This window comes from Ambystoma mexicanum, chromosome 4p, assembly GCF_040938575.1.
Source record: "Ambystoma mexicanum isolate Mex_15411 chromosome 4p, UKY_AmexF1_1, whole genome shotgun sequence".
Taxonomy (NCBI): domain Eukaryota; kingdom Metazoa; phylum Chordata; class Amphibia; order Caudata; family Ambystomatidae; genus Ambystoma; species Ambystoma mexicanum.
Window position 1 is genome coordinate 435,663,966 of NC_090927.1, and position 72,089 is coordinate 435,736,054.

Genomic DNA, 72,089 nt, shown 5'->3' on the forward strand with positions numbered 1-72,089 from the left:
TTACGACCTTCCCCACTGACCCTAAATCCACCATACATTTCCTCATCATATAGAGCACCCAACAATGCTAATCACCCTGAATCAGATATTCTGCTCCTTGTACCTCTTACTTAAAGCCCAATACCAAATTCATACTGGGGGACATTATTAACCTAGGTTACGACAAACTGCATCACAAAGCTACTGCTTTCTGTTTGGCACTCAAATGCACTTCACTCACTTGTTAACTCACCCACTCACTCACTCCAAGGGAAGAATACTGGATTAGATTCTAACCTTAAACACCTCACTAATTATCAAATCCATCTCAAATCAACTGGTAGAACCACTATTTAATAAGCTTCATCATTAAAACTCATAAATCGCAAGTAGCATCTCCACTCCCCCCATCACAACAAGAAACACTTGCAATCTCACTGCTGACTGCCTCATCTCTCTCCTCTCAGAATCTTTGAAAATCTATCCTCGTTCAGTCGCCAACCCCCCTTTGTATTGCCTCCATGTACCACAATTGCCTCAAGACCACCATCGAAGCAGTAGCCCCATTCTATTGTCCTGCCAACAAAAAGCCCCATCCACTACCTCAACAAATGCTTATGTAGCAGCTAAACAAACCCACAAAGCCAACTAATGCCACCTCCAATTCTAAAGAACCATTTACGATTCTTGGGGAACTGGAATCCCTCACCCCATCCACCCCCACCAATTCCAGAAAAGCATGGTGCACAACCATCTAAAATGCGCTTGCCGCCAAAATGATTACCTTCCAAAACAAAATTCTTGGCTAAAGGAACCACTTAGCCAGCAAAAGCTCAACACCCACAGTTCGACACAAACAGAACAGACACACTGTTCAAATTCTCCCCAGTCTCCCAAGACCAGGTCATGAAGACCATTTCCACACTAAAACCCTCCAACTGCAAAGGCAATATCTTCCTGGCACACCTAGTCAAGCTGTGTGCGCCCACATTAACACCCATCCTCACCAACATAGCCAATGCCTCCATCAACTCCAATTCGGTTCCTGTCAGCATTAAAGAAGCCAGAGTCACACCACTCCTCAAAAAACCTCGTTGGACCCCACCATACCAACTACCATCCCATAACCACGGTGCCGATCTTGCTAAAAATGCTTGATAAAATAGCCTACTCCCAAGTACAAAATCACCTGGAAACAAATTGCTAGGAGCTACACAATCCAGTTGTGGGTCTAATAGTACAGAGATATCTCTGATAGACCTAAAAATCCAGATGGATGCTCTAAGAGATTCTGGCAAACTGTGCATCCTCCTCCACCTCAGCTGCTTTCGATTTGGTGGACAATGATAAACTATGTAAAGCCTGATAAGCAAATCAATTTCTCCACCGATGCTACCCTCTGGATTAAATCCTTCTTAGCTGATCACACCTCTAGAGTTTCCATTGGCAGCAAGACCGCTGACCCAATCTCGGTACCCCCAGTGGTACCGCCCACCCCCAAGGATCAAGTCTGTCACCAACTCTTTATAATGCCTTCTCTTCGCAGCCTTGGATGCTATGGTTGTCATCTACATGAATTTCAAAAACGACACCCAGATCATGATACCCATCACAGGCAACTAGGAGCATGACTACCTGCATCAATAAGGTATACACTTATTATCCACAGCTGGATTGCTACTAATAGCCTATGCCTAAATGATGAACACCAAGATTATTATCATAGGCTCACCGGCCAATAAAAGCCTTGCGCATGCACACAGACTACTCTTCCATTACCATCTATGGAACAACAATTCCAGTCCTCAGCCATGTCAAAACTCTAGGTGTCCACCTCGGCTCCAACCTTACTATGACTAAACATTTCAGAGCCCTCTCTTCAACGGCCTACAAAGCTAAACTGATCGCACTAAGCCGCCAATTCCTGACCCCCTCAAAACTGCCTCACATTGGCCAGAGCCCCAATATTATCCAAACTGGATTGCTGCAACATCCCCCTTCTAGGAAGCACTAAAACCAATCTATCTAAACTTCAACTGTTGCAAAATAAAGCCATACGAGCAGCACTAGGTCTCAAAAGAAACAAAAAACATCTCCCACATCCGGAGAGAAGCACATTGTTTGCCCATATACTCCAGAATGCTCTTTAAAACGCTCCATCACCACAAATGCGTCACCAAAGTAGCCCCACCCTTCATCAATACCACTATTTTTCAAAAAAGCTCCACCAGACCCCTTAGATCTGATGCCAACACTGAACTAATAGTCCCAAGTTTCAAATCAACTAGGGCAGGGTGTAACTGTTTTCCATTAGCAGCACCCAAAATCTGGAATTCACTCCCCTCACACCAGCACTTTCAGTCTTATCAAAACCTGGCTCTAACAAAATTCGAATTCAGCTACCTATTCTTTACGCTATCTCAGTTCTGGTGTTCCCTGAAACTTTTATGATACCAGTACCTCATTTCTTTACCCATCTGCGACCTACGTCTAGCCACGTTCAAGGGCACCTGTATCAATGAGTATTTTATGACTACTGTAAACGCTTCCCTTTGTAACCAGACAAGCCAAGCACTGATGAAACCTAAATCGCGATACCTCCAGGTTTGGGCATATAACAAATGCTAAAATAAATAAAATAAATATCAGTATGTGCAAGTGTCTATGCAGATTGGTGTGAGAACCACATTCCAGATTACCTTCCAGTTCCCACTTAGCTGACTATCTATTGTAGAGGTTCGGAGCATTGATATCGCAGAGGGAGGACTAGCGCAGAGTTTGTTTTGATTACCGGGCTGGAGTTTGTCTTTCCCTGATTGGCAGTGTCCTCAGTGTTTAGTTGTCCCATTCCTAATCATCTCATGGAGTCTGACATTGTTTATCGGAAGATACCTTCTCATTGTACAGTTACATCCATTTCTGTCCTATCAGACTTATGAGTTTTGGCTAGATTCAATGACTTTCCAGCAACAGCCACTATGGATGAAGTGTGCATTTACTTCAGTTCTTTAGTATCCAACATACGAGTACATCCTAGGAACGAAGACTGGTACTCTGTGCGTGAAGGTCAAGCAACAGATCACGCTGTGATGTAACTGGTGTCTGAACTGGCAGTGTTATATACAGGGGGGTTAGAGTGTTCCTGATCTGGTTGGAGTATGATGACAGGCAGCAGCACCTCGATGCCGCTTACAGGAGCTTGTCTTACCAGATTCCTTGCCTGATTCAGAGCGTATTACCTTGAGGTGGAACAGAGTCAGTCCATTGCTGAAGCAAGGATAAGTGGGACCATTTTCCAGGTCCCAGGTAATTTTCATAGCGGGTGGGTGGTTATTCCTATTGTAGTTTGTTTGAATTGCTGAATTATATTGCATCATTGTCCCTTCCGAGAAGAGTGCTAGGGAGCTCATCTGATGGAGCATAGTGCATATCTGCAAGAGAAAAAATGAGCAAGTCCTACCCATGCATAGTTGATACTGCGCCCCAGGTGAATGGCATCATTTGCCAGGCAGAATACCTTGATCAGAGACCACCTTGCTAATCTTCACAATTCTATCTAGATGTGCCACATGGCTCTTCGCAAATCTATTCAAATGAAATGCATTGCTAATCTTCCTAACATATGCCTGTTATACACATTTATTGTCCCCAAAATACATTTGGGCTCAACACATTTAATTTCCCCCAAAATACATCTAAATCCTGCACGACATCTGCCAGTCAGTATATATGTAGGTGCAACACAATTCCTGCCACAATTCAGTACAGTGGCCATTTATGAGGCGTATCACATGCCCGACATGGAGAGCAGCACAATTCAACTCAGAGGCCAACTGTGTCAGCACTTTTTACAGAGTAGTAATAGTGTAAGAGTGGCTGGGTTTCTGGAGCACAGTAATGGTTGTGCTTCCCACCCGTATCACCTTATGATGGCTAGGTACAGGGCGTGGCAACATTCAACGCAAATTAGCTACGGTGCAGAACATTATAACCAATTATGGGGCGGAGCGCAGCAGCTATACCGACAGTTACGGCTACCATATGTAATTTAGGCTCCATCTAGATTAGAGCTATTTTAGACACTTAGGCTACCATACACAATTAGGCTTGATAACCTTTAAGAGTAGTGGGGGTTTTCTGGAGTAGAGTAATGGCTGTACTCCTCACCCACACCGTCAATGTAGGTTGTCCGTGTCGGGCGTCACAGGCAAACAGAGTTGAGTTGCTACTTCGTGAGCTGCCCTTTGCCTCTGGCCCTTAGCCAAGGGCTGCCCGTGCAAGGCTGCCCTGGGAGGGATGGTGATGAATGGGTTTCCTGGTCATGTGACCAAGGCCACAGGCCAAGGGAAGGCAAACAGGCTGCGGCCTATGGATTACTAACTGCAAGCCAGGGGAACTACAGACAATGGACAGGCACCCCTTACTCCCTCAGCCAATTGCTATGAACATGGGAGGGGAGCCATGCATGAATCTTGCATGCATGGACAAAATTTAAGGGAACCCCATGGTAAAGGAGGAAGTGATTGAAGATTGGGACAAGATTACGATTTTCATTGACTATTCATGTATTGATCCAAATTCAGGGAAGAGACATACCAGTTTAGTAGTGGAGCACAAAACTGGAATACATGAATGGGAAATTGAGGTTTCTCTTCCCCCCCCCCGCTAATCCCCCCAAAAACGCAGCTGCCAGCACACTTCACGCAAGCAGCAGAATTAGTAGCGTTAATTGAGGCACTCAACACGTCAGGAGGACAATCAGTAAATAGATTTTCTGATTCTGTGCATGCAACACCTACAGTACCCTCAAGATTAGCCAGAAGGGAGAGGGTTTAAGAGAAGAGACCAGTGCAGCACTATTAAGTACATTATTGCAATTGCTACCACTCCCAGTAGAATTGGCACTAATGAAATGCCAAGCCCACACCGAGAGCAAGATTTTATATCACATGGTAAGGGGCAGCAAAATAAGCAGCATATTTGCCAGAGGGATCACTGTGCTGTTCCCTGGCGAGAAAGAAAAAAAAAGTGGCACCAACAGCATTGATGAAAGCAGCCAAAGAACAAACTGAACTGCCAGAGGGCTTCAACGCAACACCAATGGTAAAGATTGGAATTACAGGGAGAAGCACCAGAGGCTGAAAAAGAGCTTTGGATGAAGGTGTGCTCCATCACCAAAAGATATGATCTGGCTACAAGATAGCACCAGCCAGGAGGTAATGCCAAATAAAAAGCGATTGAAAGTGGCTCTGGAACAGCTCCACTACCCTGCCCATGCCTCAAAAGAGCTTGTAGTAGCTGGGGATAATGTTCATGCCAAAGTTATCCGAATATGTGGCTGAATTTTTAAATAATTGTAGGACATGCCAGAAGTTCTCAATTGGGCACACTTCAAAGTGATGCAAGGGAGTTTGCTGCGTCCAGAGGGGCCCTTCCGGCACTTGCATATTGACTATGTCGATATGCAAGAGACAGGTGTACCTCTTACAGGTAATGCGCTTGTTGTGGTGTGTCCATTTTCATGTTGGTAAGAGTTTGGTCCCTGTGCCCATTATGATGCCCGCTCAGCAGCTATAATAAGTAAAGTATAAGGTGGGGAAGCCCAGATGAAATTCGATCTGACAGTGGTCAACATTTTTCAAATGATTTGATTGGGGAACTAACTGCACTTCAGGAATTCAGCACAAACTATGTACCATTTCGTTATGGCCAATGGTGTGGCAGAGATAAATGGCTTACAAAAAAAAAAAAAAAAAAAGCTTGGCGAAGCCAACGTCTATGCTTGGCATGTCCTGGCTTTGTTTGCCTCTTGCTCTGTGCAATTCACCGGAAACCATCTCACTCCACACAAAATGGTTAATTGTCGGAGGATACATGCACCTACATCTCTGGCACGCACAATTTGACGCCAACTCAATCTTGGGGGAAAGAGTTCCATATGTACCTCACCCAACTTAAATATATTTCCTAACAGAGTAACACATATGGTACACCAACAGCAGTCAAGTTCATTGGTCACCAAGGATGTGTACACATAGCGACGCATGCAGGAGGAGAGGGGAGGAGCGCAATGTGATGGGAAGTATAACAACTTTCATTAACTTTCTTTTCAGCTTAAGACTTCACAGGAAGCCAATAAATGGAGAATGAGAGGGAATTTCTCAGGACAATGTTTACAAGCGGCGAAAGATATCTACATTTTGTATTTTTATTACAGTATGCATTTGTATTGCACTAATGTGGTTATGTTTTGTCTTAAATGGGGAGGAACGCGATCCTGACACTGAAAGGGCCAGAACTGACTGGTATGATGAAATGTTACGGTTGGAAAGAAGAAAATAAAAAAAAATTATAAAAAAAAAAAAAACACGACACGTTACATTCGCTCACTAATCCCACACGTAATGGGAGCGCCCAAGCTTTTTCTAGCGCAAGATCTCATGACAAAGCAGGATGCTTAATGCACCCATCACTCTGCAAAACGAGGGGTCTTTTCCAGGGGAGGAGGGGGGAGGAAGTGTGGCTGTCCAGTGGGTGGATGAGGTTTATGCAGATCACTAACTTGATTGCATGGCCCAAAAGAGTGAAACAAAGAAGCTGATAATAGAATACATAACTGAAGGTCCTAAGAAGGGAGAAACAAATGGTTAAGGAGCACAAACACTGCAGTGTGTGGATAAGGAAGGACATTGCATCATTCCCTGGCGTCACCCAAGACTATTGATGAGAATGAAGGGAGCATTGTAGTACGGTGGCCTATGGGAGAGAGGAATAATGCAATGTCGTGATGAAGGTTTGTTGGGGTTTGAACGGGGTGAATGACAGTTACAAGGCAGTTGGGGAAAATACATGCATGCATGCATGCATGCATTAACCTGGTTAAGTGAATTGCATCAACCAGTATACATAAAAGCTTCCCTTTGTGTTTCAGGTCCAGTGGGTCCATCTATGTGGGGACAAACAATGGCTGTGCGAAGGTGAAGAGTCCAGCACTGGCGTGGAGACAGCTACGATAAATGGACGTATGGTGGGCATGTGGATCAAAGGCCTTCACCGATTGGGGCCGTCTTTGGGTACTTGTCACACTGCACAGTCCAGCCCTGGTGGTGCTACGAGGGGGCAACAACAATATGGGGCTGTCACTGCTCTCAGTATCAATTGAGTTAGGAAAGTGTTCCAAGGAACAAGCAATATGCAGTAGGAGGAAACGTAGCAACAACTACTGGTCGGAAGTGCAGAAAGCCGGGCTGCAATTCCAGCAGGTAACCAGATATTCTCGAAAGCAACCACTTTCAGTTTCCCTATTGTTACCAGGAGTGCAGAGAGCAGCCAATTTCAAGTGGTTGCAGGTAATGCAGTACAAGTTACTGCGATTGGCCAACTCAACAGCAATTGGCCTGAATGCAGTAAAGTAAAAGCACACTGCATCTACTGGCAGTAAAATCGCTGTTTTGGATTTACTCTGCCATGGAGGGAGGGGTGTGTTCAAAAACTGGCAGCCGTTGCTGCACAGTAAGACTGGATGGAGCTGCACCAAATGGAACTGTGCAATCTGCTATTAATGAAATACAGACTCTCCATGAGAAGATCTCAAATGAAGCAAACGGAATGCAAACACACGTGGCTGGACACCCTTTTTGCTTGTGTGCCTACTTGGCTCTCAGCATTGTGCAAAGGGACTATGCCCACCTTGGTCTTCATGGTCGTCAACGTCTGCATTGGCAAAAATATTCAGAGAGTTAATAAAATAGGAGAAGGGTACCAAAGGTACTGGGGGGCGGGGGAAAGCAGAAGACTATCTATGGTTGGGTCACAACCCAGCCTAGGGACTTTGAAAACTACAAGGAATATTGGATCTCATGTCTTGGATGGACAGGGGTGTATATGGAAGGGGAACTCCTTGGAGAGTTGGGTAAAAACTGGATATGACCAGATTAAACACGATATGGATCCATAAAATTAGAGTAGCAAAAGAGGAACTGGGAGGGGGGAAAAGTTAGTTTTTGATAAATCAATAAAAAGGAAGGAATGTAATGGAAATGCAAACTATGCATGGAAAAGAAGCGCACACGTCAGTTGTGTGAATAGCTCACTAAAAGGGGCGGGGACTCCGATGGTTAAATAATTTTAGCTGTTATTAGAGTCCTAGACAATTGAATTTGAAGTAGATAGCAATTAAATAAAGATAGGTTATAGGTAATTATATAGGGTTTACCATTAAATCAAGTTACTGTAAACTAGCCTCACAGCATGCATGCCACTTTAGTAGAAATGAACTCCCACATTTTAATTTGCTTAGCAGCCACAGGGGCTGAAAGCATTGCAAAAGTACACGTTCCCAGGATTGTACGAGGCCATGAATTAACTTGCGGGGGGGGGAGGCAGCTAACATTTAATAATTCAGCATATTAGTTATGAAACTGGTCTGTTGGCAGTTTGAGTGTGTCCCATGGTGGTTTCAAATTGCCCCTTAGCACAACTCGGCCTGGGAAACCGCTTCAAGTTTTCTTAAGGTGCAACATTAAAACGGTAACTTAGGTCAAGGCTCTGTCAGTGTCATGCTCAGTGGCCTTCTCATGAGAAGCCGATGGGGATGACTAGCAGCACAGGATTCGGTGGTGATCCCAAATATCTCAATACCATGACTTCATGATGTGGGCATTGTGGGTTGGACTGACATCACAGTGGGGGGTCTAGGGTGGTGTGGTAAGATTTTAGGGACCCAATCATCACAGGCTAGTGTATGTCCCCAATAGAGGAGCATCACGATTGCCCAATGATTTTCATTCAAAGGATGGACAAAATGTAATGTGCTTTGATGTTAGTTTAGAAGATTATAAATGTTTTAGACATAGGGCCGTTTGACAGCGCCTTTTCATGCAGTTCTGTTCCATTTGAATATTGCTGTACCAGTTGCATCTGGGGCCCTGAATAAAACATACTTCTTGCCTGGTGTACACTATTAGGATTCTTTTTGTATTTTTTTTTTTGGTGAGTCAAAATAGGTACCCCGCAGTACAAATAAATGGGTGTACAAACAATGCAAGTGACCAGTACCTGGAAGTGGTCACACAGAAGAAAAAATAAAAAATAAAAAAGTGGATGCTAGAAGGGGTTATGATAATACATAGAAATTGGAGTAGATATAATGGCAGATGTGCACCATGCAAAATGTCTGAGCTCAGCCGGGAAGCCGATATGTCTGCTCCTTAACCCCCACAAGTCAGGAGCGTCCAAAATGCTAGTACCACAAGAAACAAAATCCCTAGAAGTTCTGTGCTCATTCCATCTAGCACTATGTTGGGTTTGCAGCTTGTTCAAGGGCACAGAGTAAATCTTCTCGTGATGAGCAGAGATGAAGCGAAATGTGCAAAAAACACCAAAGAACCACAGTGCAAGTCACTACTAGCACTTCACTACTTCTGAAGATAAAGGTGTACTGTTCATAGCAGACAGATGGCAAGAAGCAGTAGTGAGCTGTTCAGCTGGCGTTTGATGAAGTAGAAATATAGGATTTGAATAAATGTGCCAACCTCCCATCTGTAGTTTTGTTTTCTGTCTCCAGCACCTGGATTCCTCAGGGCTTTGGCACTTTATATAATCATGAAAAAAAATTAAAAAGTGGGACAGGTATGGCCTAAAACTGACATGGCTTGAAACTACAGAAATCCTGTGAAAGTGAAAGCACAATCATCAACTGTGTTTCCGCAGCATCCCCGTGGGAAGCAACAATGGGTGCAATAAGACTGTAAATTCCAGCTATAAACGAGGGCACCGCGGCATTAATGGATGTGTACTGGGTGTGCGGCTAGCAGGCCTATCTTCATCTCCTGCCACCATGGTGGGGTAAATGCTCATTGGCAAAACTACATTCAGGTATACTTTTAGTTCCCGAAGAACACATACAGATGGCACCGAAGTCTGCCACAGCACAGCCAAAAATAAATCCCTAGCCCCCACAGACCCAGAGATGAAGGCTGTCGCTGCAAAGAAAAGGATGTCAACCTACCCATCTGAAGATTCATCCAAGCTACTGAATGAAATACTGAACAAATATCGGCTGTTCCCAAAAACGCAGGTGTTCATTGCATCAATCATGTTACCTGGAGGAGGGCAGGAAGCAGCAGGCTGCAGATTGTCCAGTGGGCTCCAGAACCGGTATGTCTTGGATCTCCTGACTGCCATGAAAGAGGGGAGAGGGGTTTTTCGGGGGAGGGGGGGGTCTGTAAGAAAATTCTTGCTGTACATAGGTACCCCCAAACAATGCCGAAAATGGGTCCCCGTCACACATCATAGGGGCCCTGCACAGACTAGACTGGCATGGAAAGTGAAGGAGGAATTGAAGTGGATGCCTGGTTGGTTTGATGCAATATTCTTGTGTGCACCATCATGGATGGGAGTGCTGGTGAAGATCCTGGTTCCTATTGTGGTACTCTTTTTGGTGAGGTTCTGAACATGCCAGATGATCCTTTCAGTGCTGCGTAAAGAGCCTTCCAAATAGCGCAAGGGTTTCAATTGGGGCAAGTGGTGCACCTTGTGGTACAAAAGATGGGCAAGCCCAAACAGAGACCTCAACTAAGCCCTGTATGGCAAGACAAGAGACACCCATTGATCCCAGGGACTGTGACCACCATACACCCCCGACCCACCCCAGATACAGAAAATGATACGAACACTGGGTGGACTGTAGGTGATGGGTTTATTTCCCTTACCTGTACCCCTGAACAATATGCAAAGGCTGGAGAAAGTTTGTGTGATTATGGGTACCAAAGGAGTTAACATGGAGGTTGGCAGCAGAGTTCATGTAGGGTTAAAGTCCCCTGCTGCTCCAAAGTGGTTCAGGCTGGGTACAATGTATTAAAGATATAGGGTAACGTAGAGGGGCAGTTGCAGGGGGCCAGGGGTGGTGCCCTAAAGGTGCTAGAAAATATAGTATGCAGCAATAAAGGGTAGGCAAGTCATTTTAGCTTCTGCGACAATTAGCATATATCTGACACCAGGCGCAACCTGCACTGGCTCTCTATCCCACATCGCATCTCCTTGAAGTCCCTGGCTCTCACACACAAATGCCTCCACAACCAAGCCCCTCGTTACCTGGCAAACAGATTCTCTTTCCACAATTCCACCAGACCTCGCAGAGCGGCCCAAGCCAACTGCCTTGTCATCCCGCGTTTTAATCTCCAAAGATCAGGTGGAACCAGCTTCCCCATCCTGGCAGCCAAACTTTGGAACTCACTCCCCAATGACCTTAGAGCAGAACCTTCCTTCCTGAAATTCAAACACCTTACCAAAGCTTGGCTATCCGCCCAAGACAGCTAACACCAGCTTACTGCCCTACTTGCACTTTGACCTACTCTGCATCCATTATTAACTATCCTGTAAATCACTGCCTTATCTATATTCGCTTGAATGTATATTTTGTAAATTTTGTAAATCTTCTTGTAATACTCCTGTAATACTCTGTCACATGCCTTGTCATGCCTTCATCTTGTTGTAACTAAGTTAAGCGCCCGGTTGCCCCTGGGCCTGGTGCGCTATAGAAATAAATAAAATACTAAATACTAAAAAAAATACTAAAATATCAGTAAACTCTCATTAAGATTGAGGCCTAGGATGGACAGGCTCTAGAGTAGCACAATGTAGTAGTGCAGCACCAATACAGGTTACCATCCACATTCCCAGCCAAGGCTGCAGATGAAAAGGCCTTTACACCAAACGGATACAACCATCCCCATTGCCTCACGAGGCAAGCCTATGCAACTAGAAAGGAATGACTAGCCAAGCACGACCAGGGCGATGCCTGGCCCTGAAGGGCAATCTCCTGGGTGCCAGGGCAGAGGTCTTGTGCTGTCAAAACAGCCCCGTTGAGATTTAAGGCCTTAGTGCCCCCATGATACGTCACTCGGAACTACCACATGCCCACCATTAGAACTCTTAACTCCCTCACTCTGACAGAACAGTGTGGTCCTGGCAGATCCCAGTTAAAGGCCCGGGAAGGGGGCTGCTGCCAAATCACATCAAATTTGTACTGCAAAGTGCACAGGGTGAGGAAAACCAATCTATGAGGCATGGTGGGGCGCTTGCATGTCTGGGATCCAAAGAATCACCTCACGTTTCAGCGGGTCAATGCGACCTTGAGTGTATCCACCGAGTTCATGTTCAACTACCAGGTGCACATCACAGGAGGTGTTCATCGGTAGAGACGTGTTCATAATGGGGATCCAATTAGATCGCAGAAACCTAGTGTGGAAAGTCCAAAGACCACATGCAAGAGGATTGACACAATAACCCGGGAACCAATCGTCTGGCAGCTCATATGCAGCAGGTGATATATACACACAGGGGAGGGCCAATGGACAAGGGCACCCAACACTGTATATTGCTAGCAATACTTGTGACGGTATTGTTCCAGTGCACACTCCACGGCAGTCGGGATTGACTGCACCAACTGACATGTTATGACTTATTTGGTAAATAAAACGTTGTCATTGCAAGAGGTGCACCAAGCCTTTCCTTAGAGGAAAGTCACTTACTCATCTGGTTGGGGGCCCACTCTTCCATTGAAGACCACTACTAGATTACTAGCCATAATAATTCCAAACAAACATGTGGTCTAGCCAATGGATAAAATTTCATACCCTGGTATGGCAAATCAAATATGCAAGACCACGAAAGAAAGAAATCCAGCAAAGCACATCTTAAAATAAAAATCTGTCTTCTCTGTATAAAGTTACGGACCGGAAAGAACTAGTCACACGCTCATATCAGTGGTTGCCACTGAAATGAAAGACCCATTCTATTGGAAACTTCCATGGCCAGGTAACTAAATAAGCAAAATGCCAAATCGACGGAGTTGCTCAGAATGCACGCGTTCTAGATCACAGATCAGAAAAGCACATATGACAAGGCTGCCAATTTTTTTTTTTGTCCAAAACATGCTACGGAACGACCCTTTTCAGGGTAAGTGGATTCTCAGGGCTCAGTTTCTGCGAGTTCTTGAGGCGGGGTACAGCACAATCTAGTCGTAGCCCATGTTAGAATTGCACCTCACACGGGAACCACTCTTACAGTGCCTGGGAAGGAATACAACACTATTGCATGGTACATCATTTTCTATAGGTTGTTGCAAGGGGAATTAAACAGGCTTTTAAAAAGTAAAACAAGGTTGTTAAATATGCACATTTTATTTATTGAAGATATTAGGACAAAAACATTAAACCAAATACATGACAATTGGAGCACCAGGGGGCTTAAACCCCGCCATGCATGTCAAATCTTTCCTCAGATGGGGGATTTTATAGAGTTGGGGAGGGACAAAAATGTGGGCGGGGGAGTTCTGGACTCAGCACCATCTTAAGTGTGAAAACGTCACTTCTTGAGATTACCAAAACTGAAGGAATGCAGGTCTGCTGCAGCCTTTGTCTCCGGTTCTAGAACTGAACCCTATTTTGTTTCCGGTGAGCAGGAAAACGTCCCAAAGTCAAATGTCATAGCCAAGTAGCAGTATGTACATGCCACGTACTATAATTAAGCACAAATTCAAGTAACATTTACATACTACAGGATCCACGTGTACCTACCCAAACATGGCCACTGTACAAAACAAGCAGGCAGCAAGTACAACTGAGGTACTAGTATTTATGCTGAAAGACTTCAATATAAAAAGCAATAAAAAAAAATTGCCCGTCTAGATAATTATTTAAAAATAAAAAAAATAAGGTAGAAGCCAAACCAAAAAAAAAGCCATCTATGGACAATGACACCTGAACACAACACATACAAACAAGTGTGAACTACAGCATGTAACATGTCATCCGAAGTCAACCCGTAATTGAAGTACTGGCTTGTTACATCACTACCGTGACATTTTCCTCAATAAATATCAGAACATTCTTGACAAATCACAAAGGTGCATATTAATGTGCGTGGTGGGGAGAAGGATCGCCACAACAAAAAACTGTCAGCTTATTAATACACCTTTGTTGACTTGATATTCAGAGGAATGGCAACATTTTATATTAAAACGTGAGGGGCCCAATCTCAAAACTTGTGTCCAAAGCACCAAATGAGGTGGGGGGCGGGGGAGCACCCGGAGGGGGGGTACCCTTTGGACAAAAAGAACACAATAGCTAATGCCAGCTATCATGATCCATTAACTCAAGAGCATTCTGCTCATTTAGCTTAAGTGCAATGTGACAAGCGTGTAAGGAACTATTTCTGACCCTGTTTATTTTACATCAAAATTACAGTCTGGAGTTACAAATTAGAACTCTTTTACACCCACTTTAATAGAATGTCATCTTCTCTGCACATAACTTCTGCATTTCGTTGCAGCTTAACAGCACACAGAAAACAAAAAGCCCATTTTAGATTCCCTGAAAATGGCAGAAGTAGGGTCTATAACAGTACGATGCCAAGGCGTATGGGGAGAGGAAGTCTCCAAAATACAACAGGAGTGCTTGCTGCACTGTAAATGGCGACATGCAGACTCCTTGGCTCCTGAATCTCCACAATGCGTCGTACTGCCATAACTATAGCAGCAACCCCTCCCATTTGGTGTGTCCCCCCCCCCCCAATGCTACATGTGTATGCTAGCTCCTTGTGGAAGTTACTTTTGAAATCAAGAAACTCTTTGCTACCAAAGTTGGCCAATGCAGATTGTGATGAATGTGGCCAGGAAAGACTCCTTCATGTCGCCTAGTCCTGCTGCAGTACCATCTGAACATCACCGTTAGCATTCAGTTAAAAAACGGGTCCACGTCTTCGTCCATGTTGACGTCAGGCACCAGTTGATCCAACACTTCCTTAGCACCATATCCTGAATTAGACGCACTGAAATCTGTAGAAAACCAAGGATGGTCCAGAATTTCTTGCGACGTCAGCCTTTCCGATGGCTCACGACGCAGAATGCTACGTATGAGGCACTTTGCTTTGGGAGATAGTGTCTCTGGAATGTTAAACTGGCCACGGCGAATCTTGCTGAAGAGGGAACTAGGCTCAATGTCATGAAAGGGATAGCGTCCCACCAACATGGTGTAGAGCATGACGCCAAGGCTCCATACGTCCGCTGCCTTGCCAGAGTAGCTGCCATTCGTGTTTAAAATTTCAGGGCTGACATAGGCTGGGCACCCATGTTTGTCAGAAAGAGAGTCATCGTCTCCATGTAAAATATAAGCATCTTCTAAACTTTCCAACTTGACTCTTGTCCTGAAAAAGGAAAAAAAAATTAAGAAAAATAGACGAGTAAGACATTTCTTTGTCGCGCTACATATGCAGTGCATGCGTTAATGCAGGTGGAACAGTTTGCAGAACAAACATTTTTTACATTTCTTTCTAGATCTGAATGCCTGAAAATTAAAACCATTGCTTAAATTATAATCACATTTGTTGGCACAGGCAAAGCATTCACAGCAGTAATTTTCACAGAGAGCCTATACAACATCAGTGTGATCAGCAGTGCTGCTCCTTTATGATGTGCTGAAGCACAAGTTACCACACACACAACTATGTAGCTGCATGTAGTTAAAATCAGCTTCCGAGAAGGAGTTTTTGCAAGAGCTATTTTTTCTGGATACCAGTTTGTGGCGTGCTTGCAGTCCCAAGTACCCAGGCACTAACTGATCGTCCAAGTAAAGGACACTGCACTACAACACACTAAACTTAACCGGCACTGTTACATCAACCTACTGTAATGCACCATGGCCAGACCGCTGCCAGACACGAAACCTCCCCACGGTTCCTTGCTTCATTGTGCGCACTTGCTCTTCTGCAAGGTCCTCAGTGGCCCTTTGCACTTTAAGCCATTTCGACTGCTTGACTTGTGCCATAGTTTTCACTGTGGTGTTGGCCTCTCCCAGTAAAGCAGAACAGAAAGTCAGTAAGGGAATCTCATCACCTATATATATATATATATATATATATATATATATATGTTACATTTATAAACACTGCTTAAACGCCAGGGCAGCACAGCAGCAGGCGAAATTGGAAAGGGACAACTACCAATATGTGCAATCCCAGCGGTATCTGTATTGATATTTTCTTCCTATTGCGCACGTACACAAGTGCTTCAGAGTGCGACAGGGCAAAGGAGGGGAACAAGGGAGAACAAAACAACGATCTTACTAGTCCCCGTGACATCGAGAATGCGCAAATGCATGGAAGGGGGAGTAGTGGAAAGTGCGGAGCAACGGAGAAACAGATAAAGCCAACAAACCGTGGTAGTGCAGCCAGCTAGTTGCAACTGCTGGGCTTAAGGTAGCAGACAGGGTAGGTCTGATAAGTGTATGAAGAGAGGGGGTGGGGCAGGAAGATACATACCCCAGTGCAAGGGGGGGGCCCGGAGGCAGTGCAGGAGGGTGGCAGGGTGAGCAGTTACCTGGGCCCGGAGGACAGAGGGTGGCCGGGTGCACGTTGCCAAGAGAACAGATCAGCAGGGGAGATGGGGAGCGAAGGAAGAAGCAAAGAGGAAGATCTTGAGGTGCTTCCGGAACCGGAGAAGGTTCTCCTCAAGTTTTAGAGTGCCAGGGAGGCTGTTCCAGAGGGAGGCCTCCGCCAAAGACAGCTCTACCCCCAGCCTGTTTCTTTGAAAAACAACTGACCCCGAGGGAGTTAAAGGAGCGAAAAGCTTGAGGGGAGATATTTGCGAAGGAATAGCTGAAGGTATTTTGGACCCAGGCCCCAGAAAGCCTTGTGGACAATGCAGAGGGTTTTAAATCTAATTCTTGCATCTACTGGGAGCGAATGGAGAGATTTCAGAGCTGGAGGGGTATGATCCCAGGGCTTGAGGCCAAGGACAAGTCCCGCAGTCCTGTTCAGGATTAGTTGTGAAGAGTAGAGGCAGGTAGATTTAGAAAGAGGCTGTTACAATAGTCCAACCGAGAGAGAACCAGAGCATGGGAGACCATGAGCTTCTGGTGGAAGGAGAGGAAATGCAGAGTACCTCTGAGGAGGTGCAGTAGGAAATTTGACTTTTTATAGACAGATGTGGGCGGAGAAGGAAAAATGTGGAGTTAAAGTGACCCGTAGTTCTTAGCCTCGCAGGTGGGGTTAGGAAGAGGGCCAAGGGAGGCCGGCCAGAGCGAGGGGGAAAGGATGGTGAAGGTGTGGCGATGAGGAGGATCTCCGTCTTGCTGGTATACAGACAAAGATCATTGGCAGCACACCAACCTTGAATGGCAGTTAGGCAGTCAGATAGGGAGAGGAGGTGGCCGAGGGCAGCCTGAAAGGTCAGCATAGCACTGGAAATTTGAGCAGAAAAATGGTAATGCAGCAGGAAAGAGTTGCCAGGTATTTGTTGAAAAGCCAGGGTGAGAGTTTAGACCCCTGGGGAACACCACAGGTAGAGAGGAAGATCGATGAAAGGAAGGACCCAAGTTGGACCTGGGAGGGTCGATCAAGAGAGGAAAGAGGTCAGCCTGCCCAGAGCCTGATCAGTGATACCCAGGTTATCACAGACTGTTTAGCAGGATGGTATAGTTGACCAGTGTCAAAGGCAGAAGAGAGATAGAGGAGGATGAGGACAGAGGGAGGATGAGGACAGAGGGAATGTTAAGAATCAAGGTTGGAGAGCAGATCTTCACAGATGTTCAGGAGAGCAGTTTCCGTGCTTCTGGCAGCTCTGAAGCCAGACCGGTGGTCATGGAGACATGCTCACAATACAGCTCAACTCGTATGCAATATAGCCCATGAGAAACCTGCATCATTCAGGACCAGAGAACCAGTCATGCAAAACCTATTCCATACACTGAAGATCGAGCCAAAGAGGTAACTCGCCAGAGTATCATCTAAACTCAAAATTACACTTGGAAACGCAAAACTAACAGAATAATACACAGAAAGCTGATGAAACCATCACTCACCAAACTCTGCTCTTACCACCAGGACAATACCAAAGTTCCATCTCTGGAGTTGGGCAACGCACTCACCTTGGAAGCAAGACACTACAGAGCACCACAGGTTCTATCCTTGGGTTCGCACTTAGAAACCTCTGGGCATTAAGCACGTTATTATAATTATTTAAATAAAACAACCACCTTCCGTGCATCTTTGAAGACAAAGCTAAATAGGTCAACCTATAATCCATCTCTCCATAAAAACAGGACAAAACAAGCAGCGACAACAACCACAGCACCAGATACCTACTGGTCTACACCGATCGACCCAGTCAAGACAAAACAGATCTCCTAGTCCTCATAGGTACTTGGCTAACAGGAGTGCGATGAACAAGGCCACTCAATCGCATTGGAAGCTAAAACACGCAAGGGAAAGATTGAATGGCATTCTCACCAACACAATTGATGCTAATGTTTCAACACAATTGATGCTAATGTTTCACCATTGGGTGCCGTCAGAGTGCAAACTCTCCCACTGCACTGCCTTGTCTTCCATGCACCACTTCCTCCCACTAAAACAATCTGCATTCATACAACCCTACGTTTATGGACAACTGAGTACTCATTTCTTTTTTGGCAATTAAGGTTTTACCTATTGCAGAGACGCATCTGGATTGTCAATACAGACGATGGATCCATAAACCAGCATTGAAAGGTTGCATGGTTTGTGGATCAGCAACATGGAATACGGGAGCAGACCTGCCTGCCGAGAACAAAAACAATGCCCTAGTATGCCAATGTGGGACTGTACCAAAGCCTCAGGCGGCTTCTCAAAACCAACTTCGAGCAGAAAGACAGTGGCCGGGAAATAGCCCACTTGAGATCTTTAAAGCTTAGCTAAACGGGAGGCTCAAAGGCAGCTCAAAACTGTTGTGCAGTCCCTTTGATCACAGTAACACTTGGGCTCAGATTACTGTAAACTGCCACCAAGCCTGATCACTTGCAGCATAAGGGAGCACGCCCACCCACCAAGAGAAACCATCTTACTCTTGGGGGCTGGGTGGGAACTACTGCAACAGAAGATGCACACCAATTCTCAATGTGGAAAAACATCAAACTAGCCCAGAGATCGCACTCACATCTCTTCAGTTATCAAGGAACAACAAAGCAACTGTATTTTTAGTTTCTAGACGCCCCCCAATAAAGGACTTCAGTTGCAGGTGAATAACCAAATATGCTCTTCTGCCTACCTATGAAGGCTTTCAGTCGCAGAGATTAAAAACATTCTGGCCCAACCCTGTACCCACCTAAAACAAACCAAGTACAACCGCTTCTTCAGTGCTTTTACTGGCATGACCTGATGTCCTGGAAATAATGCAAGCACTGCATTTCTATCAGATTTTCTGCAGTGTGCACAAGACCGAACCAGAAACCTGGGCCACGATCGAAGCACATCACAAAGCAACATGCAACACCATCCTTGAAAATGGATTCCGCTTCCCAAACACTGTCATGTGGAATGTTCTTTTCCATCTTTGTCAGTAGATTCCATTTCACCAGATATCCATGTTTCTGGTGGGTAATTAGCCCCATCCAGGGGTTCTGGCAATTGACCAATTTCTTCTTTTATAACATTATTCCGAACCTACTGGCATGCTGTTTGCTTGCGGGGAATATCGGCTTCTACACTATTATGTGGCCCCAAGGTCCCACTGGTGTCATCTTCCAGATTTCCAAGTCTTATGTTGTTAGACATGGTTTACAAGTCCTCTACTGCACCCAGGACAATGCTATAGTGTCACAATTTACGTGGATACGCAATACGAAAACCAAAACACATTTAAGTTGCATAGTTCAATCAGCGAAGGGTTGCAAGTGGGGCTCGACCCTTTGCATACAAAGAAAAGGGTATTGAGCAGCAGATAAGACCTTTGAATGGGAATATATTGTTCAGACTTCGTTCACCATTGATGCTGCAATGGTCTGTGGTGGGTACATTTACTGGGAACTAGTATTTGCGACCTGGCCTAGCAATACGCGCTTAGGAAGTGAGCAACATGAAGACGGCAAACAAAAAAAAAAAAAACATCCGTCCACGGAAATGCTACATCGAAGCGGTGGCAAATATTGCCCAATAGGCTTTTTTTTGGGGCCAGTACTGGGCAAGACCAGCCAGACCTGAGAGTTAAACTCTCACTTTAGAGTTGTATCGATAGAGCATGGATCCATGGGTTTGAATCTTTGTAGGGACTACAGCTTTCACCCTTTGATGTTGATAAACGGCAATGGCCTTAAAATGTGCACTCGCCATTGGCTAGTGATGGACCACAGTATGAAAGAAAGGGTGTGCATGTAGAGAATGAAATTGGAAACTTTACTTATGCCTTGCCATGGCAGTAGATTGCAACTCGAGTACCTAGCGGAGTGATGAATACCCCAGTTACCAGGAGATGGAGCATGACAGTCGGTCTGTAAGTGGTCAATATCATTAGAAGGTTTGGCACTGCTTCGGCCAGGGACATGGAGTGAAAGTGCCAGACCCATCAGATTCAGGACAGGATGCAAAAAGAGAACAAGTTTAAGGACACGCCTACCCTGGACATCAGATCAACGAGTGGCCACGAGGCTTGATCTAAAAGCGTACAAGGACAAGTCCTGAGCTGGACCCGGTCACCGAATGGGTAGAGTAGCCTAGTGTAGCTTCAGAGTAGTAGGGCATACTGCGACTGGGCAGACCGGAAATCACTTATACCAGAATTGGCTAGTCTATAGAACCCAAAATTAACATGCAATAAATGCAAACAGCGACGACACCCTGTGTTTAATTACTTTGCAATCGAGGATGGGGCAGTGAGTTTTTCTTAATCAACCTAAGTGTGCCCTAAACCAATTAAACCTGCAAAAAAAAGTTACATCGCACAGAAATCATTCATGCGGCAGAATTTTTTTTTTTTTTTTTTTTTAAATGGTGCTCTAGTCACAGCAAAAATCAAAGTTCGTTGAAAGAGGAAGTTATGGTGTTTTTGAATGCTTCCGCATTGCTGGCGAGTGAAACCACAGTGCAATCGGAGGGCAACAGTGATCCTCAGACGGCAAATTAACTTTGTCGCCATGGAAACAGACAGGGAAAACACGCGTAAAACGCGACTAGCGAGGCCCATTCCATTCTTTTTTTAAAAAAAATCGATAGGTCAGTCACTAGTACACTATTCGACGATGGGCTGTTGACATGTTAACTAAACAAATTTAAAACTCTGCTACAAGTCAAAGAAACATGTTCCATCCAACCCTTCTCGTCGCCCACCTTCACAATCCGCCACAATGAAACCCTGAAACAGTCAACTCCCTGGACGTGACATAATTGATTTGACGAATCGCGGCAAAGTTATTCATCGATGCCCATTCCCCGAATTAAGTCTACCACTTACACAGAATGATTCATGGCATGCCTTAAAGTCCCACTTCTTTTCCGGTGCCATATGGCATGCATTTAAGAGATGCAAGTAGCTGCAAACGCGGGGTCCGCTAACTGATCATTTGCTGAAACACCAACCTGGCTATGCGCATCAAAGCGGACAATCTCAAGCCAGTCCAATGTAGCACTAGGCACATGGCAGGCCCGGACTGGCCAATTAAGGCACTGTCCAAGGGGCCTGCGAACATGTCAGGGCAGGTGTCAAGATTGATGTATTATTGCACCAGGTCGTTTTTACCAATATTAATGACCATTTGCACGTTACTAAAAACGTGCAATTAAGGGGCGCTAGAGCATCTCCAGAAAGTAATGCATGATATTTGCGGTTGTAGCCCCCTTTTTTGGCGACAACTTTATGCATCAGTGGGACACCAGTCTTGTGAGGAGCAAATGAGAAGAGCACCAGTAGTTGGGATTCAAGAAGCAGCAACAAGAATTGTGCAAAACGTACCACGTGTTGGAGACATTATACCCCCAAGAAAACAACAACTGCATCCAGACCTTCACTGCTAAATCTCGCAAACGTTTTGCTGATTAATAAGGTGATCCGAGAAAACGTTACAGACAAACTTACTTCTGGGGAGCGTTGTGCTTCTGAGGGCGTATGGCACAATATCCACAAGTGTCATCTTAATAACTCATTCCATATCTGCCATAAGAGGATTCATTGGGCCAGGACTTCCAAACGCGGACACTGCACATGAGGAAGCCAGATGGTCTCCATCTGATATCACACACACACACACACACACACACACACACACACACAACATCCCGCATAAAACCACAAGCTCACGGAGATGGTCAGTGTAGGCAAGCAGGTACTGCCTCGCAGCAAGATCAAGACGCGCGCCAACAGCCTCCCTCTTATTATCATTCCAAAAAACTGAAGTCTGGGCACTAGCAGGCCCCAGGAGATAGATGGCTCCTTCCCAGATACATGAACAAGATATTAGCAGCCATTTTGACGTGAGACACAGGAAAGCTAGCGTGCCCTTCATCCTCCTGTGTGGCGGGAAGGAGGTCGGATTAAGTGGACACCGTCTAGATGTGGTGGAATTGAACAACTGTGTGGGCAAGTGCCTTCTTGGGTCCTGAAGAATGGGCATATTCCGTCACAGCACTTTCCCATGCGAGGGAGCGGGCGGGCTCCAAACTCACCAGCCTTTCTGGAAGAGTACTCTACCCGTTTGCTACGGTGCAAAAAAAAAAAGCATTTTAATTGAAAACACCCAGAAGACTAGACTTGCCCCATTTTCTATGCTCCATCCTAATCACAGATCCCAGGAGATGGAAAAAAAGGCAGCTAGACAAGCACCTTACTTTCGAAATCCCATCATACCCGAAGCAGCATTAGAAAATGGCGCTGGTGCATGAACAACATCTATAACCTATTAAAAAAGCCAACGTCTGCAACACCGCCACAGGAGTGAACATTTCAGCAACGCCACGATGGAGCAAGTTTAGTTTTATTGGATAAACAAGGGCAGCAGAAGACTTGGGGTATTTAAGCAGATCCAACTAATTTAAATCTCAGGTTATCCCAGAACAAGAAGTAGTTGAAGTGTCTCAGAAGGTTTCTGAAATGTAAACTAGGCCTTAAAACCCACAGAATTTCTTTTAGGGTGTCGCAGTAGGTATTTTTGGCAGAAACATCAGGAGGTGTTCCTCAATATGGGTATGGGCAACATCAAACTTACAGAAACCACATTGAAGCAGGGGCACAGGGGAGGCAATCGGCAACATGCTATAAAGGTATTCCATACACAGCACAAATGCAGAATATGAGGTCATGTGCTAAGCCTGGAGGTCAAAACAATCGCCTCAGGTTCTTTAACATTAGGTCCACCACATCGGTCCAAAAATGGACGCCTTTGCACATTTAGCAAATGGTGCACCTAAAGGCATTCTTTTTAGAGCAGTTTTAAAAATCAGACGCTGAAACAACCAGCAATGGCAGCTATCGGGAACCCAAACCGCCCAACCTCCCCACCCCCATATTCAGAGTGAAAAAGGTCGACTGGAGCAAACGAACGAACTAGGGCACATGTCAACTGAGTGATTGTGATCACGGTTTACGCAAAACAAAACCCAAAGATGAGTAATATAGCAGAAAGAGGTTTGGTATCACTTTTACCAACAATAAACACAAAGTAGTGAAACACAAGATAGGCAGGTGCTCCAGAACCATAAACGCATCTTGAAAACAGGAGAACAAAGCTACACCAAGAATACCCTAGATAGGAATGCAAGGAGAATCATTGCTAATCTCTCCTGCTACACAAACCCTTTACATCCCCTATACGTTGCCCTGCTGCAGTCTAGGTGCGTTTGGGCTAGACAGGAATTGCCTACTTCAGCCCACACGTGAAGGCACATTGCAAACCCAACATATGAGGCAACATCCCCGTATTTCCTCTTGAAGTGACCCATACATAACCAGATAGCCTTAACTGAGTGAAGCTGGTGGCTTACCGGTCATCATCTTTGAAGACAAACTTTCGGAGCTTGAGGTCCCGCAGTACCAGCCCACCCTCGTGGCAGTGTGCTACAGCAGAGGCGATTTGACGGAACAGTCTGGCTGCCTCCTCCTCTTTGAGCTTTTTGCAGGTACGAACAAACGAATGCATGTCCCCATGGCTCCGCTCAAAGAACACATAGGCTTTAGTCTCTCCAAGAATAATCTCAGTAATTTGGTTAATGTTGTTGTGTGAAGTTAGCGAAAAGCAGGGGGCCAGGGACTCCTGGTAGCAACGAATATCAAACACCTTCAAAGAAAGCAAAAGAACAAAAAGCAGATTAATCATGGTTAAAATATAACATTGTACATTTTGTTGCAACTCCGGGATTCAAGCCTGTAAAAAAGTCATTAAAAAAGGGGGTAACAAAAAACAGCAACTGATGCAAACACTCACAACCTAAACATACTGCATCCAACAATACAGAGAATGGGGCAAACATTTCCGAGATGAACCAGGGTGGGTGGGGGGGGGGGGGGGGGGGGAGTTTGACTTCAGACCCTACTGCTATTGGGGAAATACTAGGTATAGTAATTAAGGTACAACTGTGCATGTGCAAACCATTGCCAGCATACAGAGGGTAGATCGAGCCCCAAAACATGGCACCGCCTGTTAACAGAAGATCATGATTGGGTCCATTAGCCACCCCTCCCTTCCAACCACAATGCCAGATAGTCAATTCAGGGCAGCAGTGTGATGCTGGAAATGCATTGGAGTGACAGGGCCTCGGTATCCTTGTCCTTTACTGATTTTTAGTGTTTTTCACGCAGGAGTTCACGTGGGCCTCGTGGTGGTGCAGTTCTCTTTTGGTTTGGTGTACAGACCCATGGGATACCCTTATGGCACCCATGGGTGGGGATACAACCCTGTGCCCCTAGTGTATGTTTTTGGGCACCTGTGTGTGGCCCACAGAGCAGGGTATGGGCTGGTGGCAGCTCCATGCTGAATTTGACTGGGGTTCTGAGTATCCCTGGATACCCAGGCCCTGCCATTGGAATCAGTTGATTCCCGATACGAAACAAGATAGAACCCGTGGCCGCTTACCCTGCATCACTGTTACCTTGGTTTTCCCAAAGTCCCGGGAAGCCTGGACTATGTCCCTTCCGCCTGACTAGCTGTTGGGTGGACGTTCCACATATGGTAGTGTGGGGGAAGTGCCGACCAGACTGGCTGGAGCATTCCCAATGACTATGTTGTGGGTACGCCTGTGGGTGGGACCTGGGTGAATAGAGTGCGACAAATACGCATTTTGTGTTGTGGATGTCTAGTATCTAGTGTTGACACAATGACTGAGACAGCCCTGCCGGAAAGCAGTATGAATGCAGTCTGTAGTGTTGAATGGCGTGGTACTTCTCCGAATCCACATTCTGTGTTGAGTGTCTGGATGGAGAAGAATGGCCTGAAATGCACTGTGCACCCGATTGGCTGACTGACTACCTGAATGCCCTTCTGAGTGATTGGTTGCCTGAGTGTGACCCAGCAGAGTGAATGGGAGATCAACAGTATATCTGGGGTCCTCTCACTGCTAGAAAGCAGAAGGCAACAGGAAAGATGGCAGCACTATACCCACTCCTGAAGAGCAAGTCCATGCCACTCCGGACAAAGATCAACGTCTACAAGGCGATCATCAGACCAACCCTGACTTATGCCTCCCCAGCATGGATGACCTGCCATGAGCGACACCGGAAGAGTCTTCAGATAGTCCAGAACAAGGCCCTGCAGATATCGTCCGGAGCACCAATCTTCACAAGGATAGCAGACCTTCACAGAGACCTGGACATCGAGATGTTGGATGAACATCTAGCGAAGCCGAGTAAGAACTTCTGCCAAGAACTGGATCAGAACCCGAACCCTCTGATCAGAAGACTCACTGCCACCACTGCAAACCCCTTCGACCGCTACCCGCGGCCCATCACTGCGAAGACCCTGTGAAACCAGCCCTACTGTGACAAGACCACACAGACTAAGAAGAATACAAACCCACGACTACACACTCAACCCAAGAAGATGGAGTAATGAGGCTCAAGCCTCGGTATCCAAAAAATCACCGCTGATGGATAAAAATCTATCAGCAAGAAGAAGAACAAGCGCTAGAAATCATTCAGAAGCTGGAGTTCAAACAGCCCTGCTGGAAGAGAAGTAGTGCTGTTGCTCTATTTCATCGATCTGAAAGTGATGCGTCTTCAAGAACTGATCCAGAGAGGACCTGGTTAGGCACCCTCTTCCAGAGCTACGAGGGACCATCGTGCACTGCTAAACCTTTGCCGAAGTGCCCTGGAAGTCAGCATACGAAAGACTGGCAGCCGGAGACGGCCGACAAGAAATGGAGAAGCATCGGACAGCCGCCCGTCGTCGGCCAAAGTTTGCGATAACCGCAGGAGCCCCGTCAAAGTTAGTTGCCCATAAGCGGGGACTGCTCAACGACCGAAGCCGCAACGCTCCATTGATTAAGACATTTGATACCCGACGCGCTCGTCTGCACCGCCTTATCCCGCCGGAGAAGGACAGGCCGTCGACGCACTGAGGAGCATCCACCGGTGAGTTTCCAGCCACCAGACGACCGCATTGTCACTGACGACCTTGCTGGGCCAAAGTTCCTCAAACTCTTTGCGGTCCCAACTATCGACACCTAGGTGCCTGGCACACCTCTTCCCTGCAGGACATCTATCTACACTCCATCATCGAGGAGCACTGCTAGGAACGAAGCTGCCACTCACTGCCGTGGTTAACTCGGTTCATCGGACGTTCAACAACCCGTGGCTCCTGCCTTAAAGGGAGTGCACTCAAGAAGAGCTGTCGAATTCCCCAACGAGGAACTCTACACCAGGTAATTTGGGGTTGCTGAACTTTTGGAAAGACATGTGTGAACAATATATGGACTGGGCTTGTAGTGTATCTTTATCTTACAGGTTGCCCAGGTGGTGGCGGGGGGGCGGATGGGGTCTCCACACAGAACTGTCTAGCGGCAGGGGCCAGTATTCTGCCAATTGTCTAACCAACTGTTTTCCTCCTATGTCCATTGTTGGTTACCTTAATTGATTTGTGCGACATTTGATCAGAGTACAGTTGGTGCACTTTAATGAAATCTGATAATCTGATAATTGTTGTACCACTTAGAACCACTTAGAACCGTATATATTTGCCATTGTAGATTAACGGAGCACAAAGAGAGTTATTGCGATTGTGTAAATCTAAAGACTTTTAACTAATAGTGTGTGGACATTCCTTTGTGGGTACCTGGGGACTACACTGTACTTACCAGCCTGCATCACCTCCCGAGAAGCTAGGCCAGATAGCCCATTGCTACCAACAGAATCTTGGCTGGGGTCCTCTGTGCCTCTCCTCTGCCATATAGAGAGCAGGAGTACAGATAACCCCCTCCAGTCTTACAAAGAGGATGTGCAGCATGCTTTTTAAGTTCATTATAACCAAGGTTTTGCATTATAGATGTAAAAATCAGCAAGTCAGCAATTCATGCATAATTCATGAGTGGATCCAGTGGGGTGAGAGGCAAAACTGTGGAGCAGGAGCTGAAAGATCTCCTGGGAGTCAATATTTTCCTCTGGCCACGAGATGCTCATTGTGACCCAGTAGCCATTCAAGTATTGTCTCAAGAATTAAGTGCCTGAAAATATGTGGAAATTGCTGCGCCCCCTCCCCAAACTGACATACACCCAAAAAACGAACGTCTTGAACACCTCTTGCCATTGCTGCGTTGCACTTCATTTTATGCCATTACTGTTTGCATTGAATCCTCAGAGTCTAGCCACGTTGCTTCACAGGTCTTTAAATTCCTGTGAAATCACGTCTCCTTTTATTTCTATTTGTCAGTTTCTTAATCGTTCTGCTACTACTCATTTAGCCTTTACCTACCTTTGCAGTTACATCATAACTGACATCACATCTCTCACTGCATTAATCTGTTATTGTCCCTTTGATGTCACAGTTTTGGCTCTGCCGACACCTTTAATATGAGATATGACCTTGCTCACTATTCCTCTGCTGCCGGAAGGGGTACCAATACATAGCATGCAACAAATCTGACTTCCAGTCGAGAAGCAACAAGCTTTGTGGAAAGGACAAATTCCCAGACATTTTGAACCAGTCTGCTAGATATGTACTACTAATGCACCTTTTTAATGCAACTCCACAGAGGGTTAATGTCAGATAGGTGCAAGTGCTGCGGCATTTGGCTTGGGGAGCCGTAGCTGTTGGTGTCAAGCTAACCAGGCATTTCCAGGCCTTGGGCAGGAGCTAAGCCGCTCCAAACAATGTCAAACCCTTTATACCACCTAAGAGATCATGATAGGGCTTAAAAATAAATATTTTAAAAACCCACCCTCCCCCAATATCTTTTGGAGTTTGTTGTCCGGGTGCTGCCTGTAGCATTAGTCTACTATCTGAAACCAAAGCAGTAAACTCTATTGATCAGGTTGTTGCCATTGTCTCCATCTAGCTCTGGCCACAACCAGGATTTCCTACTTTCCACCATAGCTCAAAAATACCAAAAGCAGGCCACCTGTGGGGCCAACACTGTCCCTACGTAGAGGATTAAATCCGGACGGCCCCCGGTCACAAAGGGCAAACAAGCCTTGGTCAGTCTCCTCGTGTGATGCTTGTGGAGCAACATGCCTTGCTCATCAACACCGAGACAGACACTCTAGGGATGGGATGTCAGTGCTCCACGTTTCATCTTCGCATAATTCTCTCGAAACACGAGCCGGGAGGCAATAGTTCCACTGGTTGTAGAGATTAGGCCATCTTTCTAATAATCTCCGCACTAACTATATATTTGCCTTACTGAACCCCGGTCATTAATACAAAAAGAAAACGATGTTTAAAGCCTTTCCAGGGTGCCTCGTCCTGCATGAGCTAGCCCACACCTCAAGGGTTATCCGTCATTGGCTCTTCACCCACACAACAGTTCGTCATCCTGGGCTTGGAGTCTTCCATTCCCAGGAGGGGATAAACTGAGGCAAACATATGGAGGGTTAAGGTGGAGGGTCCTCTCTGTCCTGGGTCCATTTACATCACTGTGTTTACATCAAATGAAAGCAGTATGCATCCTACCAGCTTCACTTACTCTGCACAAAGTCCAAACTGCACTGTCCTGTTGTCTGCTCAGACACCCTTCACTCATGAAGTCACACGGGGACAGCCCCTCCCCCCTCATTGCAGTCCCACAGAAGACACTACCAGGATCCCCTCACTGCAGTTTAGAGCTTCCCAACGTGTTAACAGTCAACATTGAGCTTCCAGCTTTGCCCTAGGCATCTTTTACCCATTGATGGCCATAAAGAAGGGGAAACATTCTGAGGCCAACAATATGGGGGTTTATACAGTGTCCCTGTGTGCAGTGCAGACAGGTGCCTCAAAGCACTGGAATGAAAGAAAGCATGGCAATGGGTAGATTGAGGAGGAAAGCTGGGGGGGGGGGGGATTTCTGTGCCGAGACGTGCTGTGCCTTGAAGAACATGTGCACTGAGAAATTGAATTCACTCATCCTGAAGAAACAAAAAGGTTCTGCCTTTGCTGCATGCTCCATTTTCCCCAGTTTAGCCACCATTGATCACCCAACCAATACACCAAGATAAAACATGTGCAGTAGGGGTATAACAGAGTACTGTTATAGATAACGTCAACAGCTTAATTCAACTATAATAACCGTCATGTTGTTTATACCGGTATACCGCTTTAAGGCCTGCAGCTAATAAGTGAGCTTTTCAATCTGATTTGGAAAGGCTGCAGTAAGCAAGTGCTGAGCATTCTGGATCTTGCACTGTGGGATGTGGCGTTTGGCAGACAAGAGCATAGGGAAAGTGAGGTCAAATTAGTAAACACAGCTTCGATGCTATGACCGCCCTTTCTCTGATCAGTAGAGTCAGGTTAAAGATCAGCTGATTTGTAGTTTCCCCCACCAATTTGAAAGATGAGGAACTACACATTCAAGAATTAAAGGAGGAATGAACTGGATACCCTTTGGATGCATGTCCACAAAGCTCTATAGAGTGCATGAGCACTTGACATATCAATGCTTTGTGCTAGTATATAAACTGCCCCCACTGCCCTCCTTATAGATACACACATTGGCACTACAGTTGTTGGTTTGCTTGAACCTTCACATGCCTTCCGCATACAGCGCTAGACTCAAGCAGGCAGGACAGATTCTACATTCAATTTGAAGTATCCAGAGTAATGGGAGTGATATAGTTCTCAGCTCTATCCTCGATTTGTGACACCACCCATGAAAGCATTCCTCCGTCTCAACTACAAAATAATGCAGGTCGAGGCAGATTTCTAAGCAATGACCTGTGACTGAGCAGCAAGCTCATTGCTCAAGATGTGCATTTTAACACTTCCACTAGTCACTCTTTCATTCAAGTTGATCAAGAGTGCCATGAAAGACCGAATCTGCAGCTGCCTAAGATTCCTGGAGGATCAGCTAAAAATGTGCAGACAAGTTTCAAAATGCTGACAATTTATGACCTTTAAGAACATATTTGTTAAGATTAGTTAACTCCACCTGCTCTACCGAGAAAACCATGATATACCGTCATTTGGCAAGGTTTTCATACCACCATAACACCAATACCGTGACACCCGTAATGTGCAGACCACGTTTTACTGATGAAGCATTCCTGAAATAAGAAAGAAGTTACTGACAGTGGTAGAAGCCACAATGAGTGCAGAACAGAAGTGTGTGAAATAGACAGTTAGTATATCTGGGTCAAACTAAAGAACCCACAATAATTTTACTGTTCATTAGACTTGAGAGCCGATGTCACAGAGGGACTGCCCACAGACCACTCCTTTTGTGAGGGAGACGAGGAAGCACCACCCCTTTCTTAAAACATATCAGGTTTCCCTCAATTACTTCTTTGGGACACACTCCAAGCTCGATATGGGGTGCAACAGAACATGAAAACCCTCATCACCTGTGGGGGTGGGGCTATTGCTTTGGCCATCTAGGAATGAACTAAAGCAGGGCAGGTTCTAAAGGCCCATTTAGAAGTACACAAAAAAGGCTGCAGGATATGTGCCGCTGGTGTGCGGTGATGTTATGGCAAGGTACCATGCACAAATGGAATGGTGGCGAGTGCACTGGCGGCTCAGCTAGTAGGAACGGCGACTGGAGAGGAGTCCAGGGAAGCACAATGTAGAGAAGGGACTTGTGAGCCCCAACGGGTGAGGGTTGCGACGGCCAACATGGGCACCAGAAGAATGAAGAAATCACAGTCACCTACTGGTGCCTTCTCGGAATTCTTGCATCTCGATTCCTCAGACTGCTCAGTGCTTCCTGACCACAGTATCGATAATGAATATCGCCATCATGAACTGAACTAGAGTCACTCTGCGCACTTCAAGATGTTAGGAGAAAAAATAAATAAGTCTGCCTTCAGGTTTCCAAAAACAACTGCTACAGCAAAATGGATCTTGGCCTGTCACAAGCAACTGTTGCGTTTGTATTAGCTCTCCCCGAATGTTGCTTTTGCCAGTGATGGTTCATCCATACGGGCGACGGAGGTTCTACCGGCCACTTACGGACGAGGCAAGCAAGCCCATTGAAACACTGAGTGGTACCCCACATGCAGGGAGCCACTGAGGGGGCACTCCTGGGGTGGCTTTACCGGTCAAATAGAAACAAATTCCTGCCACAGTTTACAGTAAACCAGATGGGCAGCCTAACAGGCCAATGCGAGGACAAGGACATTTCGCTTCTGCTGTCTAGTATGGCCCACTGGGGATGAAAGCTTGAATGCATGTAGCGGATGCTCTTGAACTCCCCCCTCCCTCCCCCAAACATTCAGGGGTTGGTATGAAGGGTGCACTCCGGCTCCAACACACATGCCTCCTGGAACCACTCTCTTACATGCTGCACCGAGTACCGAGTTTGTGGTTGTATGTGTGCACGTGAATTAGAGTAAATGCAAGTGTCTGGCCGGGTATCGGGCCTGTGGGTCAGGTTTTCTTTCTTCATAATGGTTGGTGTGTGGTTTTGTACTGGTGGAACCATTTATGGAGCAGCAGCAGATTTGTGGCAGTCGTAACTCAGTGGATTAGTTTCCATATGATCCTATATTACACTCAAAGACCAATTCAAAACAGACTGCCAAAACTAAAGACCCCATCAATTTCAGATTGTTTGATAGATTTAAACTGGGCAACACTGGTGAGTGTGGTCAGTACACATTTTCTTAGCATTTACTATCATCGAGGGAAAAACAATGACTTGTATGCACCCACCCTCTGGAACTTGATCCTGCTGTAATGCCCCCACAACTCTCCATGTTTTGAAAGATTTGTGAAAATCGGATCCTTCAACAACACCCGACCAAGGACTCATTCTAATGGGCGCACATACCTCACAGTAGTGTGCTAAATATGGCAGCCCAAATGCTGGCTACCCACACTCGGTGCAGCACCCCGTTGCTCTCGAGCTAGGCCCGCGCTTTAAGCAATACAATTATATTGAACGCTTTGAACTTGCCTAGCATATGGAAATACTGATCTGCACTGGCAGAGTCAGTCCAACAAGTTTTGTTACTATGACACAGCATGTTTTATTGGCAAAGCCAGCTATGGTCGTATACGGTAATTTTTACAATGGCATATATTGTTGGCAAAGACTTGAAAATGGATGCTGTTCGCGGTTGGTAACTTACACCCGATGTAGTTTCGTCTTGCATTTTCGCTTCCTAACTATTGCAAAGTATGGGGTTGTACCAGACATAGCAAGTGAGTTGTAAAATCCACAATTTGGAAGTCTCAGAGTCCTTTGTTGACGCAGGGTCCGTCGCCGTGATCCGTCACAGGACCATCTTCGTGGGAAACATGCAATTCCCTCCAATTAAATGCTTCATTGGGCACTGCTTTTTGCTAGACACCTGTACGTTTCAAAGAATATTGTGGGGGGGTAAATGAGATGCCGCCAATGATTACACTAATGTATTCCCCAAGAAAGCTCCAAGATTCATTCACACACGCTGCCATCAGAGGCCCATTCCACCCCCCCTCCCCCAAACACGCAGCATGCCCCACCCCAGAGACTGCTCTGTTTCAGGGCACAATGCTCATCAGAGACCAATTGAAGGGAGACCAGGCTTCCCAGAACCATTCCGCTAAACCCACCCCCAAAATGTGTCCGTTCCCGTGTGCACTGCCGCTACTGGTAGCTCCCAATCACGCGGCACATGAAAGACGCCATAATCCGGGTTTCTGCAGTCCGGGGCTAGGACAACAATCCCTTCTCTGCCATGCCAATATCACCACTCCCGTGGCTTCCTGTGAACGGGGTACCTAATCACGTAAAGGCCACATAAACACCCCCCCCCCCCCACCTACCTACCCCCGCCATGGGCCACACCAGAGGTTTCTGCAATGTCGACGCACTGTGCAAAGTGTAGTAGTTGCTCGTGCTTCCGCGAGCTCTTATCTAAGGTTCTACGATAGAATGTTGAGGGGTTAAGGTTCGGGGGGGACGGTTGGTGGAGGGAGAGTGAAAGGAGCAGGGAAGAGATATGTACGGCGTTCGGGTTTGATAATAAAGACTTAATAACTTACCTGTGGAGGTCTCGTTATTACACTGGCGACGAGGATCTTCAAACCCGACCCACGCGCCTTGCCAGCCGTACACATCATCCGGTACCTCAGCTGATTTCTGGGCTGCGCTCCCGGACGAGGTCGAGCGCGGGCCCCGGCGTGAAAAGTGTCAGCTGGGCCAACGCTACTTGCCTTCAGCGGCCGGCCGAGCCGCGCTCCCGGAGGAGGTCGAGCGCGGCACACGGCAAGGAGTTCAGCCGTGCTACGGCTGAGCGGCCGCTGCCACTAGCAGAGGATCCTGCCGGGCCGCGCTCCCAGAGGAGGTCGAGCGCGGCACACCGCAAAGAGTGCAGCCGTGTTCACGGCTGAGCGGCCGCTGTCAAGCTTGAATCCTGCCGAGCCGCGCTCCCGGAAGAGGTCGAGTGCGGCTTGTGGCGGGGTGCGACAGTGCCGTGCGGTGCACAATAATACTAGGGAGCGGCACAGGTGAGAGGAGGACCCTGGGAGGGGGCAGAGTCCGGCGTTCTTCGTAGCTGTGAAGACGCAAATTATACACGGATGCCCTGTTGTTCGGCTCCGCCCACCACATAGGAAGTTAACGGAAGGCTTCCTGTTCAAGGGTGGGTGTGTCTATATTACTCGAACTGCAAGGAGAGGAAAGTTAACTACTTGTGTGCTGGCATTGAGATACTGTGCTTTCTATTTGCTACAAAATATAGAGGAGGGAAGTGACTGGAGCCTGCCTTTAACAGTATTGTGCATATGTGAAGGTGGAATAATCATCTTGCTAGTCTGCCGTGTTGAACAAGTTACTTAAACATTGTTATTCACGGAAGAGCGCAGAGAGTTCAGGTGTTTCATAGCATAGACCTCAGTCAGTGGCTATGTCGGATCCAGTGACTATGCAGCGCAGCAATGCACGTCCTCCTCCGGCCTTCCTCCCCAATCCGGGGGAGCCCCCCATTGCATGGGAGCTTTGGGTGGACACTTTCAAAGTATATCTGAGAGCGTCAGGGGGTTCCAGAATGTCTGATGATGACAAGGAAGCGACCCTACTCAATTGCCTTGGTACGGAGGGTTTAAGGGTGTTCAGACACCTTCCGGGCCAGGATGTTATGGCTTTGTCTTCAGGAGAAGGAGATGGTGAAGGGGGGCAGGCAGTGATTTTGGCATTTGAGACTGCTCTAAAAAAACTTGAGACACGTTTTGGCAAAAGAGCAAACATTGTGCTTGAGAGGTATCATTTCTTTTCAAGGGCACAAGGTTCTGGCGAGAACATTGATTCGTATGTGACGGCACTGCGCACCCTCATTTCTACTTGTAAGTTCACGGGCATGGCAGAAGAATACATTCGTGACCAGATCATGATGAGAACTAGTGACTCGAAGGTTAGGGAGAGGTTGTGGACAGAGAAGGATCCTCCGTTGGAGAAAGTAATTGAAATAGCCCGTGCCCTGGAGGAGTCAAGGAAGAGTGTCAAAGAAGTGACGGAAAAGGCGGACATTGTACACATGGTTCAGCCACGCAAAAATGAAGAAAGTCGAGCCAGGGACAAGGATCAAAGAGTCACGCCGAATAGCAGAGAATTCTGCAAGAAATGCGGTTGGAGGGGTCATATTGCGGGTGCAAGGGAATGTCCTGCTTCTGCCGTTGTGTGCAGAAAGTGCAAGGGAAGAGGACATTTTGCCCGCATGTGTAAGGCTATACCACAGAAGGAAGTGGTGCGGATGGTGGACCCCGAAGAAGATGATAACAATGTAACTGTTGTAGGATATGTTAGTCCTTCTGCTAGGGCGGATTTGCTTCCAAAAGAAGGTGCACTGTTGAGTGTGGGACCGTCGGGAAAAAGTGCGTGGGCTACTCTTAATGTGAATGGAGTTCCACTCAGTGTGTTGGTTGACACGGGTTCTCCATACACTATGATATCTCCTGAGATGTATAAATCTAAGTTCCATAAGGAGGTGTCTAGTCTTAACCCGTCTGATATTAATCCTTGTGCGTATGGCCGTGTTCCAATTAAAGTATTGGGATATGAGTGGGTTGAAATTGAATTTCATGGCAGAAAAGCCAGAGGAAAACTGTATGTAGCTTGTAAGGGCGATCCGGTTATTGGGTGGGAGGAGCAGGCTGCTCTAGAGATGGAGATTCGACCAGGCAAAGCTGTCCCGGTTTTGTGCGTAAGCAAGGAAAGAGAAGGTAGTTTGCGTGAGGGAAGTGTGGTGTCAGCCGATAATCTCCAAAAGAAATTTCCATCAGTTTTCTCCTCCGTCCTGGGCAAGTTGCGGGGTTTCTCACACAAGATCGTGCTCAAGAGGAATGCCGTTCCCGTTGTGCACAGAGTTAGGCGTGTACCAATCATGGCACGTGAAAGTCTTCAGACAGAACTTAAAAAGCTGATGGAAGCTGGTGTAATAGAGGAGGTAGAGTCATCAGAGTGGTTAGCCCCGGTTGTATTGGCACGTAAAAATGATGGTGGTATGAGGATGTGTGTTGACCTAAGAGATTTGAATTCAAGTATCTGGATAGACAGGCATCCCTTACCGAATATACAGGAAATGCTTTCACTTGTGGGAGGGGCATCTTGTTTCTCCACCTTAGATTTGTCATCTGCCTATCACCAGGTGGATTTGCACATTGAATCACGACCTCTTACATCGTTCATTACGCCATTTGGAGCTTTCCGTTTCCGGCGTATGCCATTTGGTTTGGCATCCGCCTCCGCTGTTTTCCAGCGGGTGATGCAAAAGTTGTTTTGCGGGGTGGATGGTGTGGAATATTTCCAGGACGATATCTTGGTGTGGGGCAGGTCTCGTGAGGAACACAATGAAAGGATTCTACGAGTTTTGGGCATTTTGGAGAAGAGTGGTTTGACGGTCAAATTAAGTAAGTGTAAGATAGGGGTGGAGAGTGTGACTTATTTAGGACACACCCTGGATGCCAAGGGGATACATCCCAAGGCTGAGTTGGTGAAGGCGTTATGTGAAGTATCTCCACCCACCAGTAAGGACCAATTACGGTCGTTTTTGGGATTGGCCGAATATTATAGTAGGTTTATTCCCACGTACTCCGACAAGACTGTGGCCATGAGAGCGTTGCTCAAAAAGGGCGTACATTTTGAGTGGTCAGGGGCATGCCAGCTAGAATTTGAAGGCTTGAAGGCTCAAGTGGACCAGGCTCCATCGTTAGCTTCCTTTTCTCCATCTAGGAAGACGGTTTTGACAGTGGATGCTAGTGAGTATGGTGTAGGGGCAGTTCTTGAACAGTGTTTTGATGGATCGTATCGCCCCATTGCTTTTGCATCTAGGGTTCTTAGTGAAGCAGAACGTAGATATGCTGTCATAGAGAGGGAGGCCTTGGCAGCTGTCTGGGCATCCAAACATTTTAGAACATTCTTGTGGGGAGTAGAATACACATTACGCACCGATCATAAACCCCTAGTGCATGTTTTGACATCTAAGGGTTTGTTCCAGGCATCGTCTAGAGTGATGCGCTGGATGGCGGACATGAATGAGTATAATTTTAAGGTGGAGTACTTACCTGGCAGTAAAAATATGGTTGCAGATGGTCTATCTCGTTTTCCCCGGCATGATGTAAGTGCGGAAAACTCAAAACAGGCTGTGATGAGTGATGAATATGTGTTGGTGGCCAAAGTGTTTCCGGCAGTAAATGAGCAGGAATGGGGTAGAGAATGTGCGATGGACCCTGTGTTGAACAAAATCAAGACTGCTCTTACTACAGGTGCAGGCAAGGATGAATTGGACAAGTCGTTCGGACAAGTATGGACAGAGTTGTCTGAAGGTCCGTGGGGCATTGCCAGGGGTACCAGGTTAATACCACCTGAATCTCTTAAGGCCAAGTTGGTGGAGTTGGCTCATGAAGGGCATCTCGGGAGATCCATGACGAAAAGAAGGCTGAGAGAAGGGTATTGGTGGCCCAAGATGGATGAGGAGGTTGAGAAGGTAGTTAAGGATTGCATGGCTTGTTCAGTCAGTGATAAAAGTAAGACAACGTCGCCCCAACCCGTACAGCCTGTGGAAGTGCCGCAAGAGGTGTGGTCAAAAGTGGCAGTAGATATTATGGGTCCCATGGACACCTTGGGTGGAGGTTTCAGATATTTTGTGGTGTTAGTGGACTATACCTCTAGGTGGGTGGAGGCCACGGCCTTGTCCTCGGTCACCACTGAGAAGGTGATTGACTTCTTGTCAGCAGTGTTTGACAGGGAAGGGGTTCCGGCTGGAATAGTCTCAGATAATGGTCCCCAATTTGTATCAGTCACCATGCAAGAGTTCTTCTTCAAACTAGGAATTCGTCACCATAAAGTGGCTTTGTACAATCCAGAGGCCAATGGATTAGTTGAACGGATGAACAGGTTTGTGAAGGGGGCAGTTCAGTTGGCCATCGCAAATGGTTTGCCGTGGTGCAGTGTGGTGACTGAAGCTCTAAAAGCCTATAGGGTTACCCCTTCTTCCTTTACTGGAGTGTCTCCTTTTGAGTTAATGAGAGGGAGAAAACCAGGATCTAAACTAAGGGTGGCCGCTCTTGGGGGTGGTGTACAAAGTCGCATCAACATGCAGGAGGTTCTTGACAAGGTGCGTGTTAAACAATCCAGTTTTTGGGAATCTCAGCTTAAAAAAAAGAAACCCCTGCGTGTACAAATTGGTGATCTTGTAGTGGTGAAAAATCCAAGATTTATAGCAAAGGGTTTGTCCAAATTTATGGAACCAAAAATTGTGACCAAAGTAGGTCATGGATACGTTAAATTGCAAGATGGTACCAGATGGAGTTTGAGGAGGGTGGTCCTTGTTAAGGGAAAGCTGGCGGGGACTAAGGAACTGTGTTGTGAGGGAGGTGGTGATACAATAAGAGTTGATCCAGATTATGCCTCTGAGGATGTGGTTCCCCTAGAGAGGGATAAGGATATGGCTGTGCTGGTTGGGGAGGATGCTCGGGTGGGGCATGGTAGGAGGCAGGCGTCTGCCTCGGAAAGTGATGATGTTGTGCCATTAGAAGGAGCTCATGATGCTAAAGGGATGGATGTACATTCTGAGTGTGATTCTGATAAAGGTGCTTTTGGTTTGACTGGTGTGGATGTAAGGGTTGCAGAGGAGTTGTCAGTGCTTGCATCAGATAATGCAAGCATAGTTCCACACGGAAGGGGACAGTGTGGAAACTCTGCCCTTGCGGAGTCCTCCAATCAAGTGAATAATCGCCCAAACCGTATAAAGAATATTCCAGCCAAATACAAGGATTTTGTTTTAGAATTTGCAGATGATTAATGCTTGGACTGTAATCATTATCAATGTTCCATATAGATAAATATGCCTCTTATTGCATATTAAGGATTCTTTCTGTCCTACCTTACCTTACCTATGTTCATAATTAATGAATGTTCATTATGGAGGTTTACAGGGGGAGATGTGTAGTAGTTGCTCGTGCTTCCGCGAGCTCTTATCTAAGGTTCTACGATAGAATGTTGAGGGGTTAAGGTTCGGGGGGGACGGTTGGTGGAGGGAGAGTGAAAGGAGCAGGGAAGAGATATGTACGGCGTTCGGGTTTGATAATAAAGACTTAATAACTTACCTGTGGAGGTCTCGTTATTACACAAAGCAGTGGAAACCGAGGCTGGTCGGTCAGTCATGCCGCAGGGCTCTAGCGGATGGCCTGCAGGATATTCAGTTACTGCGGTAGATATGACACCATCATCCTACAACGGCCTGTTTGTTGGTAGGCTACGATTTCCAGGTGGCATTTCTAACCATCATACCGAAAAGTCCACATTTTACAGCCCCCATTCCTCCGACGTGTGGCGATTTGCAGATCGGGCAGAAAAACTGTTTACTGGCCAGGTCATGGGTGCAAAGTGGTGCGTCTCACACTAGCTGGACGCCGTGTAACTGCAGATAGGAAGCTGAACCACGGGGGTCTGCATGCATTAGGCCACGATACTGCTAGACATTGATATTAATGGGAAGCACCACCGGAAAAGAATCGTGTGAGCTCTAGAGCCAGAACAGTCGACATATGCAAGACGTGTTAAAAATGAATCCGAAACAAAATCGTAAGCAAAGGTGCACTATTCACAATGCTTTAGGAAAGGGGATGCCCGTTTGCAACAAGAGGGTAGGTCTGCTTTGCCACACAGCTATATTGGCCCGACTGCTTTGTAGAGGCTCTGAGTCACAGCGCCCATCCAGCCCGGATGCAGAGGCACTGGACTGGACCCAGCGCTTTAGGACGGCTTTTGTTCTTGGCCTTCACACAGATCCGCCCGTGGCCACACAGGTCCTGTTGGTTCGAGGCTGTGGCACGGGCTGGCCGGCGCATGCCGGGCTTCCGACAGCGATCGTGACGAGGCGGCATTGTGCGTGCGGTGGCAGGCCCGGATCAAGGTGGCTTGATTGCATGCACTCAGCTTAACCCGCACCCGCGGGAACGCGGAACAAAGGCTGAGGGCGAAGGCGGGTGAGATGAGCGCGGGGATTCCCTCCTGCGGGCGGAGGCCATGAATCACACACACGACAGCAGCGCTGGTGTGCGTGGAAGCCTGGAGACATGGGAGAGGCGGCCCTGTGGGGGCAATACGCTCAGGCATGCACCCCTCCTGCGGGTGGCAGAGCAGGGATTGCGTTAAACGGTTGCACACGATGAACTGCAAGTTGATAGCAATGCAGTAAACTCAGCCAGTCCGCGCTCCGGGTTAGTGTTAACCAATAAGCCTTGCGTGTCTAGAAGCTATGCATCGTTCACATGTACTTAGCTGCATAATCTAAGTTTGCGTTCATACACAACGCCTACTGTGCCTTTTAATGGCGACCGTCATGTATTACATTATAGAGATCTACGGTACTAGTTTAGGTGTGCTTTGAAACGGTCATATAAATGAAAACTGCTAGGTGTTTTACAAAGAACGCTGCGACCTTTATCCCACTTAAAGTAACCTCAATTTGCATGAAATGATGCAAGAAAGTTAAACTGATGCTCGAAGCACATTAATGGGGAGGGGGCAGCAGGTCACAACAAAAAGTCACTGCAGCGCTAGTATTAGTACACACACATACTGCAGCTTTGTTCCCATCACAGCAGGAGCACGAGGGCGCCCACCCATAATCCCCCTCTCCAAGACACAAAAGAAGCACAACACACGTGCAACGTCGCAACCTCCCCCTGGTCTTTGTTTATACCACGCGGGGTCGGTGGATTTCTCAGAACGTGGTATCCGCTCCATGCGCCGGAGGAACAAAGGCACGCTGGCTCCAGTCCAGAAACAAAGCGCCAAGAGTGGCAGACGGCGATTGCTTTGCCCGATGTAAATACTGAATTCCGTTTAACGATTGCCTGCAGTGATCAACAGGCTGGCACCCCGAAAAGTGCCTGGATCGTTGGCGCCACGCCTGGCAGTATCCTCAAAGTATTGGTTACTGTTATCAGCCATTGTAAAGAAGCTGGATTAGCTTGTTATCCAAACGAACAGTGTAGTGGAGAGAACACAAATACACACACACACTATGTTGCAGACAAAACAACCCAGTACGCAGACAAAACAACCCAGTACAGTGAACCCCATATTATTCTACCAGCTCCCAAGTCACAAATTTGCAAAATCGAGTGTTCCCTCTAGTCTTTCTCCCCTAAACACCAACCCGCAGACACACGGCATGCAGCGCTAAAGTGTACCCCAAACATACCACTGCCCCCAGCCCCACGAGAACGCGGGGAATAGACCAAGCCACCCCTCTGCACACAGCACCTGCCCCCCTCACCCCCCCCCAGTAATGCCCCCCGCCGCGCACTCACCTTGCAGAGCAGCTGATGCCCGCTGTGCTGCTGCACGGCCCGGAAAGCGCGGTCCCCCTCCAGCGGCTCCAGCAGCAGGTAGCTGCCAATGCGCGAGGCCACGCCATGCGGCGAGCTGGGGCTCTCGGGCGGGCTGGGCGAACCGAGGTTGGGGCTGAAGGCGTCGGGGGAGCGAACGGCCGCCGCGGAGGCCTCCTCGAGCTCGGGCGGCTGCGCCTTGTGGCCGGCCCGCGGCCTCCCACACCGCGGCAAGACGAGCAGGGGGGTGGGCCATGGTATGCTCATGGGGACGCCGGCAGCGCTGCGGTCGGCCGTCCAGAGGCAATGAAACGGATACTTTTGTTGTCGCCCACCCTTTGAAACAATAACAGTTCTAGAAGCCCCCCCAGCGTTCTCCCACCGGGGTGCACTGCAGATGTGGGAATTGCGTAAGCAAGAGCCAGGAGTTAATTTCAATTGCACGCTGCGGTTGCAGTGAAGATCCACGGAGGTCCAGTAAAATGCACGAAAAATAATAACCCCCAAATGTCCAGGTGATGCAGCGGGGGGGGGGCTGGTGGCGGGGGTCAGTGCTGCATAATGCCAGACTGTGGGACTCCTGCAGCGGACGCGGCGATCTGCCTCTGGTCTGTAGGTGGCGCCTCAGCTCTTCCAAACGTCAAGGCCGTGCAACAAACGGAGCAGAAAAAGACGGGGGGCATTCGGTTCACCGCGGCCGGCTGCAGGAACCGAGCAGAAAGGGACATTTAATTCCCGTGCACACCGGGGTGGGGTGTGGGGGGGTGGGGGAAATGCTGGAGGATGTTGTCTCCTAGGGATTTGTGGTGAAACCAGAGACAGTGGTGGGGGGGGGGGTTAAGAATGCTAACGCTTCTTTGTGCTCGGACTGCCCCACTGATGCAGACAAACAAAACAGCCAAGGATGCTCCGGGCGTTCACTTGTCCAGGGGTTGAGATGACTTATCTTGGTCCCTTTTTCCCTTCGTCTAACACGGAGGGATTGAGTAAAGGGATGGCCGAGCCGATCCCTCTCAGCAAGACATCATCTCCGCAGGCGTACGGGAGTATGAATGGGCCTCCGAGATCCACGCGCCGCCGAGCCTGGCTCCCCACTCAATGTCAGCGGCACCACGCTGAACACAGAGCCCCCTGTCTGCAGCGCCCGCCCACGGGCTGCTATTGGAAAGCATGGCTCACCCTCCTCTGCTCTTATTGGCTCAGACAGCCGCCAGTCAGCGGTCTCTCGACCAACCGCTGTTATGAGATCACAAAGGCCTGTCCGGCGCTGCTTCCTTCTGAACGCTCTCATTTTCCAGGAACTTTCTCTCCTTGCTTTGCAGAAGAGTGGTGCATACATATCCCTCCGCAGCGAGCGCGTTGTGATTTATCCCTCGTCAGGGACAGGTGATGACATTTTTGGGGTTTAGGTCTACCTTTTTAAGTTGCTGCGCTTTATTACCCCCCCACGCTCTCCCATGTATATCCACGGGTGTTAGCAGTGGTACTGTTAACCTTTGTGAGAATTCGGAGTATCTTGCTACCCAATTGCACTTATTTGGCTGATACCCTCATCTTTTGAATTAAACGTGGCGACACGGCCAATGACAACTGACGCAGTGTATTTATCCTCCAGCACATTCATTGCAGTTAATGCAATTACAACGAGGTTTTATGTAGACATTACACCAAAGAGCACCGCACACACGTCGTGTTTATTATTTGGTGGTAAAGAAACCGTCAGATATTTCCCATTTGCAGAACTGCCAATTGCATTAAAAAAAAAGAATTGCACGTTTATTCTGTGTGCACGCGGTTTGGTGTCTGACTGCTGAGTGAATTTTCTCAATGAAGACGTCCCCCACTCCTCCTTTTCTTGGCAACGCCGATATATTTACAGTGCGTATTCTTCAATGTATGCAATTATGTGGGAGGAGTTCCTCTGCCTCGAGGCTCGGTTTAATCGCTAATCCTCAAACCAGCAGCTTCAAAAAAACTCCTTATACAAAGATTGTGTAATTTGTAGCGACGCCAAAACAGGGATACAACCGGTAATGCGTAAGGCCTGCAGAATAAAAGGAATGTGTGTTCGCAGGAGACAGCCGGTGTTTCCAGCTCTTTCCAGGAAGGGCACCGTGCTGTGTTTTGACTCACAAACACCCTCGTCTCTACCTGGCGTGCTTTGAAGATACTCTTGACTGCGTGGATCACACAAGATGAGCAACGCAGACAGCTGTGCCCTGGATTTCAGCACGTTTTCAACAATGTAACAATAAAATCGTACTTTTAGCTTAGCGGTGTGACGCCGGTGTCAGCCCCCATTGCCCACCCCACCCGCGCTTGGACTGGTTTATAGGGCAATAGGCCCATGGCCGAACCAAAAATGCAAAATACTTGCGTGGTCCAGTTTTTTGGGTCAAAGTGGGCCACTATTTTGGACAATGTTGGCCAGTTTGATGAGTTACTTCACTATGTGGCTAATAGTTTTGACCAGTGTTGCTGAATAAATATTCTGTAAAATGTACAGTTTGCATCACATTTTATCAAAAACCTCTCCCTGGGGTACTATTCAAACAGCATCACAAAAGGAATGAATTGCCATTTGCAACTGTGGGACACTTTTTTGTTGGTGCCCGAGACAATTTTATGCCCCAGGCCGACCCTGCGTGCCCCACCACTCTGTCGTGAGGGAGTGGGGATATCACACTAGAACATAACCTTACTAAACCAATAATAGACAGACGCTAGTTTTACATTTTGGAAACTAAAGGTCACAATTTATCGGAGCATAACACCACAGGATGCAGTCCCAGCCCTAACACATCATGGTTCACAACCATACTTTTCAAAAGTGGCCCAAAAGCAGGACACGGTTATAGTTCTGAATGTTCACAGTGTCCCCTTGCCGCCCACGGCTTTCGCAAGACACCGGACATACACTCCAGATTTGTACTGCACTTAGTACTTCCTCCCAGGCCACTGAATCTTGCATGTGAGGAATCTCAAGTGTCCCCAAGGGACTTAGTGCCTGTCGTCTGAGTTTGGCTCGAGTGCGACCATCGGGAAACCTGTCCACGGTTCAAGCCACTGCGTTACTCTCCTCCCCGGCTAGGACTGCTCCGAACTCTGCCACACTTTGGGGTGCCTACTCATGCCCCCAATACTCCCATGCTCCAAGCAACTTACCATCGTTCTTGCTGCACCCGGCCTTCAAGAGGGCCTCCAGCATGGCTTTGAGGAACAGGTCGCTCCCTTTATCCGACCCCGTCTGTCGCATAGTGGGAAGGAAGTGAATTTAGACAAGTGCGCCTTACAAAACCAAAGCCCTCAGCTTTTGATAATGTTTTGATCCCTCTGTTGAGCCTGCACCTGGTCTTCTCCATGCCCCTGTGCGAGTCCGTCCCGCGCCATTGCAGCCTGGGCACCACTTCCGACCAGATGATGTCAGTGCCTGGCAATTCTTGTGCCAGTGCGCGCAGACCCACCTAGATCTGAGTCCATAATCGGCCCCTTCCCATGATGGCAAGGTCATTGCCTCCCAAATGCACCACCAGCACCCTGGGAGCAGGCCTCCACTGCATCCGCCTGTGCACCGCTGGTAACAATGAGTGCCACCTCATACCTGATGCCCCCAACCAGACAATCCTGTTCTTTTCCATTCCTAAATTGGGGCCCAAGTGCCATCGCTGGGCCGCAACCTCTTGCTGCCTTATAAAGAAATGGCCTACCATCCATGCAGCCTCATCTGTAGGTACAAAATATTGGGTTTGAAAAAAACGTCTTTGAGAAACATCAAGTTCAACCACCATCCAGTCAGTCCGTTTCTGCATGCAGAAAAAATCACCATATGTCCCACCTGCCACGGACTCTATAGTCTTCTGTGGCCTTACATAAAGCTTAAAGCGGTTTGACTGCCATCTCCCTATCCTTTGGATTGCGGGTGCTGGCATGCCCTGCAAAAAGGCAGCTTTGGAAGCACCTATGCGAAAACTATTGGAGGACCATTCCCTCCCCTTAATCCCCACTGCCCCCAAGGTGGTTAACAGAATCTTCCTAAACTAGTTGCTGGTGAGTGGTGTCCCATTTAAATGCACCAGGAGGCGGTACCCTTTTAACAACGTGACCGGGCAACTGCTTCTGTGGCTGGTTGGTGGAGCACCACCAACTTCCCTTTTCTCCCTTGTTCGGTCTTACACAGGCGCAATTTAATTGTCAAAACCCCCCTGTCTGCCTTAGGACAGAACTGTACATCTCCCAAAGCTAGAGCCCTACCAGAGAGATTCCCTTTGCCCGCTGCCACCAATTCACTGATCCTAAAGGCCCCAAAAAATGCCAGTGAAAATGCTGTCCTGAGCAGTGCCACCTCAAAACCATTAAAGCATATCCCGGACTATGCGCACAGCAGTTGCTACAGTAATTCAAAGTCAGTGGGCTTCCGGGTGTCCCGCTTGGGTCCCTCCACCTGGCCCCATCCCTTCAAAGCTGTGCATACCAAAAACCCTTTGGTGGGGTCCCCCAACCCCTTCAATTTGCAATGGAACACAATGAGAGCCAGCTCACCCACCGCCCAACTCCTGCTCCTACCGTTACCATGTGCCCAGACAACAAATGCCAGCACTTGTTCCTCCAATGAAACTCCCGATATTTCCTGTGTCTGAATCATGCGGACAAATTTACCATAGCCCTGCCGGTACAGGGATCTAATGCCTGGTGTGAGCGATCGCGCCCCCAAGTTCCAGAGCGCCTGATCCACATCAACAGCTGCCACCACTCGCTCCTGAACGCCATCCCCTCCTTCCTTGCTTTCGGGTGTGCCACCCAGAACTTGCGCCACTGAAAAAGAGAAAGAGCATCAGCCGCCACTTTCACCACACCTTGTACATGCCATGCCCTGAACTCGATATTCCCTCTTATGCACACCTCCACCAACCTTCTCAGTAGGCTCAGAACTGCCGGGCAAGAGGCTGACTGTAAGTTAATGTCCAGAACCACGGCCATGTTGTCGCACCACAAGCGCACCCTCCTGTTACACAATTCCCTGGGCCATAGTGTGAGTGCCAGGACAATGGGAAATAGCTCTATCGCCATTATATTCAAAGTCCTACCCTTCTTGTACCAGTGCCCTGACCATTTCTGGGCCCACCACTCCTGCCCCATTATGGCCCCAAAACCTTCACTCCCTGAAGCGTCAGAGTATAACTGTAGTTCTTCACTGGTCTGTTAGGGTAAATTCTGGGGTCGGCAGAGCTGTACCTAGAGTCCGCAGACCCCCAACTCACAGAAGGCCCTAACTTCTTCCAATGTCCTAAAGAAATCGAGGTCCACACAAGGAGCAAAGGATAACTGCTGTTTTATTTATGTCAAACGAGCAGGGACAACATACGAGGTGTCAAGTTCCGTCCAAGTACATCTCATCAATTTCGGGATTGCAGGCCCTTTTTGTACACTGGTGACGCCACAATCGACGTCACTTACCAAAATCCTTCCCCGAACCTAGTGCCACGCTGGGTTGGCTCCCAGAGTGGTAGGTCCAGTATGGAGACATATAGGATGCTCGGTTATTGGTGGTCACAATTTCAGGTGGTGCATTTGGTTCCTCCCTAAAAATTGCTACCTGAGAAATGTTACATTAGAACCCCTGCTGATTGGCTGGAGATTCCGGCCGCCAGCCCCTGTCCCCCAGTGTCCTGATTGGACAGGCTGCGGGCCTTAGCTAGGTAGAAGTAGCTTCATCCCGATCATTTCTCCTGCAGTCGTCTTGGATTTTGCCATGCATGCTTTTATCCCAAGTAGGGAAGCCAACCGCAGGATCAGGCCTCCTCCTATAATTTTTATGTATTTTTAGGACATCAGCTAGCCAGAATGGCATCCATGACCAGCGATATGAGAACCAGCTTCCGTCCTTCTTCATGCCTTTTCATTCTTCTTCAATTTTAGCGTGCATATTTGCCAATTGCGACACTGCTTCTGATAATGCTCGGTTGTCTTCATCGTTTGCTGGTGTGAACGTGCAACAGGAGCTCCCTATTTTTGCGCATACTCCTCCTTCCATAACTATGAGCAGGTCCAGAACATACCTGTTCTGCAGGGCCACTAATCGTATAGCTCGGAGCTCTTCGTTGATTGTGTTGAATCTGTTGACTGTTGAGTTTATTGACATCATTAGCTCCCACCTCGTTATCTGGAGCCACTTTGCATTTGATGTATGCCTGGAAACCTGGGTGTATTATTGCTGAGAAGAACATGGCAGCCCTGATGTTACGCTCAACTGGCACTGGGGCACAGTCGCAGCCCTGCCAGGGATGAAACTCCTCTTGTCTGTTCCTCCCTCTGCGTCTGTGTGGGGAACTGCGGTGATGAGCAGTGCGGTTCCAGCATGAATATAAGGGGGGTTGTATGAGTATGCAGCCTCTGGTCCCTGACCCCTTCTCCAGACCTCTTATCCCTGGATGTGGCTTCCCTGGGGTTGTACTACTCTTGAGGCTCACCTGCTGAATGATGATGATGAGCTCTCCATCCTGCTGCTTCTGGCAGGGGCGCTTGTTGAAGGGAACCGAGTTCCTTCACTGGTCCGATGTCGTGGAAGTCCAGGCCAGCTGCGACTAGTCCACTGCTCTTGTGGGTAAGTGTTTCCCTTGTTTCCACTTGGCCGCTTGTCTTCCGACTATTGTAATTGTATTTGCAAAGTTCATTCTCTGTCCTTTGTATGTAATGTCTCTTTTCTCTGCTCTCTCCCCTTGCAGGTGGTGTAGCGGTGCTGGCGGTAGCTGCTTAGAAGAAGCAGTGCCCGCGGTACGGAGGAGCGGGGCTGAGATGGTTCGACAACTGGCAAGTAGCATTTAATGGTGCCTTAAGATGTGCGTTGGGTTTTAAATGCGGCACAACCCTGGGTTGGGTGTTTTCGGGAGTTCTAACCTTGCCTTGTCTCCTTTTCTCATTTCAGTTCTTCGGCTTCATGGGACAGAGAGCGCAGGTGCTCCAGCGTCAATTCAGGATCTGCCAAGAAGATGGAGCGTTGCCGTGAGATGCGAGCCAGGGTCCAGGATAGGACGGTGTTGTTGCAGGATCACGAGGTAAGTAGTTGGTGCAGGCGGCGGTGAGCGTCATCTTGCACGGAAGTGAAAAGTAACGTTAAGCGTTTGCTTGAGGGATCGGTGGGTTTATATAGTCTTGTTCCCAGCCACCCCCAATAGCTCTGGCCTGCCTGCTGCCATGCCCTGCCACATCCGATGAGTCAACAGCTGAAGACCAAGCCTAGGGAGCCACGCTCGATGAGTCAGCACATGGGGATGTTCTCTGGAATAAAGGCTTCTAGCACATGGAAAGTTCTTGTAAAATAAAAGCACTCCAGCACTGAAGTAAAATAAAAGCACTACTGCACTGAAATAAAGCGTGCACCGAAGTAAAATAAAAGCACTCCTGCACTGAAATAAAGTGTTCCTGCTCACATCTCTATATGAGACTGGCGGGACTGAGTCCAGCAAGGGCCCCTGTGTTTGAGTCCCAACGGGACATAAGTGAGTCAAGTGACCCATTGTCCCCGTCACTAGATGGTGTGGTTTTTGTGTTCTGGGACCCGTGGCCATGACACCTGCTGAACAGCCTATGTGATGGTGGTACTTCGTCGAGTGGAGTTTCTGATTTACCCCATAGGTAATTTTCCTGTCGCTTTACTCTCCGTAAAGGGGCATATTTGGCGATGTCACGATCAGATGATAGTGGAGTAGGTGATAATGATCTTTTCCTCCACTTATTGCCTTCATCCATTTTCGGGAAGTCGTCCATCTTGACATGTGTTTGAGGCACCACTAGCGAGGGTACATTGACATGTGCCAGGGTGTCACGATGCCTGCCCCTGGAAAGCCAGACCAGGTCCAGGAACCCCGGAAGCAGGCATCATGCCACTTGAAACATGCCCAAAAACCCCAGTTAGGGGCTGTTTGGCTACAGTCCTGGCGCCTATGGCGCCAGGCTCATAAGAATAAAGTCAGTCCTGGCGCCATGGGTGCCAGGCTCATTACAGAAAACTTACCTGATGCAGACCATGCTGCATACCTACCTGATGCAGACCTTGCTGCACAAAGCCACAAGCCAAATGAGGCTTAGAGGGACTATTTTACCCCAGGGACTCCTTTCCTCTCGGGTGGGGCTGTGGAAGAATACTTACCTGGGACTTCTTCCAAGGCTATTTAAGCCACACCCGGACAGCCACACATGCTTCGCGTTATTCTGCTTGCTGCAGCGTAACGCTCACCGTGTCTTCAGCAGCTCCAGTCTTCAGCCCTGGAACACCTGGAACAAGAAAAGGAGAAGAAGAGGTCAGAACAAAACCCTTACCTGAATCCTTGCTCCAGCACATGGTCGATCTGGAAGAGAGAAGCCTTCACAGGTGCATTGCCACGCACCTCGCAGCGCCGCGCTGAACTCACCATCCGAGGGCTGCATTCCTTTACTCCATCGCGAACCCAGCATCTCCAGGCCATTCTTCAACACCTGGGGGAGACAAGAACAAATAGGTGAGCAAGGGCAATACAAACCACCCCCAAAGACTTACCTGATTACCACAGGGGGGTACTCACCTCATCTCGGGTCGGCGCAGTCAATTCTGCATCACCGCCGGACCCCGGCCCCTAAGGGGAAAACAAGGACAATACAAACCACCCCCAAAGACTAACCTGATTACCACAGGGGGGTACTCACCTCATCTCGGGTCGGCGCAGTCAATTCTGCATCATCGCTGTACCCCGGCCCCAAAGGGGAGAACCACAATAGACTTACCAGGATCTTACCAATTGCCACTTGGAACTCTTCTGGTGGTTTAAATCTGCAACCTGCAAGGAATCTGGCAGAGTGAAGATCGGACTTTTAAACTCTTACGAACAATTAGACTTTAGAGTCAATACTGGAACTCACCAATTCCTCCACGCCAGTGAAGTAACTGGTCGTCTACGCGCCCCTGCGCTCGACGCAGGATGGAGAGCTCATCTTTCCAAATCTTCAGGTGAGATTAAGAGGGGACTTCAGGAGTGTTCTGTGGGCAGACAAGGGGAGTGGGAAGGCGGGTTAACGCTCAGATTATGGGAGGTTAATTCCCTTTCTCCATTGCAGAAAGATATTCGTACAAGCCCAACTAACGAAGCTAAGTGGGTCTGTCCAGTCTGTCATCTCGGCTCTACGTGTTACTCTGGTGGAAGCAACAGCGGGCCAGTCCAGATCGACGCCCCCATGGGAATCAGGTGAGCGTAACACAGGGAGAATATTCCTTTCCAATTAGGTGGTAGTTTATCGTATGCTTTTGTCCCACATGCCCAATAATTATCCATCAGTACCGCTGTGCCTGATCCCATGTCTCCTATCTTCTCTATTTTCCTGCATCCCTAGTTTGTCCCCACTTCGATATCCCCGTCGTGCTGGTAACATAGAGTTTGTATTGTAAGAGGAATGATCGTCAGTGGTCCATCTTCCTATCCAGCCATTTCAGCAAACTTGCACTCTTATCCCATTCCTTGAGACACTTGTCGTTTTCTTCCTGGACCTTGTTCACTGCAGCCTTGGTTAATGTTAATGGCTTGCTTCCCACCACTCCATCCACCCACCCTTCTTTAGTGTGTACTTTCCCGAACACCAACATCCGGGGATGTTCCCAGCAACCGGGTTCTCCACCTGTTTCTCTGGTACTCCATTTGCATGGCAGATAATCTAACGTCACCTCCTTCGTCTCTCCTTTTTCTGGTCCGTCAGTTATGTATCAGAGTGCTTGTGTGTGCTGCCAGTAGTTGTCAAACATAGGTAATGTCTTTATGAAGCTATCCTCGTACGGGTATGTTGCTTTTGATCTCCACTGGAGGGTTGCTTTTTTCAGTTGGAATCTCCCCCGTGTTTGGAACAATGCGAGGTATAGGAGACATTGTGCCGTTGTTGCTGGTACATCTGTGCCTACAAAGTTTCTGGAAGCACTCATGGCATACGGGATCAATGAGCAGACATAGCAGCTGTCCCATGTTGTGTCTTTACCAATTTTTGACATGTGCTTGTACCACATGTTGTTTATGACGTGTGCTGTAGCAGTGAGATATGTGTCAACCCCATTAACATCAGTACCAATGCTATGCTTACCTCTCCTTACCTTCTCGTTTGTGCTAGTCATACTACCTGACACAGTGCTCCTTGCAGCTTGGGTGGGAGAAATGTTAGTATTGGGTGTTGCAGATACATGCAAAGCTGTGTACATTTGCCAAAAAACGGCAGCTACAAATCTGGTAGACAAAATTACCCACATTATTTTTATTACAATCTTTATTAAGGTAGGCATTAGTAGTACTTACACTGCAGTCCGGCAGTCATTGAGATGATATAGCTGCCTGCCTGAAAATTGCAGTAAACCAGCGTTAAAACTCCTCCCAGCTCTGTTTCTAAGTGTGGGTAGGGCGTGGTGGAGTTGTGGGTCTGATTGTGCTATATTTTCAATAAACGCGTTGTAATATACGCGTGGTGGTCTCGTTCTGGAATGGGTGGGTCTTCGTAGGGCATGAATATATTGGTGGGAGAGTGCTTCAAGGTGTTCAATGAGAGGCAACATCTAAACCAAATTATTTTTTTCAATCTATCTTCGACATTTATTCACATACATTTGTCAGACACAGAACCCTGGATGTGCAAGACAAAAGGGAAAAGAGAGCCTGCAAAGACAGTGTAACACAGTGTATTCCTAATGGGTGAGTGTGTGCTGAATAGCCCTATCTATAATGTAGCATTCTTTATTTGAACAATCAACACTTGCATTATTATTTTATGTATTTCGGTAGTGCCGTCCAGTTTATTCTAAATCTCTACTAACATTGCTGTGGGGACGTCAGATGTCTTTGAGCACCTGATCATTGAGTGACCTGTGCTCTCTTGTTCACTAGTGTCCTTGGAAGTGTTGACCCTGTCGATTATGAGGTTGGGCGAGGTTGATGCTTTGTAAGGCTTGATGTCATGTAAGTGTGACCAAACAGTTTTGTCTTGTAACTTAACTGCCCTATGTGCAACTTTCTCCACTATGTGAGGGAAAGTAAATCTGGGCAAGTTCCACTTCCGGCTAAATTTTCGTAGGAGAACCTGGTCTCCTTTTTAGATTGTTGAGTCTTTTGCTTTTTCTTGAGGGTCGTTGGCTTCTTGTGAGTCGTTCTCAGACCTCCCCTGTGTCTGTTGGATCTGTTGAGAAATAAATGAGGCACTAGTAACCAGTGAAGTAACGTATTCATGCATTTCGCTCCCAAATACTTTGTCAGCCCCCTCGCAATCATTAATGGCCCTTGTAGTGGCTAATGGGGGCCGGTCACCACCTCGTGGGGTGTGAAGTGGTGGTCCGACGCGGGTTTATTGCGCAGCTCCAACAGAGCCAGTGGCAGGCAATAGAGCCAGTTCTTTTTAGTTGTCTCTTGCATTTTTGCGATTGTTTCCTTCAGTAGGCCGTTGAGGCGTTCAAAAACGCCATTGGCCTGGGGGTGCTATGCACAAGCAAACTTGTGCTTGATACTTAACAATGTGGTTATATGCTGGAACAGTTCATTGGCAAAGTGGGGTCCATTGTCCAATCGTAGGACTTCGCAGACACCACACCGTGGGAACACATCTCTAACCAGGGACTTTGCGGGCCATAGTGCATCGGCATGGGAGCATGGGCCTGCTTCTATCCACCTATAAAAGGGACATACTACCACGATCATGTAGCGATAGCCTTGGCATACATTTATCATATCGACATAGTCAATGTGGAGGTGTAGAAAAGGGCCTTTGGTTCGGGGTATCACTCCTTTGATCACTTTGACCGCATGACCCGCTGTAAACTGTTGACATGTGTGGCAATTACTGATAAAATTGAAGACATGAGCATTTAGTTTGGGGCAAAACCATGATTCCTTTATGCGTGCCGTAATTACCTCTTTACCTGTGTGCAGGATAGTGAGGTTGTGTTAATGCTATTTCCAGTAATGCAAGAGGCATGACTACTTTCTCCGTACTGTTTTGTCTCCATAGGGCATCCGTGGGGAACATTGAGCACCCTCTGTTTACCCACAATTTCTTTTCACTCATCGGGGCTGCTGCCTGTAGCTCCATTACCTTGTCTGCAGTATATGATTGTATCCTTCTTTCATTAGCATCTGTCTTGCCCCTCCCCTCTCTTTTTGTTTTTCTTGGAGGTTCCATAATTACCCAAAATATGATGCATGCTTTGCATAGAAGTCTGCTGCTTCATTTCCTTTTGATATTGGGTCTTCCCCATTTGTATGTCCTTGGCATTTTACTAGTGCGAGTTCTGTTGGGTCTGTTACAGCCTCTATTAGTTCTCCTAGGAGGAGAGCATGCTGTACCGGTGTAACATCTGCCCCTCTAAATCCTCTTATCAACCATCTTGCTAGACCAGAATTTACTGTTGATGTGACGTAGGCGCTATCTGAATAGGTAGTTACCCGTTTCCCTGCACTCTCTCTAAGGGCTAGTATGAGGGCCACTAATTCTGCTGCTTAGGCTGAATAGTGGGGAGGCAGTTTAACGCACTTTACGGCCTCACTTGTCCATTCCTCTCTTAATCTTACCACTGCTGCCCCCGTTCTTCTTCCCCCATTACTTTGGTCAATTGTGGATGACCCATAAATGTATAGTACGTCTCTCCCCTCAAGCGCATATTCCTCTACTTTACACGTTTCTGAGTAGTATTCAATAGCTTTTGTACAATCATGGACATAACATATTCCCCCTCCCCTACTTCTTCTGCCAGTAATTGTGCTGGGTTAACATTTTTGCACCTCACTATTTTTAGCTCTGGTCGGAGAGAATAATTTCATAGCCTGTTGCTCTTTGTGTATTCCTGGTGCTTTTTGGCTTGTGTAGAATTGCAAAAAGGACGTGCTCCACATAAAGCGGTGTGGATCATCCCATTGTTATTGAAGATAATTTTTCTACTGCAAAATCTGCAGCAGCCAAGTGTTGTTCGCACGGGAAATGTCCTGTCATTACTGGGTCTAACTGGCCACTGTAATATGCAATTGGTTTGTTGCCCATGCTTGTCTTTTACGTTAGTACCACTTTCATTACCACCCCATCAGAGTGTGAGAATATAAAAAACTCCTTCTTGTAATCAGGGGCACCCAGGACCGGTGCTGTTGATATTGCCTCCTTTAATTCATTAAACGCATCTATCATTTCCCATGTCCACCTCAGCGTCTTCTGTCCCCTTTGTGCTTCCCTGCAGGCTGTATGTAAGGGACCTGTGTATGTACTATAATCAAACACCCATACCCTGCAATAGTTGCATAGACTGAGGAATTGTTGTAACTCTCTTACTGTCTGTGCCCTCTGTGGAGCTATATGTCAGCCTTTTTGGGATATCATTTGCCCAGTGTAAATAACCTCTTCCTGACAATATTGCAATTTTTCCTTGTCCACCTTGTATCCTTTTTCTACTAATACAGTGAGCATTTTAACCAAGTCCTTTCTGCACTCATCTTCTGAGGTACTGTAGATGAGGATGTCATCCACATATTGTAAAATCGTACTCTCTGTCTCTATATTCCCATGGTCCATCTGGATCACTCTGTTGAAAATTGATGGCGACTCGCAGTATTTTTGGGGCAGTCTTGTCTGCTTCAACTTTGTATTGCGATACATGAAACTCATTAGGTCTTGGGAATCTGGGTGTAGTGGTATCGAGAAAAAGGCGTTTTTGTGGTCAATCACGGTGAACCGTGTAGCCTCTGCTGGAATACCACAAAGTATTAATGCAGTATTACTGGGAGTGGTAACATTTCTAGTAGTTTACTCAGTAATGCTGCATGCTGAACGGGAGTACCATCGCTTCTTTTGAACCCTCTCCTTTTCCACCTTGCAAGTCCTGAGTGCACTGTGGAGGTCACATAAGCCCAGTCAGAGAAGATGTTCACTGCTTGGCCTTCTGACATGTTTAGTGCTTCAATTAAGGCCACCAGTTCTACTGCTTGCACAGAGTAATGATTTAATAGGCGTGTCTGTGAATACACCATCAACTACTCCCCTGTTGGGTATGGAAAGTCCAGGTAGGATCGGGCCTACTAGGAGTTCACAGACTCAGAACTCATGCAAGGCCCAACACCTTCCTTTCCCAAAAGGAACGCAGGCACAAACAGACAGACATCAAGTTCAAACTGTGGTTTATTATTGCCAAAACCAACAAGGATCAGTATAAGGATAGACACGAATCCAGGGCCAACTCAACATCTCCTGGCTCGCAGGCCAGTTTTGTACCCGAATGACATCAGAATGACTCTACAACCTGGGCCCTTCTCCAGAAAAACCAGCTTCATTGAGGATTGGGTGTTGAGTGGTAGTCCACCTATAGGGGTTCATATACACATTAGTTCACTGGCTCGTACATGGCAGGTGGTTGGCCTGGTCCATCCCCAATTACCTAATAATCTACAATGTTGCAGTGTGAGGATCTTTTCATTGGTCTGTGCCCATTGCTACCCACCCCTAGGGTCCTGAGCGGCGATTGGCTAGAGCTGATATTCCCCAGGCCTGGGATTTGAAAGGTTCTCAGCTCGTGGTGTACCTTCTCAAGGTAATAAGTATAACTATATGTCTGCATTGTAACATGTGTGCACCACCAAAGACTATGAGAGTGCTTGTTCTCATCATGCAACACTCGTCTCCCGATGTAACTTCTTTTTTGCGAGCCTTTGTCTGGCTGCATGAGATTGTTCTTCATTCCGAGCTGCTAGTTTTGAGTCATCATCTGCTTGGCCGCTATTACTGCAGTTCAGGGAATGGAATGTCACTCGTATCTTGGTGGCCTTGGCAGCCGTCCCTGTCTCACATCTTTGCTCCTCTGTGGAGTCTGAATTCATCTCTGCTCGGCTCTTGCTGAGGGACTTGGCCTCTGGTCCTTCTCCTAAGCAATAGCATGGCTTCTACATGTTTGTGTTATTCTATAGTTTTCCATAAGTTAGTAATGCAGTGGTTCTGTCAGGTCCCATAGGTGCTCCTGCAGTCCCAGTGGGTTATTTGCATGTAAGCATCTGCAAGCGTGTTCAAGTTCTCTTCAGGTTTCTGCGTTGCTGCGGTTAAGCTAATGACAAAATAATAAAGCAAAGGCAGTATGTATATGTATCTGTCCCATAGCATATAAAACTGTATGCATATGTTCTTCATGTATTTGGGTGCGTGAGTGTGTCCTGATGTGTGGATAGCATGTGTGCTTTGTGTCTAACACTGCTATGTCATGGTGTCTCTAATAATGTTACAGCACAGCTTGTTGGCGCTTTAGTCGAGACTGTCAACTGCGGTCTCCTTAGTTGCATCCTGAGACTCCTCGTCCACTCTAGGTAGAGTTTGTACTGCTTCTGGGTTGTATAGCTGGCGTAGTGGGTACCTTTCTACATACATGTCTGGTGTAGCAGCACTAGGAACCGGTCCAAAATTGATATGGGCGATCATGGAATTTGTGGTTTTTCTTCCGGGTCATGTGTCTTGTGGGAGGGGGAGCAGGGCTAGGATTCGACATCCCTCTTCAGTCCCCGTCTGGTCGATTTATCGACCACATCTCGAAATGTCCAATTCTTCTCTCTGGGCCGCCATGTCTTTGTTATCCCTCCAAGATGGCCATAATAATATACGTGGTTATCGAAAGACCAGTACATGCAACAGCATGAACCTTCGGGGTTGCACCAGATCCATTTCCCCTTATATGTTCTTGGATCACAGGGTTGTCCACCTTTATTGTCCCTGCTGGGAATACGTCACAATGTGAAATGTCCTCCCTCAGTCTGTCTCATTCTTTCACAATATCATCCTTCGTTCCCCCTATGTTCATGTCCATCAGTATCTGCATCCCAATTATCTCTTCTGCTGTCTTCTGGCACCTTGCAATCCATATCTTGATCCCAAATGCTGTTCCTAATATAAGTACTCCTGCTATCACTTTCAGTCCACCAGACAGCCATGAGGGCATCCATGAACATAGATATGCCAGCCAGATTTGGTCTTTTCCCATCCCACGTGCTTCATCTTCCATCTTCGCATGCATGTGTGCCAATTGTGCTACTGCATCTGATAGATTTCCATTATCTTCGTCGTTAGCTGGAATGAATGTGCAACATTGTGGGATGTATTTACCCATGCATCCGAGCCCTACCTCAAAACTGTGCAGTATTGACATGGAAAACATCATGATGGCCAGAGCTTCCCAGAAAATGAACAGGGAAATGCATGAAGAATAGGCTGCCACTCATTTTTGCCGATGTTATGGGCACAGAAGGACACTGCCTAAAACCACCATTGGACTACCCACACAGTAGTCTGAAACCATTGGGAATGGCAATGCTGATTGCCAAAAGCAAACCCATAACTGTTGGGAATTCATTTTCTTAAATCCCAAAAATGGGTGCAGTACCAGTACTCACCACTATCCAAAAGCCGGCGTTTTAAAACCACCAGATTTTACTTTTTTGTAGAAAACTGAATAAATGAACCCAAAACATGCCAAAGAAAGACTTACTGAGAGGTGGATCCAATGTAAAGTTATATTCTGAAGTGACTTGAAGGTTTATAACAAGACTGGCTGAGCTGTGGATTTCAGCAGTTTAAGTAAATGTGGACTGAAAGACACTAAAAAATCTAAATGTTTAAATTGACTGAGTGACCTACTTTTGAGTGTCACATAGGTTGACATTGTTTAAATGTCATAGTTTTAAACTTAGAATCAGCATTCTAGCTGCATATGTAAAAATGTTTAGTTTTATTTGAATGCAGAAACTGGGGAACAAAAAGTGACATTTTATCTGAAACCTGGCTTAAGGAACTGAACTCTGCCTGGCAACTACCCCCCATCAGGAGTGAAACTTGAGTCACAGCTGTGTTCCCAGGCCTATCTGCCTTTTGCTGGCCACACTAAGGATATGCCATCTCTCTGATAATTGAATTAAGGGGAGCCCCACAGAATACAGGAGCTCTGAACAAAGCCCTCTCCTGACTCAGGCAGATGGTTTATTGCAGATATCGTAAAAGTAGCTTCCTCCTGAAGCAAAGGGGAGGGGCACTGCCTGTGAGAGCAAGCTGGCTTGGCAGAACTGGAAAAACCAGAAATTCAACCTTGTGCTGGAGGAAAACCACACCCCTTTGGGGCCAGAACATAACTCTAAAAAGATGAATAACTCATAGTACGGACTTGTGAAAATTATTTAAATGACACCATAATTCTTGTGATTTTTCTGCCCACATTTTAAGAGGTTTTTAGAACCGGTGGTATGTTCAGGGGGGTTTTGGCGGAAAAGAGGATATTACTCAAAATGTGTGCATGTGAAAAATCTGACACTTCATCAACTAATGTCCATACTCCTTGCGCACATGTGTGTAAATTTGGGGTAATGTCCGGTATTGCAAATCAGTTAAAAAGTGCAAAATATTGCCATTTCTGAATGCAAGCTCCCAGGAAGAGCAGAGTTTGAACAGGAGATACCTCCTGTGATATGTGAGGGGTGCAGATGATTTTAAAACAACATGTACCTCTGCAAATATGTATTTGGTTCAAATCTAGATTTGTGTGCAAGTTGACAGGAGGAGTGGACTCTCTGCAGGCTGTAAAATGACATCACTCTGACACAATTTAGCTCCCCCAATCAGGGGAGAAATGAAAGCTTGGCCAATGACAAGTGGAGAGGGGCTGGCTAGTGATGCTGCTCACACACACCCATTTTGAAAACACATAAAAGCAGACAGACAGGACAGATAGGGACCTTCAAATCCATTTGCAGCTGGAAGCTCTGCCGGGAAAATCCATACCTTGCCTCCATCAAACCTCCAGAGAGCCAAACTAGAGACTTCAATCTATCCAGAACCAGAAACCCAGACCAGACCAGCAGAGTAGAGCTGACCTGTTAGCAGAACCAGAGAGAGCTGACCCAGATCACTGTGAAGTGCAGAGACCAGAGGCGAGTCTAAAACCTGACCAGATCCGTGGCGTGGCCCATTTAATTCAAGAATATAGTGTGAGTACATAGCAAAACTGTGCAGAACCAATCTCTTAGTTAAAATAATATAATTCAACCTATTTTAATCTAAGTAGAACTGTCTCCTAACTGTCACCTGTCATTTGTAAAGCTGTCACTTGTCATTTTCTAGTTGCAAGCTGCACTTGTCTTTTTGAACTTTAAAATTTCAAATCTGAAAAACGACCTTTATTTAATCGCTCATATCTCCGTGACCGTTTGTGCTAGAGACTTGCAGTAACTTTCATCTGGAAGCTGAGATCCTAGGCTTTCCTAGGACCCCAAAACGATAGTGATAATCCTTGTAGTTCCTCTGTAATCGCGTTCGGCGCATTCGCAAATTTTGCCGCGATTTGTAAATTTATTCACGTGTGAAAACAGAAGCTGCTTGCCTTTCATTTGCCAAAAATTCGTTTAACCTACCAGTTACTCCTAGATCCTTGCTAAAGTGAGCCTGGACTAATATTAACTAGATACCACTCACCCTGAACCTCTAGAGGGAATTAAAAGCATTTTAGTATATTTTTCTTTCTTCATTGCCAGCACATATCAAAGCATTTTGCCTGTGTTTTCAACTTCTGTAGTCTAAGTTGCTGGGTGAACTGAATTACATTTGAATTGCATTTCGGAGAATTGTGTGCCTTCCTTCCATTTCCCTGCATTGCATAAAAGGGGGGGGTGAATTGTCCAAGAAAGTGATTACATTGTTTTTGCTGAAATCCTATCAAGTTATTTTCTGTACTGCATTTCATTCCACATTGCATCTATTGGAAACCATAAAAGTATTGTTGCTATCTTATCCATTTCATGTCAACTCCTTAGTGATTATAAAGAAGTGTGCTAGTGCCAGATTCTCTGTTGTTAATCTTTATCATATCAGATTAAGTGTGATATTCAATTATTAATTTATTATAAAGCGTGATATATATATATATATTGTTTAAATTATCAATTAAACCTTTTAACTTGCAAAACAGAACTACTTCTTGGCTCAGTGGGGTCAGGGGGATTCCAAGGGAGGGGTGTTATATAGGGGTAGTCATCCAGAACGCATGAACTGGACATAAAGATATATCAATAAGGGTTTTCATTCAGTATTCTAGACTAGGCGTTGACTTGGCTGTAGTGCTGAATTGAATCCTCTTACAAATTGGGGGCTCGTAGCCGGGATTCTGGGTTAGAATACCACTTGTGCAGCTTAATACAGTGTGCTAACTGACGGGATACATACATCCAGTCGGATCACCATGCTGCATTACGCTGTGAAGCATTCCTCAAAAGGGACACTCCAAGAAAAGTTCTGTTCTGCAAAAATAAAATACTAACTTCTGTAAGTCAGGACAGAGACCAATCTCTAGAATGACGACCTTGGTAGATATGAAAATAGCCAGAGAGCACTTCTTACATAAACTATTTGTGAGAGGTGAATGGGCTGAGCAGGGCCAGGAGGCCTGGTTGCAGGCCATCACGCGACAGGCCACTGAAACAGGGTCAGACTTATGGAGAGATCAGGGTCCATTACATGTGGCCCTGAGTGAACTATATATGGCTCCTAAAGCCAAAGATGAACACGACAAGATTGTTAGGATAGCGGCATATTTATATTTATATATGGGAGCCATACAGAATAAATGTGCTGAAGGCCATGATCTGGCAAAAAGGCAACAGATGGCGTTAGAGAAGGCCCAATCTGATCTGGACTCTTCTGAGCAAAGGCTGCACAGAAGCCAGGAGTCAGAAAATGAGACCAGACAGTACATCACTAAAATAAAGGAGGATATGGATGTGCTGCAAAAGGAAAAGTCAGAACAGGATACCAGATTTCGGGCCTTGCAGAAGGAACACCAAGAAGGTTTGGACTCCCTACTGCAAAGCCAGAAAAAGCTGGAGCAACAACTGGACTTCAACAGGGTATGTGCTGAGCAGGTAGTCACCCTGCAAGGCCACCTAGATAGGGAAAAGGCAGAAAGCAATAAACTGATTCTGAAAGACCTGGATACCCAGGCAGAGTTTGATGAAGAGCGCCGGAAAGCTGGTGCCCTTCAAAGGCAGAGGGACGACCTGGCAGCACAGATGCAGGCTCTCAGTCAGGAAAGAGACACTTTAGGCCAGGAAGTCTGCCACTTAAAAAAGGAAATTGAAGAAAATCACCTGGCCCTCCAGGGGCTGGGTGACCTCCAAAAAGAAAACCAGAACTTGGTAGAGCACACCAGAAGGGTGGAAGATGCTCTGGCAAGAAAGGAGCAGGCCGGTAGGGATGGGACTCAGGAGGTAAACCTCCTGCAGCAAAGACTGGCCCAGTTCTCCAGGACCAACCAGGAAGCACAGAGGGAAAATGAGGCCCTCTGTCAACACAATGATAGGCTCCAACAACAGGTAGCGATGCAGGAGAGACTGATAGAGTCTAGTAAGGCCTTGACTGAGGAACTGAAAGCACAAATGCAGGCTCTTGCATTGCAACAGGGAGCAGGGGCGGATAGAGATGAGGTCCGCTGGGAAAGAGAGACTCCTGACCATAACCTCAGGAGCCCTAACACCAGGGGCCTTCATCTCTCCCAGTCCCTGGACTCTACCACCCCCATGTCCCCTGGCGCACATGAGCACAGGGCCACAGGGATGGCAGATTACTATCCAGCTAAAAGTATGGGGCTCATAGGCCAGTACCACTCAGGAATGGAGGGGTGGGCATCCAGGTATGGGCACCCAAGTACAGTACAGTTCAGTGGGGAACCCCAGGAGAGTAGGCCCATTAAGGGCATCCTGAAAACCTCTGCCCAGTTAGGTCAGTGGAGGGGGTACCCATCAAATCCTGGCAGCAAGGAGGAATCTGAAGACTCCTCTGAACTGCGCAGGACACAGGAGACCAGGTCCCCACATTCTGCCAGCCATTCCCAGGCTCGCAGAATCCGGGAAAACCTGGAAGAGCAGACAGGAACCTCTGGGAGCAGTGCCTCTGAGTCAGAGGATGAATGGACAAGGGTTACCCGAACCAAAAAGGCCAATAAGGCAAAAAGGGCCTTGCTTAAGGACCCCTTAAAGCAGATTAAGGCGATCAGGAGCGTCATCACGCATTACCATAAGAACGCTAAGTATTCTGTTTGGGAGCACTTAGAGTTGTTTGAACAAATGATGGAGACTTTCCATTTGAAGGACAGCCAAAGCTGTATTCAATATGTAAAGTGGACCTTCTCCCCGGAATACTCCAGTTTCTTTGCGGGGCTGGAGGACCAAAATCATTTAAGATGGTCCACCTATAAGGCGGCCATCTTGAAACATTTTTCCATTCATAGAAATCCTCAAGAGGCTCGCAAGGCAGCCTACAATTTGCAATGTGGGGAGGATCAGGCCCCACAAGAATTTGTGCAAGAACTGAAACGTGCTTTTGCGCAGACCACCAGAAGGGTGCGCACAGACAGTAGAGAATTCATTAATACATTTTTTCATGCCTTGCCCAAATACATAATGACCCAGCTCGTGAGGGATTTTCACGAGAAAAGATCTTTAGACTGGGTCCTTGAACAGGCTACCCGGATCTATGAGGTGCAGAAACCGGTAGATAGCAAAAATAATGCTCAGAAAAACCCCAAAGCCAACAGCACCCCTGCTGCTGCCAAGGTGGCAGAGGTAAAGGTCACCCCCGTTTTAGAGTTGGAGATGGGGGGGCCTAAAAACCTACCTGCACCTAATAATGCTAGGCCCAGAAGGTCCTCGGGCCAGTCACAGACAGGGAGCCAGGGAGGCAGCCCCACAATTGGGGACACTCGCTCTCCTGATTATGTAAGTCCCCGTTACAAGGGAAATCGACCCATCCTGGGTTATGTGTGGACTCCTCCAGCCCAAGGGGGGGGATCCAGCCAAGCACCTAACCCAGGGAACTTCCCTCCCAACTTCCCATAGGAGGGCAGAAATTCTCCAAATCCTGGGCAGAACTTTTTCCCCAGGTATCCACCCAACTTCCAACCCCAAAATCATCCATCCTTCTTTCCCCAATTCCCTGAGCCCAGACAACCTAATCCGGGAGAGGGGAGGCCAAGGGTGGAGGGGTATCCAAATCTTCCCAACCAGGGGTATTACCAGAGGAGGGACAGCTACCCTTACCGGGATCAGCCCAGGGGAGAAAACAGGGCCCCGTATCAGCCTGAGCGGGTTTCCCAGTTAGAGCGCCAGGTTCAAAACATGGCGCGGGATCTGGGTCACATATTGAGGGCTCAGCAGAACCCTCAGATCGGCATGCCGGCGCAGAATGCACCCAATTCTGGACCTGGTGCCCCAGAACAATGACGGGGGCAGCACCCCGATAACTCACCGGTTCCCAGGGAGGAGGCACAAAGAGAAGGGGGGTGTAAAGCCTTGGAGGAAGCTTCCTTCCTCACTTGTAAACAGCCACTGGAAACCCAGGAACCGGAAACAAAATCTCTTGCCCCTGAAAGTCTGCCTCCTAAGGAGCAGAGGGGGGGTAGGAGAAACAAAAGACCCAAACAGACTCAGTTTGAGGAGGAGGTACAGATCTTCCAATTTGAGGGAGAGGGATCCTCAGAGGATCCTGGGAAAAGGATCTTCTCCTTCAGAGAGGGGGGAACTCCTCCCAAAGAAAAATGGGTCCCTAGGGATGCAAATCCAGACTGGGGAGATGTGGAGACTGAGCTACCGCCGCCCACCATCTCATCCCAGAACCAACAGCAAGAAAATCCCCTGGTTCAAACCCATCCTGGTGACTGCCTCCAAAAAGGGGGGGGGCGGCCCGGAACCGGAGCCAGGGGAACCCACAATGGCTCTGATCTCCAGTTGCCAAATTTTTCTTTCAGATTCCCAAGGCTCTCCACAGAATTCTGCCAAAATCTCTTCGCTAGCGATGTCCAAAACCAGAAAGCTAGCCCACCAGTTGTCCAAAAATGTGCATTATCTGTGCCCCCTTGAGGAGAAGGAGGGAAGATATTATGCCCCGGTACAAGTACAGGGGCAGGGTACAATTTTGGCACTGGTGGACACTGGATCTCAAGCTACCCTTCTGTCCAGAATGGCCTTTGACGAACTGAATGCAGGAAGGGGAGAGAATTACCAAATTCCTCTCACCTCTCTTCCTGGGCAACTCTGACGGGAAGGAAATTCCCGTCGAGGGGACGGCAGATTTGGACATTAAAAGTGGGCAACACAAGTTGAAACACCCGGTCATAGTTGTGACCCCAGAGGGCACCCCTTGTTTACTAGGGAATGACCTCCTGAGAAGGTTGTCACCCCTAATAGATTGCGTAAACAGGGTCTATTGGTCAGACTAGCCGACCAATAAAATTAAAACAGAGTGTCAACCATGTTAGTTTAAACGGCACCTGCCACATGGTTGAACAAAAATCTGACCAAGTAGAATTTCACTTCCAGAATAGCCAAATTCCAGACGTGACTGTAATAGCAGTAGGACAACAGACTGGAGATGCAGGGTCCTCTCTATTTCTGAAAATCAACCTTCCTTCCAGTCTAAAGTGGTACTCCACGCTGGAAGGAAACACTCTGAGATTCTATACTAATCCACAATCTGAAACTCCCACTCCTATAGTCCAGAAAGATGCGAAATCAGCTCAGAGCCTGGCTGATATTCAGCAAATTGGAGAGCAGTTGTTCATCCCTGTTCAGTTAAATGATGGGAAGGACTCTGTTCTCGCTCGAGTGTGTGTGAACAACGGTAAGAGCTTCATCAGCGAAGCCATGTTCCGCCAACTCCCAAAAGATCCAGCTATTCCCACATTCAAACTGATAGACAAATGGGAAATGGACCTGGAAGCACCTAATTCCAAACAGTTCCTGCCAAGCAGGTGTATGCTCAAAATCTCCATTGGCAACAAGAGCATAGTCCATAATTGTTGGGTCGTGCGAGACGTCACTGCCGCCTTTTACTTAGGCAGTGACATTCTCAATCGCTTTGCCATTAGTTTGGACCTAATAAACTTCAAAGCTTGGTCCCGATTAGCGGATAATCCCATGGGCTTTGATGATCCAGAAAAAGCATTTAGGTCAGCTCAATTGCTACCTTATGCAGTTGAAATTCAGGTTAAAGAGGAAGTCACCATCCCAGAAAGGACCCGACAATTCTCCCTGGAAGTGAAAGTTAAAAGAGGACAACATTTGAAAAACCCTGATGCTTACATACATCTAAACGCTTCTCTCCAACAGCAAGGGTTGGGGGTAAACCCAACTCCATTAGTCAACATAGAACATGACACCATTCCAATAGAGGTGATAACAGCGACTTAAAGAGTATTACTCTAGCCGCAGGCACCATTATTGGAATGGCGGTTGATGACCGACATTTCTCCATTGATCTTGGAAATGAACTGTTAGGACCAATCCCCAAGGACTGCTTTGACAGTGACAGTGATGACAATACAACACCAGACAGGATTTTTACCCGGCATGGGGGGAACTTCCTGGTGTACACTTCTTGCCCTTATGGTAAGGAAGATGTGACTTGTGACTTCAGGAGGGATGAGGTGATTTTCCAGGTCCATGAGGGCTGCCTTTCCCACCTGAAGCCTCCGGTCCAAATCAGCACTCTGACCAGGGACTTCTCCACCCAGCTGGAGGAGGCCGCGGAGATAGCCAAACCAGAAGTCTTTCCAGGCTTCAGGCAGATGGTGGAAGAGAGAGTCAACCTAGCTGATGCCTGTGTGACTCTGGAACAAAAGCAAAAGTTGAAACAAGTTTTCTTGGATTTCCAAGATCTCTTTGCGGTAGACTCATATGACTGTGGTCGCACCGACATCCACACAACAACAATCCCCACAGACCCTGGCATGACTCCAGTGTTTGTGAAGCAATATCGCTTGCCTCTCGTATCATTGGAGTCCCTTACTGAAATAATTAAGAACCTTGAGTCCCGGGGAATAATCCGTCCAGTCCACAGCACCTTCAATAATCCGGTGCTGGGAATATTGAAGCCAAACGGCCAGTGGAGACTCTGCGCTGACCTTAGGGAGCTCAACAAACGGGTCCATACTTCCCGATGGCCTCTGCCCTACATTGACCAAGGGCTGGCCCAGATCCAGGGGTCACAGGTATTCACTGCAATAGACCTGACCAATGGATATTGGACCATGCCTGTCAGTAGGGAGGACCAATACAAACTGGCTTTTACCTTTGGGGGCCAGCAGTACACATGGACCCGGACTCCCTTCGGATACCTCAACTCCGGCAATGAATTCAACATTTTTCTACACAAGGCCATGCCCGACTTGGGTGCGAGGGGTAATCTGGCTTATGTAGATGATGTCCTCATCAAAAGTTCATCTGTGGAGGAACACATAGCGGAGATCCGTTATGTTCTGACCCAGTTGAGGGCCGCCGGAGCAAAACTTTCCTTTCAGAAAGCACAGTGGTGTAGAACCCGTGTTAATTTCTTGGGGCATGAGATTACTCCTCAGGGTCTCTGTCCCCAGGAAAAGAAAGTGGAAGCACTTCAGAAACTGAAAGACCCCACAACTCTGCGGGAACTAAGGAGCCTCCTTGGACTGACTAATTACAGCAGAAAGTTCATTGAGGGCTACGCAGAGATCACCAGACCCCTGATTCATCTCCTGAAGGGGGGGGGGTCAAGTGGGAATGGGGTCCAGAACAAGCCGAGGCAGTAAGACAACTCAAGAGAAGCCTCTCACAAGCGCCTTGCCTACCTTACCCTGTCAGAAACAAGGAGTTCTTCCTGGAGACAGGGTTCTCTAATACGTGCTTGATGGCAGTATTATACCAAAAGCATGACAAGGTCAATAAAGTAATCTCCTATGCGAGCAAAACTTTATCCTCTGTGGAGGAAAAATTCAACGATTGTGAGAAGGCACTCCTGGCAACGGTGTGGGCATTGAAGAATTACCGCCCGTTTATCCAGGGGGAACACATCATAGTGGAGACTCCACACCAGCCTCTGCAATATCTCCAAAGTGACAGAATCCGGGCCGGAAATGTGAGTAATTCCCGAATTACTTCCTGGATTCTGTCAATGCAAGGCTTTCCTGTGGAGGTCAGATATGGCCAAAACAAGAAGAGTCACCTCGCGCAAGGTCTGGCTGACTTGCATGATTGTGCCAGAGAAAACTGTCTCGAGGACGAAAGTCTAAAAATCAAGGACAACACAGAGGCATACCTTAATTCCCCACACAAAGTCTTTGAAGAAGACAAGTGTGAGGGAATGCCCACTGTCTATGTGGATGGATGCTCTTACCATGTTGACAACGACGGGGAGAAAGAACTGGTGGCTGGCATAGGGAATGCATGGGTGAATGAGTCCCCAGAACCCTCCGCTGGATACAAAATTGGTCCCCGAAGTAGTCAGGTGGCAGAATTGATGGCTGTGCATCAGGCCATCCTCACTGCTGTCCAGCATCAACTCCACGAACTGGTCATAATCACAGATTCGGATTATGTACGGAACGGGTTCGTGGAGCACCTGGCTAATTGGAAAACCAGAGGCATGTTATGTGCTAACAACAAACCCTTGAAACATGGGAAGTTGATCCAAAACATTGATGATCTGGTCACCTCGAATGAGATGACCATCTATTGGAAAAAGATCAAGGGTCATTCCAAAGTAGAGGGACCAGACAAAACTGGAAATGACTTAGCTGATCAGCTGGCCAAAACCGGGGCCATCCAAGGGGATCTAATTGAGATTGAGTCCCTGTTGGTCCCAGACAAATGCTCACAACGACCTTTCAATTGCACAATGGAGTAAGGAGACCCCTGATGCTGATTTGATTACAGCTCAGAAGGGGGATCCAATAATTGGTAAGTTCTACCAACACCTTGAGGACCCTGAGAACTTTCCCCTGACGGATACCGATTACACTGGGAAAGAGGACCTAAGAGTGTTGATGAAATGTCCAAAAATGTTCCGGATCCAAGACGGTTTGCTGGTAAGGAAATCCAAAGCTGGCCACGATCAGTGGGTGGTTCCTACCTCATTCCGAAGCCTGATGTTAAGTCACGCCCATGATGCGGCCACCGCCGGTCATAGGGGGTTTCACACAACATTGGAAATCTTAAGAGAGGTTGCATACTGGCCACACATGGGGCAGGACCTCGACCAATACTTGAAGGGGTGTCTTGTGTGTGCACAATTTCAGCCATCATCCCTCACGCACCGCACGCCTCTCCAAAAGAGGGGGATGACACTGCCATGGTCAGATTTACAAATCGACTTTGTAGGCCCTGTGATTCGCTCTGCTAGGGGGAATAAGTACATGTTGACTGTGACATGCTTGTTTACCAAGTGGGTGGAATGTCTCCCAGCCCCAAATTGCAAGGCAGAAACGGCAGCTGCCTTGATGATTAACCACATCTTTTCTCGTTTTGGTCTACCTCAAAGGATTGAGTCAGACAGGGGTAGCCACTTCACCAGTGAAGTAATGACAAAGATGTGGGAGATACTGGGGGTCAAAAGGAAGTTGCATATTGCTTAAAGGCCAGCTTCTTCTGGGGCAGTAGAGAGATATAACCGAACCATTGTGAGCATGTTAAAGAAGTTTGTGGCAGATTCTGGGCCAAGTTGGGATATCCGATTACCTCTGGTCCTAATGGCCATCAGATCTACCCCTTCATCTGCAACCAAAATGTCACCATTTGAGTTGATGACTGGGCGCAAGATGGTGCTTCCGCAGCATTTGCTCTACAGGACCCAAGAGCAGACACTGATAAATGCCTCCACTACTCATGAGTATGTGGAGAATTTAAGGAAACACCTCCAACATGCTTTTGCTTACGCTCAGCGGAATCTAGAAAGATCAGCTGATAGCATGAAGACCCACTATGACCTGAAAACTTCCAGGAAGGAATATCAGGTGGGAGACCGGGTCTATCTATACAACTTCCAAAGGAACCAGGCCACGCAGCGCACATTTTTGCCTACGTGGAAGGGACCCTTTGAGATCATCGACAAGATCTCCCCTGTGGCCTACAAAATCCACATCCCCAAAGTTCCTGTGGCGGCGGGGGAAGACAAGTGGGTCCACATAAACCAGTTGAAATGTTGCCACCCCAGGCACACTCTGCAACAACTGGAGGAATCCTCTGGGATCCTAGCGGGTACTGTCTCAGACTAATTCAGTTCCAATCATAAAACATGCCACATCTAGTCTCTTAAAATATTGTGATTTGCATGAAACTGTCTCTTAGTTATACTGTTTTTTTTTTTCAAAATAAGAATGTAATGTTTCGTTATGATGAAATGCATATGCTGCCCCACTATCTCAACAGTGGTGGAAAAATGTCTATGAATAGGTATTGCCGCTCTTCCTTTGTTGTCCTAGGAGAAAGAAAACCGGGAGACGGGCCAAGGAGGACGATCCGGAGACCGGGAGCAGAGACGCAACGGGCCCGGGGTACCGCCCAATATTCCCATCAGGACCGGCGAGGAGAACCGATCAACCAGTACCGGATGGAGGAAAAGATGCTGAACTGTGCCATCTATTGGAAGAAGATGGGGAAACATCCCAGGTCTTGCGAGTCCCATCAGTGAAACCGAATGGCCATCGCAAGAGGGGGGCTTGTGGGATGTATTTACCCATGCATCCGAGCCCTACCTCAAAACTGTGCAGTATTGACATGGAAAACATCATGATGGCCAGAGCTTCCCAGAAAATGCACAGGGAAATGCATGAAGAATAGGCTGCCACTCATTTTTGCCGATGTTATGGGCACAGAAGGACACTGCCTAAAACCACCATTGGACTACCCACACAGTAGTCTGAAACCATTGGGAATGGCAATGCTGATTGCCAAAAGCAAACCCATAACTGTTGGGAATTCATTTTCTTAAATCCCAAAAATGGGTGCAGTACCAGTACTCACCACTATCCAAAAGCCGGCGTTTTAAAACCACCAGATTTTACTTTTTTGTAGAAAACTGAATAAATGAACCCAAAACATGCCAAAGAAAGACTTACTGAGAGGTGGATCCAATGTAAAGTTATATTCTGAAGTGACTTGAAGGTTTATAACAAGACTGGCTGAGCTGTGGATTTCAGCAGTTTAAGTAAATGTGGACTGAAGGATACTAAAAAATCTAAATGTTTAAATTGACTGAGTGACCTACTTTTGAGTGTCACATAGGTTGAAATTGTTTAAATGTCATAGTTTTAAACTTAGAATCAGCATTCTAGCTGCATATGTAAAAATGTTTAGTTTTATTTGAATGCAGAAACTGGGGAACAAAAAGTGACATTTTATCTGAAACCTGGCTTAAGGAACTGAACTCTGCCTGGCAACTACCCCCCATCAGGAGTGAAACTTGAGTCACAGCTGTGTTCCCAGGCCTATCTCCCTTTTGCTGGCCACACTAAGGATATGCCATCTCTCTGATAATTGAATTAAGGGGAGCCCCACAGAATACAGGAGCTCTGAACAAAGCCCTCTCCTGACTCAGGCAGATGGTTTATTGCAGATATCGTAAAAGTAGCTTCCTCCTGAAGCAAAGGGGAGGGGCACTGCCTGTGAGAGCAAGCTGGCTTGGCAGAACTGGAAAAACCAGAAATTCAACCTTGTGCTGGAGGAAAACCACACCCCTTTGGGGCCAGAACATAACTCTAAAAAGATGAATAACTCATAGTACGGACTTGTGAAAATTATTTAAATGACACCATAATTCTTGTGATTTTTCTGCCCACATTTTAAGAGGTTTTTAGAACCGGTGGTATGTTCAGGGGGGTTTTGGCGGAAAAGAGGATATTACTCAAAATGTGTGCATGTGAAAAATCTGACACTTCATCAACTAATGTCCATACTCCTTGCGCACATGTGTGTAAATTTGGGGTAATGTCCGGTATTGCAAATCAGTTAAAAAGTGCAAAATATTGCCATTTCTGAATGCAAGCTCCCAGGAAGAGCAGAGTTTGAACAGGAGATACCTCCTGTGATATGTGAGGGGTGCAGATGATTTTAAAACAACATGTACCTCTGCAAATATGTATTTGGTTCAAATCTAGATTTGTGTGCAAGTTGACAGGAGGAGTGGACTCTCTGCAGGCTGTAAAATGACATCACTGTGACACAATTTAGCTCCCCCAATCAGGGGAGAAATGAAAGCTTGGCCAATGACAAGTGGAGAGGGGCTGGCTAGTGATGCTGCTCACACACACCCATTTTGAAAACACATAAAAGCAGACAGACAGGACAGATAGGGACCTTCAAATCCATTTGCAGCTGGACGCTCTGCCGGGAAAATCCATACCTTGCCTCCATCAAACCTCCAGAGAGCCAAACTAGAGACTTCAATCTATCCAGAACCAGAAACCCAGACCAGACCAGCAGAGTAGAGCTGACCTGTTAGCAGAACCAGAGAGAGCTGACCCAGATCACTGTGAAGTGCAGAGACCAGAGGCGAGTCTAAAACCTGACCAGATCCGTGGCGTGGCCCATTTAATTCAAGAATATAGTGTGAGTACATAGCAAAACTGTGCAGAACCAATCTCTTAGTTAAAATAATATAATTCAACCTATTTTAATCTAAGTAGAACTGTCTCCTAACTGTCACCTGTCATTTGTAAAGCTGTCACTTGTCATTTTCTAGTTGCAAGCTGCACTTGTCTTTTTGAACTTTAAAATTTCAAATCTGAAAAACGACCTTTATTTAATCGCTCATATCTCCGTGACCGTTTGTGCTAGAGACTTGCAGTAACTTTCATCTGGAAGCTGAGATCCTAGGCTTTCCTAGGACCCCAAAACGATAGTGATAGTCCTTGTAGTTCCTCTGTAATCGCGCTCGGCGCATTCGCAAATTTTGCCGCGATTTGCAAATTTCTTCACGTGTGAAAACAGAAGCTGCTTGCCTTTCATTTGCCAAAAATTCGTTTAACCTACCAGTTACTCCTAGATCCTTGCTAAAGTGAGCCTGGACTAATATTAACTAGATACCACACACACTGAACCTCTAGAGGGAATTAAAAGCATTTTAGTATATTTTCTTTTCTTC

The 72,089-nt window shown here is 47.1% G+C and overlaps 1 protein-coding gene across 2 annotated transcripts; it reads right to left on the bottom strand.

Moving 5' to 3' along the window:
- Positions 1-13,139: 13,139 nt before the first annotated feature.
- On the bottom strand, positions 13,140-42,320 carry TRIB2 (tribbles pseudokinase 2). Of its 2 annotated transcripts, none has more exons than XM_069605947.1 (3): positions 41,142-42,320; positions 23,764-24,056; positions 13,140-15,186 (listed from the first exon to the last, which is right to left on the bottom strand). In XM_069605947.1, the coding sequence occupies exons 1-3, from the start codon at positions 41,424-41,426 to the stop codon at positions 14,718-14,720; spliced, it is 1,047 nt and encodes a 348-aa protein (XP_069462048.1). In that variant the 5' UTR covers positions 41,427-42,320; the 3' UTR covers positions 13,140-14,717. The 2 variants fall into 2 exon arrangements, with proteins under 2 accessions (XP_069462048.1, XP_069462049.1); XM_069605948.1 differs by lacking the exon at positions 41,142-42,320 and adding an exon at positions 38,928-39,906.
- Positions 42,321-72,089: the final 29,769 nt, after the last annotated feature.

Excerpts from the sequence above, each read along its gene's own strand:
- TRIB2 (XM_069605947.1), bottom strand. The coding sequence starts at position 41,426 with ATGAGCATACCATGGCCCACCCCCCTGCTCGTCTTGCCGCGGTGTGGG. Across the intron at positions 24,057-41,141 it reads GGCATCAGCTGCTCTGCAAG|GTGTTTGATATTCGTTGCTA; the intron begins GTGAGTGCGCGG and ends CTTTCTTTGAAG. Across the intron at positions 15,187-23,763 it reads GTCTTCAAAGATGATGACCG|GACAAGAGTCAAGTTGGAAA; the intron begins GTAAGCCACCAG and ends TTCCTTTTTCAG.